Source organism: Coregonus lavaretus, assembly GCF_964263955.1.
Source record: "Coregonus lavaretus genome assembly, chromosome: 20".
In the NCBI taxonomy this organism is placed as follows: Eukaryota; Metazoa; Chordata; class Actinopteri; order Salmoniformes; family Salmonidae; genus Coregonus; species Coregonus lavaretus.
In genome coordinates this window covers 1247800-1319888 of record NC_140007.1, presented here as the reverse complement: position 1 = coordinate 1319888, position 72089 = coordinate 1247800, and the positions used below count along the sequence as shown (strand labels likewise).

Below are 72089 nucleotides of genomic sequence, written 5' to 3'. Positions count from 1 at the left end.
GGTGCGTGGAGCAGCAACTGGCCGGACTGTGCTGGCGACGCACACCGTAGGCTTGGTGCGTGGAGCAGGGACAGGCCGGGTTGGGCTGGCGACGCACACCGTAGGCTTGGTGCGTGGAGCAGCAACTGGCCGGACTGGGCTGGCGACGCACACCGTAGGCTTGGTGCGTGGAGCAGGGACAGGCCGAACCGGGCTGTGGAGACGGATAGGAGGCCTGGAGTGAATAGCGGCCACCACCCGTCCTGGCTGAATGCCTACCCTCACACACTCTGTGTGAGGCATCCGCACAGGACGTACAGGGCGGTGTACCCCTGGCCTGGTGGCCTTCTGGATCCGCCCCCTTTTCTCCTCCGTCAGCCCCGTCGTCCATGCCGTGTGCCCCCCCCTAAAAATTTTCTGGGGTTGCCTCACGACCGTCCGACGACGACCCTGATCACGCCGTAGCTCCTCTCTACGGCGCGCCTCCACCGTCTCACTCCATGGCCGGCGATCCATCCCGGCCAGGATTTCCTCCCAGGTCCAGGACCCCTGCCCGTCCAAGATCTGCTCCCACGTCCAGGCTGCCTGCTCCTGGACACGCTGCTTGGTCTTGGTATGGTGGGTTTTTCTGTCACGATCGTCGTAGTAATGAGTAGACCAAGGCGCAGCGTGAGAAACAAACATGACTTTAATTAGTTAAAGTTTCAAAACAAAACACGACTCGTGAAGTCCACGGTGACAATGACCGAACACGGAACAAAAACCCACAAACCCAAAGTGAAACACAGACAGTTAAATATGGCTCCCAATCAGAGACAACCAGCAAACAGCTGACACTCGTTGCCTCTGATTGGGAGTCACTCAGTCAAACATAGAAAATGACGAACTAGAACACCCAACATAGAAACAGAACACTAGAATGAACACACCCTGGCTCAACATAATGAGTCCCAGAGCCAGGGTGTGACAGGCATGTTATGCAGTCCAATGTCTTGGATCTGCGTGAAGTGGTCCTCTGTAGCTCAGCTGGTAGAGCACGGCGCTTGTAACACCAAGGTAGTGAGATCAATCCCCGGGACCACCCATACACAAAAATGTATGCACGCATGACTTGTACGTCGCTTTGGATAAAAGCGTCTGCTAAATGGCATATTATTATTATTATTATAATAAAGTGGTTTTGGGAGAGGTCCAGCTCAGTGAGGTTGATTAGACTCTCGAGCTCCACAGACACAGAGGATATGTTGTTACTCTGGAGGAGAAGCACCTGAGTGTCACCTGAAATTTTCCACGGGACCCCACTAAGGTGGAGCTCATTGCAGTCCACCGTCTTCGCCTGATGGTATACAGATTGAGGAGTGTTTCACATACACATGGACGTGTTTCACATACACACTGCGCTGGGCAGAGAGAACAAGCTTCCGAACGTTGACATGAGGTCACCATCAGAAAGACAGTCATCAATGGAGCACAGATCCTAGATCCTCCCATGGTGCAGTAGAATAAGGTAACCTTGGTAACCCTGTGACGGCCAAAACACTTACTTCCTCTACTAGCAGGATGGAGCTTTGGTCATCTAGTCTTGTAAAAAGAAAAATACAAAAACATAATGCATATTAATGCATTTGACATGGTAATTACAGTCACTAGTGAAAGTCTACATACCTCTTGCACAGTCTTCACATTTTGCTGCCTTAGAATACAATCATGAAAGGGATTTAATTGGATTTTCAAAGTAAAAAGATAAATTATAGAAAAATTATAGAACATTTTCCAAATTACTAAAATAAAAAAAAAGGAGGATGTATTGATTGCGTATGTCTTCACACCCCAGAGTTAATACTTGGTGGAAGCACCTTTGGCAGCCATTACAGCTGTGAATCATTTTAAATAAGATTCTACCAATCTTGCACAACTCTTAGGCCAACATTGTTATTGGTATTGGTATTTATTAGGATCCCCATTAGCCACTGCAAAAGCATCAGCTACTCTTCCAAGGGGTCCACATGAAACATGACATAATATATAGTACAGAACATTATTAGTCAAGGACTGAAATACATACATTTAAAAGGATATTTAAAGCCTACATATCAGTACATACACACAATATCTAAGTCTAATACATAGTACAGTGAAAATTACAATACAATATATATAAAACTGGTTTTATTGCTAGCTTGAGTTACCTGGGGTGTCAGAGAGTTCAAATCAAATCACATTTTATTTGTCACATACAGTGAAGGAAAAAAGTATTTGATCCCCTGCTGATTTTGTAAGTTTGCCCACTGATAAAGCATGATCAGTCTATAATTTTAATGGTAGGTTTATTTTAACAGTGAGAGACAGAATAACTATAAAATAATCCAGAAAAACGCATGTCAAAAATGTTATAAATTGATTTGCATTTTAATGAGGGAAATACGTATTTGACCCCTCTGCAAAACATGACTTAGTACTTGGTGGCAAAACCCTTGTTGGCAATCACAGAGGTCAGATGTTTCTTGTAGTTGGCCACCAGGTTTGCACACATCTCAGGAGGGATTTTGTTCCACTCCTCTTTGCAGATCTTCTCCAAGTCATTAAGGTTTCGAGGCTGACGTTTGGCAACTCAAACCTTCAGCTCCCTCCACAGATTTTCTATGGGATTAAGGTCTGGAGACTGGCTAGGCCACTCCAGGACCTTAATGTGCTTTTTGAAGACTTCAAGATTTGACGGTACATGGCCCCGTCTATCGTCCCTTTGATGTGGTGAAGTTGTCCTGTCCCCTTAGCAGAAAAACACCTCCAAAGCATAAAGTTTCCACCTCCATGTTTGACGGTGGGGATGGTGTTCTTGAGGTCATAGGCAGCATTCCTCCTCCTCCAAACATGGCGAGTTGAGTTGATGCCAAAGAAATCGATTTTAGTCTCATCTGACCACAACACTTTCACCCAGTTCTCCTCTGAATCATTCAGATGTTCATTGGCAAACTTCAGACGGCCCTGTATATGTGCTTTCTTGAGCAGTGGGACCTTGCGGGCGCTGCAGGATTTCAGTCATTCACGGCGTAGTGTGTTACCAATTGTTATCTTGGTGACTATGGTCCCAGCTGCCTTGAGATCATTGACAAGATCCTCCCGTGTAGTTCTGGGCTGATAGTAGTTCTGGGCCGAATAATCACACCAACTGTTGTCACCTTCGCACCAAGCTGCTTGGCGATGGTCTTGTAGCCCATTCCAGCCTTGTGTAGGTCTACAACCTTGTCCCTGACATCCTTGGAGAGCTCTTTGGTCTTGGCCATGGTGGAGAGTTTGGAATCTGATTGATTGATTGCTTCTGTGGACAAGTGTCTTTTATACAGGTAACAAGCTGAGATTAGGAGCACTCCCTTTAAGAGTGTGCTCCTAATCTCAGCTCGTTACCTGTATAAAAGACGCGTGGGAGCCAGAAATCTTTCTGATTCAGAGGGGGTCAAATACTTATTTCCCTCATTAAAATGCAAATCAATTTATAAAAATGTTGACGTGTTTTTCTGGATTCTTTTGTTGTTATTCTGTCTCTCACTGATCAAATAAACCTACCATTAAAATTATAGACTGATCATTTCTTTATCAGTGGGCAAACGTACAAAATCAGCAGGGGATCAAATACTTTTTTTAGCAGATGTTATAGAGGGTGTAGTGAAATGCTTGTGCTTCTACCTCTGACAGTGCAGTACTATCTAACAAATAATATCTAACAATTTCAAGACATATACCTAATACAAACAAAACTAGTAAGAAATGGAATTTAAGAAAATATACATATTTGGACAAGCATGGACTAAGATACAGTAGAATATTATAGAATATAATGCAGTATATACATATGAGATGAGTAGTGCAAGATATGTAAACATTATTAAAGTGACTGTAAACATTATTAAAGTGACTAGTGTTCCATTTCTTAAAGTGGCCAGTGATTTCAATAGGCAGCAGCACCCTCTAATGTGCTTTTGATGGCTATTTAACAGTCTGATGGCCTTGAGATTGAAAAACAGCTTCTTTCTCTCGGTCCCAGCATTGATGCACCTGTACTGACCTCGCCTTCTGGATGATAGCGGGGTTAACAGGCAGTGGCTCGGGTGGTTGATGACCTTGATGATCTTTTTGGCTTTCCTGTGACATCGGGTGCTGTACGTGTCGGAGGGCGGGTAGTTTGCCCCCGATAATGCGTTCGGCAGACCACACCACCCTCTGGAAAGCCCTGCGGTTGCGGGCGGTGCAGTTGCCATACCAGGTGGTGATACAGCCCGACAGAATGCTCTCAATTGTCCATCTGTAAAAGTTTGTGAGGGTTTTAGGTGACAAGCCGAATTCCTTCAGCCTCCTGAGGTTGAAGAGGCTCTGTTGCGCCTTCTTCACCACACTATTCAGAAGGGAGCTGAGCACTCACCCTTGTGGGGCCCCAGTGTTGAGGATCAGCGAAGTGGAGATGTTTTTTCCTACCTTCACCACCTTGGGGCGGCCGTCAGGAAGTCCAGGACCCAGTTGCACAGGGCGGGGTTCAGACCCAGGGCCTCAAGCTTGATGATGAGCTTGGAGGGTACTATGGTGTTGAATGCTGAGCTGGGAGGGGGCCTTATAACCATCCTGGAAGTTTGAATAGCAATGGTCGAGGATTTTGGCAGTGCGAGTACAACAGTCGATATGTTAATGGTACTTCGGCAGCCGAGTCCTCAAATTTGCTTTGTTAAAATCCCCGGCTACAATAACTGCAGCCTCAGGATATGTGGTTTCCAGTTTGCATAAAGTCCAGTGAAGTTCTTTGTTGGCCGTCGTGGTATCTGCTTGAGGGGGGATATACACGGCCGTGACTATAACCGAAGAGAATTCTCTTGGGAGATAATATGGTTGGCATTTGATTGTGAGATATTCTAGGTCGGGTGAACAAAAGGACTCGAGTTCCTGTATGTTACTACAATTACACCATGAGTCGTTAATCATGAAACACACACCTCCGCCCTTCTGCTTCCCGGAGAGATATTTAGTCCTGTCTGTGCGATGAACTGAGAGCCCTTCTGGTTGGACCGATTTCGACAGAATATCCCAAGAGAGCCATGTTTCCGTGAAACAAACTATCTTACAGGCCTTGATGTCTCTCTGGAAAGAAATCCTTGCCTGGAGTTCGTCGATCTTGTTCACCAAAGACTGAACATTAGCGAGTAGTATACTTGGAAGCGGTGGGTGGTGTGCGCACCTCCTAAGTCGAACCAGCAGGCCGCTCCGAGTGCCTCTCCTCCGCTGGCGATGTTTTGGGGCAGCCGCTGGAATCAGTTCAGTTGCCCTGGAGAGAGCAAACAAAGGATCTGCTTCGGGAAAGTCGTATTCCTGGTGAGGAATAATGCTGGTGAGTTACCACCGCTCTGATATCCAATAGTTTTTCCCGGCTGTATGTAATGGGACCATAGTCACCAAGAAAACAATTGGTAACACACTATGCCGTGAAGGACTGAAATCCTGCAGCGCCCGCAAAGTCCCCCTGCTCAAGAAAGCACATATACAGGGCCGTCTGAAGTTTGCCAATGAACATCTGAATGATTCAGAGGAGAACTGGGTGAAAGTGTTGTGGTTAGATGAGACCAAAATAGAGCTCTTTGGCATCAACTCAACTCGCCGTGTTTGAAGGAGGAGGAATGATGCCTATGACCGCAAGAACACCATCCCCACCGTCAAACATGGAGGTGGAAACATTATGCTTTGGGGGTGTTTTTCTGCTAAGGGGACAGGACAACTTCACCGCATCAAAGGGACGATGGATGGGGCCATGTACCATCAAATCTTGGGTGAGAACCTCCTTTCCTCAGCCAGGGCATTGAAAATGGGTCATGGATGGGTATTCCAGCATGACAATGACCCAAAACACACAGCCAAGGCAACAAAGGAGTGGCTCAAGAAGAAGCACATTAAGGTCCTGGAGTGGCCTAGCCAGTCTCCAGACCTTAATCCCATAGAAAATCTGTGGAGGGAGCTGAAGGTTTGAGTGGCCAAACATCAGCCTCGAAACCTTAATGACTTGGAGAAGATCTGCAAAGAGGAGTGGGACAAAATCCCTCCTGAGATGTGTGCAAACCTGGTGGCCAACTACAAGAAACGTCTGACCTCTGTGATTGCCAACAAGGGTTTTGCCACCAAGTACTAAGTCATATTTTGCAGAGGGGTCAAATGCTTATTTCCCTCATTAAAATGCAAATCATTTTATAACATTTTTGACATGCGTTTTTCTGGATTTTTTTGTTGTTATTCTGTCTCTCACTGTTCAAAAAAACCTACCGTTAAAATTATAGACTGATCATTTCTTTGTCAATGGGCAAACGTACAAAATCAGCAGGGGATCAAATACTTTTTTCCCTCACTGTAGGTATCTCTCAATCCACAATAAGGCAGAGGATGCAAATCCATAACACCTACGCTTTTTCAGCAATATGTTTTGATCAATGACTTCAAAAGCTGCATTGAAGTTTAACAAAACAGCTCCCAATATCAATTTCTATCAATAATATCAATTTCTTTCAGCCAATCATCAGTCATTTGAGTCTGTCCCGAGCACGTTGAGTGCCCTTCCCTATAAGCATGCTGAAAATCTGTTTTTAATTTGTTTGGTCGGCTATTTGAACCATTAAAGGTTGTTGTGCTATTCTTAGGTAGCGGAATGACCTTTGCCTCCATCCATGTCTGAGGGCACACACCATCTTCTAGGCTTAAATTGAAGATGTGGCAAACAGGAGTCACAATATATTCCGCTACCAACCTCAGCAATTTACCATCCAGGTTGTTGGTACCAGGTGTTTGTCCTTATTTTAGTTTAGTTACATGATTTCTCAACTTACTGTATGTTTGCCAGTCTGCTGTGTTGTCAGACTTATTTGCTATTCCCTTTGCCTCATCCCTTTCAGCCATATAGTTTATCAATTCATCATCTATCCATATGGATTTGGCAGTTCTAACAGTCAGTTTCTTGATGGGCACATGTCTATCAGTAACTGGAAGAAGCGGTTTCATAAATGCTTCATGTGCAGAGTCCGAATGTTCCTCATTACACACATCAGAACAACAAATATCTTTCACATCTTCGACATAAGAATCTTTGCAAATCCTCTTGAATGATCGTTTATACACAATTTTAGGTCCAGTCTTTGGAACTTTGGTTTTTCTAGATATGGCTATTATATTATGATCACTACATCTGATGGACGTGGATTTTTTATTTTTATTTAACCTTTATTTAACTAGGCAAGTCAGTTAAGATCAAATTGTCGGAGAACGCCGCCCATGCCACCAGAGGTCTTCACAATCCCCAAGTCCAGAACAGACTATGGGAGGCGCACAGTATTCATAGAGCCATTGCTACATGGAACTCTATTCCACATCAAGTAACTGATGCAAGTAGTAGAATCAGATTTAAAAAACAGATAAAAATACACCTTTTGGAACAGTAGGGACTGTGAAGAGACTCACACACAGGCACACACATATACATGCCAACACACACACTCTACACACACGTACACATGGATTTTGTATTGTAGATATGTGGTAGTAGAGTAATGGCTTGACGGCACACACTTAATGTGTTGGGAAAAGTGTTATGAATTGTAATGTCATGTAATATGTTTAATTGTATATAGCTGCCTTAATGTTGCTGGACCCCAGGAAGAGTAGCTGCTGCCTTAATAAATACATAATACAAATACAGGGGCCCCACAAGGGTGTGTGCTCAGCCCCCTCCTGTACTCCCTGTTCATCCAACTTAATCATCAAGTTTGCAGACGACACAACAGTGTTAGACCTGATTACCGACGATGATGAGACAGCGTACAGGGAGGAGGGGAGACCCCTGGCGGGGTGGAGCCAGGAAAATAACCTCTCCCTGAACATCAACAAAATGAAGGAGCTGATCGTGGACTTCAGGAGACAGCAGAGGGAGCACGCCCCCATCCACATTGACAGGGCTGTAGTGGAGAAGGTGATAAGCTTCAAGTTCCTCAGCGTATACATCACTGACTATCTGAAATGGTCCACCCACACAGACAGTGTGTTGAAGAAGGCGCAACAGCACCTCTTCAGCTAACATTCGGCTATAACGAGTAATGCAAATGGCTTTCTGAGATACAAATAATATTACTACACAGATCATACATGTAACGTTAGCTAGCGAGCCAGCAAGCTAACGTTTGTTAGCTAGCTAACAGTACACTTTAACTTACAATGAAAACTACTTTCTGACAAAATTAGAAACTAATAATATCTGAAAATGTATATAGCTAGACTCTTTCCCATAGACACGGATGAACTCTTCACGGCAGACTGGAACCCCGTTAACTCTGTTTAGTTTGTACATCTTGTTTGGCCCGCGTTGTGTCAAATCACTCCGGTTCACACTGACCGTGTGCAGAAATAGTCCATCACAACTTTTTCCCACTGATCTTTGTTGATAGTGCCTGCTAAATTCAGGGCCGCAATGTTGATGAGAACAGTAGAAACACTTTTGCAGTTCTCCATGACTAACGCTATATCTTTCAAAAAAGCCACGGTAGCAAGGATTATCTGCACATACTGAGCAGATCCTGTTATAGACAGAAACATGCTACATGGCAGACAAATCCGAAATCATCTCTTGGCATGTCCAGCCCATCCATTACCTCAGCCAATCATGGAAGGTTCTTGTCTTTTTCTGTGGCTAAACCAACTAGGCTCGTACTCGTATTTGCAGATGGTCTACAAGTTTGTTACTAAGGCAAATGACAGTTCACATTTTCCAGAAGGCATTTCAGTACAAACAAAACACATTTCATTAAAAATAAATAGAATTGAGTTAAAATGCCTGTCCTGTGCAATAGTCATACGCCTAGCTTCCTGAAACAGGTCAAACATTAGAGTTTATACGCACAGGCCTATACAGTGCATTCGGAAAGTATTCAGACCCCTTTACTTTTTCCACATTTTGTTACGTTACAGCCTTATTCTTAAATGGATTCAATTGTTTTTTTCCTCATCAATCTACACAAAATACACCATAATGACAAAGCAAAAACAAATATTTTTTTTGTTTAGTTTTTTTGCTAATTTATTAAAAATTAAAAACTGAAATATCACATTAACATAAGTATTCAGACCCTTTACTCAATACTTTGTTGAAGCACCTTTGGCAGCGATTACAGCCTTGAGTCTTCTTGGGTATGACGCTACAAGCTTGGCACACCTGTATTAGGGGAGTTTCTCCCATTGTTCACTGCAGATCCTCTCAAGCTCTGTCAGGTAGGATGGGGAGCGTTGCTGAACAGCTATTTCCAGCTCTCTCCAGAGATGTTAGATCGGGTTCAAGCTCGGGCTCTGGCAGGGCCAGTCAAGGACATTCAAAGACTAGTCCCGAAGCCACTCCTGCGTTGTCTTGGCTGTGTGCTTAGGGTTGTTGTCCAGTTGGATGGTGAACCTTTGCCCCAGTCTGAGGTCCCGAGCACTCTGGAACAGGTTTTCATCAAGGATCTCTCTGTACTTTGCGCCGTTCATCTTTCCCTCGATCCTGATTAGTCTCCCAGTCCCTGCCACTGAAAAAAATATCCACAGCATGATGCTGCCACCACCATGCTTCACCACAGGGATGGTGGCAGGTTTCCTCCAGACGTGACGTTTGGCATTCAGGCCAAAGAGTTCAATCTTAGTTTCATCAGACCAGAGAATCTTGTTTCTCATGGTCTGAGAGTCCTTTAGGTGCCTTTTGGCAAACTCCAAGTGGGCTGTCATGTGCCTTTTACTGAGGAGTAGCTTCCGTTTGGCCACTCCACCATAAAGGCCTTATTGGTGGAGTGCTGCAGAGATGGTTGTCCTTCTGGAAGGTTCTCCCATCTCCACAGAGGAACTCTGGAGCTCTGTCAGAGTGACCATCGGGTTCTTGGTCACCTCCCTGACCAAGGCCCTTCCCCCCCGATTGCTCAGTTTGGCTGGCTGGCCAGCTCTAGGAAGAGTGGAGGCCACTGTGTTCTTTGGACCTTCAATGCTGCAGACATTTTTCGGTACCCTTCCCCAGATCTGTGCCTCGACACAATCCTTTCTCGGAGCTCTACGGACAATTGCTTCGACCTCATGGCTTGGTTTTTCTCTGACATGCACTGTCAACTGTGGGACCTTATATAGACAGGTGTGTGCCTTTACAAATCATGTCCAATCACTTGAATTTACCACAGGTGGACTCCAATCAAGTTCTAGAAACATCAAAAAGGATGATCAATGCCAACAGGATGCACCTGAGTTCAATTCCGAGTCTCATAGCAAAGGGTCTGAATACTTATGTAAATAAGGTAATTCTGTTTTTTTATTTTTAATACATTTGCAAACATTTCTACAAACCTGTTTTCGTTTTGTCATTATGGGGTATTTTATGTAGAGTGATGCGGAAAAAATTTCATTCAATCCATTTTAGAATAAGGCTGTAACGTAATAATATGTGGGAAAAGGAAATGGTCTGAATACTTTCCAAATGCACTGTATTATGCACTGCAGAAAAACATTTAAAACAATTATGTAAGATGTATTTTGTACATCATTGTTCTAACCTATACTCCAAACTTAAATTATTGTAATCGCCTTTGAGTGTGGACTGTATTATTATGCATACTGAATGGACTGGTTACCTTATGCTGTGCTCCAAACTTTCTATCCATGAGTCTGGGAGAGAACGTATAGGCCTAGGCGATGCTGTTGGTTTGATTGTGCAGGGCGGCTTACAGAGTTATTCTACAATTATAGTGATTTTGTATTTCATTTTGAATAGCCTAGTAATAGGGCATTTTTTTGTCCTTTCATAATTAATAGGCTGACATTACCTTTAGCTACAGAATCTCACCACCGTGTATTTCCATCTCCTCCTCTCTCTCCTTCATTCCTTTCTCGAGCGTACAGAGAGAGGGACGGTCAACAGTTTAATAAAATACATTTAAATCTGTCTACCATGTCCACAGTGTGTCTGGATTCCCTTTTCCCGCCCTATATTCAAATGCCAGTATGCATTCAACAAACGGTGGAATAGGCAAAATATGATAACACAACAACAACTGATGACAGTAGCTAACTACTGTAGCTAACTAGCCAGCTAACCTCTGTAGCTAGCCAGCAAGCTAGTAAGCAATGCTAAAGGGATTGCAAACGGGTTAGCATAACCCTAGCAAAACAAAAAAAAGTTTTTCTAAATATTAGACAGCTGGCTAGCATTTATGAGGCCAGAAAACACGTTCCTCACACGCTAAGGAATGCATTTCCTCCAACGTACAGTACCAGTCAAAAGTTTTACTATTTTCTACATTGTAGAATAATAGTGAAGACATCAAAACTATTAAATAACACATTTAAATGTTTTGTAGTAGATGCGAGCTTCAACTGGAAGCCAGTGGAGTGTGCAGAGGAGCGGGATGACATGAGAGAACTTGGGAAGGTTGAACACCAGATGGGCTGCAGCGTTCTGGATAAGTTGTAGGGGTTTAATGGCACAGGCAGGGAGCCCAGCCAACAGCGAGTTGCAGTAATCCAGACGGGAGATGACAAGTGCCTGGTTTAGGACCTGTGCCGCTTTCTGTGTAAAGTAGGGTCGTACTCTGCGAATGTTGTAGAGCATGAACATGCAGGATCGGGTCACCGCTTTGATGTTAGCGGAGAACGACAGGGTGTTGTCCAGGGTCACGCCAAGGTTCTTTGCACTCTGGGAGGAGGACACAATGGAGTTGTCAACCGTGATGGCGAGATCATGGAGCGGGCAGTCCTTCCACGGGAGGAAGAGCAGCTCCATCATGCCGAGGTTCAGCTTGAGGTGGTGATCCGACATCCACACTGATATGTCTGCCAGACATGCAGAGATGAGATTCGCCACCTGGTTATCAGAAGGGGGAAAGGAGAAAATTAATTGTGTGTCGTCTGCGTAGCAATGATAGGATAGACCATGTGAGGATATGACAGAGCCAAGTGACTTGGTGTATAGATAAGAACAGAGGAGAGAGAGTTAGCTTTAGCAGTGCGGAGAGCCTCCGTGACACAGAGAAAAATGTAAAAAAATGTAAAATGAAGAAGAGCAGTCTCAGTTGAATGACCAGTCTTGAAACCTGACTGGTTTGGATCAAGAAGGTAATTCTGAGAGAGATAGCAGGAGAGTTGGCTAGAGACGGCATTCTCAAGAGTTTTGGAGAGAAAAGAAAGAAGGGATACTGGTCTGTAGTTGTTGACATCGGAGGGATCGAGTGTAGGTTTTTTGAGGAGGGGTGAAACTCTCGCTCTCTTGAAGATGGAAGGGACATAGCCAGCGGTCAAGGATGAGTTGATGAGCGAGGTGAGGTAAGGGAGAAGGTCTCTGGAAATGGTCTGGAGAAGAGAGGAGGGGATAGGGTCAAGCGGGCAGGTTGTTGGGCGGCCGGCCATCACAAGTTGCAAGATTTCATCTGGAGAGAGAGGGGAGAAAGAAGTCAAAGCATAGGGTAGGGCAGTGTGAGCAGGGCCAGCGGTGTCATTTGACTTAGTAAATGAGGATCGGATGTCGTCAACCTTCTTTTCAAAATGGTTGACGAAGTCATCCACAGAGAGGGAGGAGGGAGGGGGAGGAGGATTCAGCAGGGAGGAGAAGGTGGCACAGAGCTTCATAGGGTTAGAGGCAGAGGCTTGAAATTTAGAGTGGTAGAAAGTGGCTTTAGCAGCAGAAACAGAGGAAGAAAATGTAGAAAGGAGGGAGTGAAAAGATGACAGGTCCGCAGGGATTCTAGTTTTCCTCCATTTCCGCTCGGCTGCCCGGAGCCCTGTTCTGTGAGCTCGCAATGAGTCGTCAAGCCACGGAGGAGGAGGGGAGGACCGAGCCGGCCAGGAGGATAGGGGACATAGAGAGTCAAAAGATGCAGAAAGGGAGGATTGGGTTGAGGTCGGAAGATTGTGGATTGTGGATTGTGGAGGCCAGGTCATCTGATGCAGCACTCCATCACTCTCCTTCTTGGTCAATTAGCCCTTACACAACCTGGAGGTGTTTTGGGTCATTGTCCTGTTGAAAAATAAATTATAGTCCCATTAAGCCCAAACCAGATGGGATGGCGTATCGCTGCAGAATGCTGTGGTAGCCATGCTGGTTAAGTGTGCCTTGAATTCTAAATAAATCACAGACTGTGTCACCAGCAAAGAACCCCCAAACCATCACACCTCCTCCTCCATGCTTTACAGTGGGAACTACACATACGGAGATCATCCGTTCACCCACACCGTGTCTTACAAAGACATGGTGGTTGGAACCAAAAATCTCAAATTTGGACTCCAGACCAAAGGACACATTTCCACCGGTCTAATGTCCATTTCTCGTGTTTCTTGGCCCACGCAGTGCTATTCTTCTTATTGGTGTCCTTTGGTAGTAGTTTCTTTGCAGCAATTCAACCATGAAGGCCTGATTCACACAGTCCCCTCTGAACAGTTGATGTTGAGATGTGTCTGTTACTTGAACCATGTGAAGCATTTATTTGGGCTGCAATCTCTGTGGCTGATAACTCTAATGAACTTATCCTCTACAGCAGAGGTAACTCTGGGTCTTCCATTCCTGTGGCGGTGCTCATAAGAGCCAGTTTCATCATAGCACTTGATGGTTTTTGCGACTGCACTTGAAGAAACTTTTAAAGTTCTTGAATTTTTCCCTATTGACTGACCTTCATGTCTTAAAGTAATGAAGGACTGTCATTTCTCTTTGCTTCTTTGAGCTGTTCTTGCCATAATATGGACTTGGTCTTTTACCAAATAGGGCTATCTATTTGTCACAACACAACTGATTGGCTCAAACGTATTAAGAAGGAATGAAATTCCACAAATTAACTTTAAAGAAGGCACACCTGTTATTTGAAAAGCATTCCAGGTGACTACCTCATGAAGCTAGTTGAGAGAATGCCAATAGTGTGCAAAGCTGTCATCAAGGCAAAGGGTGGCTATTTAAAGAATCTCAAAAATAAAATAAATGTTGATTTGTTTCACACTTTTTGTTTACTATATCATTCCATATGTGTTATTTCATAGTTTTGATGTCTTCACTATTATTCTACAATGTAAAAAATTTAAAAGATAAAGAAAAACTTTTGACTGGTAGTGTATATACTGTAATGAAAAGGTGCCTCTCAGTCCCAAAACACACGTTTTCTGGAGACTTGTGGGAGGCGTGCTGATGACGTTGCCAACTGTATGCGCTTTTGGGAGCCCAATTGCATCCAGACTGAGTAGCAATCCGGACACAATGCATCCCTGACCACCTCCTGCAGTGGTCTGCTAGATCTGAACACAATCAGACCACAAAGCGACTTTTGTGCATCTAGCCTCTTCGTATTCTGATAGCAGAAGTCGCACGTAAGTGTCAAGTGTAGACATGACCTTAGACTGTTCACTCTGCTACGTATCGTTTGCATCGGCTTTCGGACCAACAGGCTCCGAGACAGGTTATTATTATTTTTCCGGATACTTAGTCTCTTTACCTTGCCTTCATGTACATGTCGATCTCAAGTACCTCTGCACATTGATCTGGTACTGGTACTCCCTGTATATAGCTCCATTCTTGTGTATTTTATTCTATTCCTCGTATTAGTTACTGTTTTATTTGTTGTTATTATTTTTAAACTCTGCATCACTGGGAAAGGTTCGTAAGCAAGCATTTCATTGTAAAGTCTACACCAGTTGTATTTGGCACATGTGATGAATAACATTTGATTTGATATCACCTGTTGTGCAGCGAGAGGCTGCGTACTTCTCAAACAACGGTGAAATAAGTGTTCTTATAAGCCCAGACATTTTTATATGCAATCCCGTAACAAATTTGACATATTAGTAAAGACAAGATTCAATTGAGAACAGTCTGATGTGTGAAAATATGATCACTTGATGAGAGAACAGCGTGTGCAGCCTTAGGCAAGGAACAGAGCTCATGCTTTTTATGCAACTTTCTCAAATCATCAATGGCCTATAGTCGCATCATGCAGCCCATATATGTTTTGATTTCTAAGACTTTGTAAGGTTTGTATCATTCACAACTAAAGTTGTATGACAATAACCGGCTGACAGAATTTCAAGACGTCCACAGCCCTAGTTACATGTACATTATCCATTTCAATGTATATGTTTATAAAACATGTACCCGTAGGCTGCCACCCATAAAGATAAATAACAGTAATAAATGCATACAGAGTTTAAGTAATAATTCATTCAGTATAAAAAAAAGTGGGCCTCCATCCCCAACCTCCCATCCCATTCCCCCAACCCCACCCAGCCAAAATGACTAATCGTCTCTGATTGATTGAGAGATTCAAGGAGCTATCATAGTAAAGTAGTATAATAGATGCAAAGCATTGAATATTTACATTCATATTTACATTCATTCTAAATTAAATGTGTATGTGTGGATTCTGATCATTTGTTATGTAAATTACATAATTTATGTCTAACACACACACACACTAGTTTGCTAGATTGAAACTGCTGGGGGAAAGCTATCTAACGTTAATTCCCACCATCAGTCTGAGTTGAGTTCACCTTCACTAGCTTAGTGGACTGTAGCTAGGTCATTCCCCTGCCTATTTAATGGTACATTGAAGACGGAAAAAGTTAGCAATATAGCTAAAGGCCCCTCTTGATTTTACTGCAAATAGGCTGTGTTGTTTTGATATAATTTCACTGATTAGGCTTGTGCATATTTACCTGTGTTTCATTAGTTAGCGAAGGAAATGCTGGCCCATATTGACTCCAATGCTTCCCACAGTTGAGTCAAGTTGGCTGGATGTCCTGTGGGTGGTGGACCATTCTTGATACACACGGGAAACTGTTGAGTGTGAAAATTCAGCAACGTTGCAGTTCTTGACACTCAAACCGGTGCTCCTGGCACCTACTACCATACCCCTTTCAAAGGCACTTAAATATTTTGTCTTGTCCATTCACCCTCTGAATGGCACACACACAATCCATGTCTCAATTGTCTCAAGGCTTAACCTGTCTCCTCCACTTCATCTATACTGAAGTGGATTTAACAAGTGACATCAATAAGGGATCATCTATTTCACCTGGATTTACCTGGTCAATGTCATGGAAAGAGCAGGTGTTCCTAATGTGTATGATTACATTGACAGGGGGAGCTGGTCCTAGATCTCTATTCATACTCTTAAGACGTTTTGTGAATACGGGCCCCTGGAATAAAGCTGTTGCACAGCAGTCGTTTCACCAAAGGACCCTAGAGGTATTACAGTCAATGCTTATGAATTGAATATAAGTGAATCTTCATATATCAATGACACTAACAATTAGGTTGAATTGTTCAGCAACATGTGCAGTAAATGCTAACACGACTTTGGTGATGAAAGGTACAGTTGAAGTCGGAAGTTTACATACACCTTAGCCAATTACATTTAAACTAAATTTTTCACAATTCCTGACATTTAATCCTAGTAAAAATTCCCTGTCTTAGGTCAGTTAGGATCACCACTGTATTTGAAGAATGTGAAATGTCAACATAATAGCAGAGAGAATGATTTATTTAAGCTTTTATTTATTTCATCACATTCCCAGTGGGTCAGAAGTTTACATACACTCAATTAGTATTTGGTAACATTGCCTTTAAATTGTTTAACTTGGGTCAAATGTTTCGGGTAGCCTTCCAAAAGCTTCCCACAATAAGTTGGGTGAATTTTGGCCCATTCCTCCTGACACAGCTGGTGTAACTGAGTCAGGTTTGTAGGCCTCCTTGCTCGCACACGCTTTTTCAGTTCTGCCCACACATTTTCTATAGGATTAAGGTCAGGGCTTTGTGATGGCCACTCCAATACCTTTACTTTGTTGTCCTTAAGCCATTTTGCCACAACTTTGGAAGTATGCTTGGGGTCATTGTCCATTTGGAAGACCCATTTGTGACCAAGCTTTAACTTCCTGACTGATGTCTTGAGATGTTGCTTCAATATATCCACATAATTTTCCTTCCTTATAATGCCATCTATTTTGTGAAGTGCACCAGTCCCTCCTGCAGCAAAGCACTCCCACAGCATGATGCTGCCACCCCCGTGCTTCACGGTTGGGATGGTGTTCTTCGGCTTGCAAGTAACCCCCTTTTTCTTCCAAACATAACGATGTTCATTATGGCCAAATGGTTCTATTTTTGTTTCATCAGACCAGACGACATTTCTCCAAAAAGTACGATCTTTGTCCTAATGTGCAGTTGCAAACCGTAGTCTGGCTTTTTTATGGCGGTTTTGGAGCAGTGGCTTCTTCCTTGCTGAGCAGCCTTTCAGGTTATGTCGATAAAGGACTCGTTTTACTGTGGATATAGATACTTTTGTACCATTTTCCTCCAGCATCTTCACAAGGTCCTTTGTTGTTGTTCTGGGATTGATTTGCACTTTTCACACCAAAGTACGTTCATCTCTAGGAGACTGAATGCGTCTCCATCCTGAGCGGTATGATGGCTATGGGGTCCCATGGTGTTTATACTTGCATACTATTGTTTGTACAGATGAAGGTGGTACCTTCAGGCATTTGGAAATTGCTCCCAAGGATGAACCAGACTTATGGAGGTCTACAATCTTTTTTCTGAGGTCTTGGTTGATTTCTTTTGATTTTCCCATGATGTCAAGCAAAGAGGCACTGAGTTTGAAGGTAGGCCTTAAAATACATCCACAGATACACCTCCAATTGACTCAAATGATGTCAAATAGCCTATCACAAGCTTCTAAAGCCATGACATCATTTTCTGGAAATGTCCAAGCTGTTTAAAGGCACAGTCAACACAGTGTATGTAAACTTCTGACCCACTGGAATTGTGATGCAGTGAATTATAAGTGAAATAATCTGTCTGTAAACAATTGTTGGAAAAATTACTTGTGTCATGCACAAAGTAGATGTCCTAACCGACTTGCCAAAACTATAGTTTGTTACCAAGAAATTTGTGGAATGGTTGAAAAACAAGTTTTAATGATTCCAACCTACGTGTATGTAAACTTCCGACTTCAACTGTACATAATGCATTTATTGTCATCTCCCTATCAGGCCACTACATGTCGTGACATGGGCCTGGATGGTGACACACATCTTCTTCAAGCTGCCTGACTGAATACTGGGGCCTTCAGTGCTACTGGAAGCAAGGGCCTTACCTGGGAGCACAGCAACAGTCTCGCTCTCTCACAGCCATTCTGTCAACATGTAATATATGTAGCCACTCAAATTCATACAAAGTACTACGGGAAAAAGCACTGACTTACAGTATATTCACTTTGTCCATTTGACACATTCTTCAATAGCAATACACACCCTAATGAAGAGGTACAGTGTACAGTCAATTATAACCCAATAAACAATATATATTAAAATGATTGTTTTTTTAAAGGTCAGGGGACAATCTTTGGTTGTCAGAGTAGAAACTTACTGAATCTGTTTTGACAATCCAGGTGGTTGGAACAACCGCCACATATTTCACTCATGCACCACTCTGTGGTGGCCTTCTGCTTTTTAGTTTGGATCCCACGACGCATTTGGCATCAGTTGCTGGGACTGCTACTCTCTGTCCAGTGATCCTGCCGACCAAGGCCGGGTCTGAGGAGCTATTTGGTATAGTAGCTAGCCTAGCTGCTAGCTAGCTGCCAATCAAGCTAGCGGGGTTTCTTGAGGGCTTGAACGCAGCCCGCGACGAGGTTAGCAATTGTTGCTACATCCCTGCTGTTTGTTGTTTTCAATCTTCCCTGTGACCTGCCCTGTCTGGAACTGTGAGGAGTAACAGTGTAACCTACGTTGCTAGCTACCATGACAAAGACCAAAGCCGGTGGAAGTACCATTGAGGACAGTAGTGTCTCTCTATCACAGGGGAAGTATCTTTCAAACGAACAAAAAGAGTTCTACAAGCAGTTGTTACAACAACAAGAAAATAGCTGCCAGTGTTTTGTCCAAATACTGGTCGATTCAACTAATAAAATAATGGATAACCTGACCAGAGATGTCCAGGACCTGAAGACCAGTTTGCAGTTCTACTAGGGTCAGCTCGATGAGGTGAAACAGGAGAACGGCAAGATGACAGCAATCTACATTTAAGTCATTTAGCAGACGCTCTTATCCAGAGCGACTTACAGTTAGTGAATACATTTTTTTTATTTTTTATATATATATACTGGCCCCCCGTGGGAATCGAACCCACAACCCTGGCGTTGCAAACGCCATGCTCTATCAACTGAGCTACATCCCTGCCGGCCATTCCCTCCCCTACCCTGGACAATGCTGGGCCAATTGTGCGCCGCCCATGAGTCTACCGGTCACGGCCGGCTGCGACAGAGCCTGGATTCGAACCAGGATCTCTAGTGGCACAGTTAGCACTGCGATGCAGTGCCTTAGACCACTGCGCCACTCAGGAGCAGTGGTCTAATCTGTAAGTCATTGAGAGAGGACATCAGTTCTGTGTGTGAATCCATGATAACAATGATGGATAAATCAGACTCGAGGGACAATCAAGGCGGAACAACATGGTTGTGGACGGAATTGCAGAATCTCCACATGAGACCTGGACGGAGTCTGAGGACAAAGTGAGGGAAATGATCTCTGAGAAATTGAAGATGGACCAGCGAAAGATTGAGGTGGAGCGTGCCCACAGGACTGGAAAACCCACCACTGGCCCAGGTGACAGGCTCAGGCCATTAGTGGTCAAGTTCCTGAGGTTCAAGGACAAGGTACAGTGAGGGAAAAAAGTATTTGATCCCCTGCTGATTTTGTATGTTTGCCCACTGATAAAGAAATGATCAGTCTATAATTTTAATAGTAGGTTTATTTGAACAGTGAGAGACAGAATAACAACAACAAAAATCCAGAAAAACGCATGTCAACATTTTTATAAATTTATTTGCATTTTAATGAGGGAAATAAGTATTTGACCCCCTCTCAATCAGAAAGATTTCTGGCTCCCACGTGTCTTTTATACAGGTAACGAGCTGAGATTAGGAGCACACTCTTTTAAAGGGAGTGCTCCTAATCTCAGCTTGTTACCTGTATAAAAGACACCTGTCCACAGAAGCAATCAATCAATCAGATTCCAAACTCTCCACCATCGCCAAGACCAAAGAGCTCTCCAAGGATGTCAGGGACAAGATTGTAGACCTACACAAGGCTGGAATGGGCTACAAGACCATCGCCAAGCAGCTTGGTGAGAAGGTGACAACAGTTGGTGTGATTATTCGCAAATGGAAGAATCACAAAATAACTGTCAATCTCCCTCGGCCTGGGGCTCCATGCAACATCTCACCTCGTGGAGTTGCAATGATCATGAGAATGGTGAGGAATCAGCCCAGAACTACACGGGAGGATCTTGTCAATGATCTCAAGGCAGCTGGGACCATAGTCACCAAGAAAACAACTGGTAACACACTACGCCGTGAATGACTGAAATCCTGCAGCACCCGCAAGGTCCCCCTGCTCAAGAAAGCACATATACAGGGCCGTCTGAAGTTTGCCAATGAACATCTGAATGATTCAGAGGAGAACTGGGTGAAAGTGTTGTGGTCAGATGAGACTAATATCGATTTCTTTGGCATCAACTCAACTCGCCGTGTTTGGAGGAGGAGGAATGCTGCCTATGACCCCAAGAACACCATCCCCACCGTCAAACATGGAGGTGGAAACTTTATGCTTTGGGGGTGTTTTTCTGCTAAGGGGACAGGACAACTTCACCACATCAAAGGGACGATGGACGGGGCCATGTACCGTCAAATCTTGGGTGAGAACCTCCTTCCCTCAGCCAGGGTATTGAAAATGGGTCGTGGATTGGTATTCCAGCATGACAATGACCCAAAACACACGGTCAAGGCAACAAAGGAGTGACTCAAGAAGAAGCACATTAAGGTCCTGGAGTGGCCTAGCCAGTCTCCAGACCTTAATCCCATAGAACATCTGTGGAGGGAGCTGAAGGTTTGAGTTGCCAAACGTCAGCCTCGAAACCTTAATGACTTGGAGAAGATCTGCAAAGAGGAGTGGAACAAAATCCCTCCTGAGATGTGTGCAAACCTGGTGGCCAACTACAAGAAACATCTGACCTCTGTGACTGCCAACAAGGGTTTTGCCACCAAGTACTAAGTCATGTTTTGCAGAGGGGTCAAATACTTATTTTCCTCATTAAAATGCAAATCAATTGATAAAATTTTTTACATGCGTTTTTCTGGATTTTTTTGTTGTTATTCTGTCTCTCACTGTTCAAATAAACCTACCATTAAAATTATAGACTGATCATGTCTTTGTCAGTGGGCAAACGTACAAAATCAGCAGTGGATCAAATACTTTTTTCCCTCACTGTAGCTGTTCTGGAAAGAGCCAGGAACTTGAGAGGAACATATATATTTCTCAACGAGGACTATCCTGAAGCTGTGCGCCAGAAGAGGAAAGAACTTATCCCTGCCATGAAAGCTGCCAGAGCACGTGGGGATATTGCTTACATCTGCTATGACTGGCTCATTGTCTAGCCTCCCTCACAGAAGCCTGGAAGGGATGAGAGAGCCAAGCCTATGGGTTCGTAGCTTCAAGCCCGCAGCACACACACACACACACACACACACACACACACACACACCAATTGATTAATAGACTGCTGAATGTATATCTTTTTTTCTCTTGCTTTGTTTGCTCTTTTCCATATTATGTCTTCTCTGATAAGCTACACAGGAAAGGGCTGAACATAGCCCATATTAATATATGTAGCCTTAGAAATAAGGTTCATAAAGTCAATAACTTGCTAACATCAGATAACATTCATATATTAGCCATTACTGAGACTCACTTAGATAATTCATTTGATGATACAGCAGTAGCAATACAAGGATATAACATCTATAGAAGAGACAGAAATGCTTATGGGGGAGGTGTTGCTGTATATATTCAGAGCCATATCCCTGTAATGCTTATGTCAAGTGCTATTGAAGTGTTGTGGTTGCAGGTTCACTTGGCACATCTAAAGCCTTTTCTTTTGGGGTGTTGATATAGGCCACCAAGTGCTAACAGTCAGTATCTAAATAATATGTGTGAAATGCTTGGTAGTGTATGTGATGTTAACAGAGAGGTCTACTTTCTTGGGGACCTGAATATTGATTGTTTTTCATCAAGCTGTCCGCTCAAGAGGAAGCTTCTCACTGTAACCAGTGCCTGTAATCTGGTTCAGGTTATTCATCAACCTACCAGGGTGTTTACAAACATTACAGGAACAAGATCTTCCACATGTATCGATCACATTTTTACTAATACTGTAGAACTTTGTTCTAAAGCTGTATCCGTACCCATTGGATGCAGTGATCACAATATTGTGGCTATATCCAGAAAAGCCAAAGTTCCAAAAGCTGGGCCTAAAATAGTGTATAAGAGATCATACAAAATATTTTGCTGTGACTCTTATGTGGATGATGTTAAAAATATTTGTTGGTCTGATGTGATTAATAAGGAGCATCCAGTCGCTGCACTTCATGAATTTATGAAATTGCTTCTTCCAATTATTGATAAACATGCACCTGTTAAGAAACTGACTGTTAGAACTGTTAAGGCTCCATGGATGGATGAGGAATGGTTGAAAGAGATGGGGCAAAAGGAGTGGCTAATAAGTCTGGCTGCACATCTGACTGGCTGACTTACTGCAAGTTGAGAAATTATGTGACTAAACTCAACAACAAAAAAGAAGAAACTGTATTATGAAGCCAAGATCAATGATATAAAGAATGATGGTAAAAAAAAACTAGAGTACTTTAAATGAAATTATTGGAGTTGAATAAGTTGAGGAGATTGTAAACTGTCACGGTCAAAATATGTAGATTCAATGGTTGTAAAGATGGGGAGAGGTCTGTCCGTAATAAAGATGCTCTGCTTTTTTGACACCACACTCCAAAAAGCAAGTTCTGCAGGCTGTAGTTTTGTCTAATCTTGATTATTGTCCAGTCGTGTGGTCGAGTGCAGCAAGGAAAGACCTAGTTAAGCTGCAGCTGGCCCAGAACAGAGCGGCACGTTTTGCTCTTCATTGTAATCAGAGAGCTGTTATACACTGCTCAAAAAAATTAAGGGAACACTAAAATAACACATCCTAGATCTGAATGAATGAAATAATCTTATTAAATACTTTTTTCTTTACATAGTTGAATGTGCTGACAACAAAATCACACAAAATTATCAATGGAAATCAAATTTATCAACCCATGGAGGTCTGGATTTGGAGTCACACTCAAAATTAAAGTGGAAAACCACACTACAGGCTGATCCAACTTTGATGTAAAACAAGTCAAAATGTGGCTCAGTAGTGTGTGTGGCCTCCACGTGCCTGTATGACCTCCCTACAATGCCTGGGCATGCTCCTGATGAGGTGGCGGATGGTCTCCTGAGGGATCTCCTCCTAGACCTGGACTAAAGCATCCGCCAACTCCTGGACAGTCTGTGGTGCAATGTGGCGTTGGTGGATGGATTGAGACATGATGTCCCAGATGTGCTCAATTGGATTCAGGTCTGGGGAACGGGCGGTCCATAGCATCAATGCCTTCCTCTTGCAGGTACTGCTGACACACTCCAGCCACAGGAACCCAGGGCCAACCGCACCAGCATATGGTCTCACAAGGGGTCTGAGGATCTCATCCCGGTACCTAATGGCAGTCAGGCTACCTCTGGCGAGCACATGGAGGGCTGTGTGGCCCCCCAAAGAAATGCCACCCCACACCATGACTGACCCACCGCCAAACCGGTCATGCTGGAGGATGTTGCAGGCAGCAAAACGTTCTCCACGGCGTCTCCAGACTCTGTCACGTCTGTCACATGTGCTCAGTGTGAACCTGCTTTCATCTGTGAAGAGCACAGGGCGCCAGTGGCGAATTTGCCAATCTTGGTGTTCTCTGGCAAATGCCAAACGTCCTGCACGGTGTTGGGCTGTAAGCACAACCCCCACCTGTGGACGTCGGGCCCTCATACCACCCTCATGGAGTCTGTTTCTGACCGTTTGAGCAGACACATGCACATTTGTGGCCTGCTGGAGGTCATTTTGCAGGGCTCTGGCAGTGCTCCTCCTGCTCCTCCTTGCACAAAGGCGGAGGTAGCGGTCCTGCTGCTGGGTTGTTGCCCTCCTACGGCCTCCTCCACGTCTCCTGATGTACTGGCCTGTCTCCTGGTAGCGCCTCCATGCTCTGGACACTACACTGACAGACACAGCAAACCTTCTTGCCACAGCTCGCATTGATGTGCCATCCTGGATGAGCTGCACTACCTGAGCCACTTGTGTGGGTTGTAGACTCCGTCTCATGCTACCACTAGAGTGAAAGCACCGCCAGCATTCAAAAGTGACCAAAACATCAGCCAGGAAGCATAGGAACTGAGAAGTGGTCTGTGGTCACCACCTGCAGAACCACTCCTTTATTGGGGGTGTCTTGCTAATTGCCTATAATTTCCACCTGTTGTCTATTCCATTTGCACAACAGCATGTGAAATTTATTGTCAATCAGTGTTGCTTCCTAAGTGGACAGTTTGATTTCACAGAAGTGTGATTGACTTGGAGTTACATTGTGTTGTTTAAGTGTTCCCTTTATTTTTTTGAGCAGTGTAAATACTATGCATGCAAGTCTCTCTTGGCTAAGAGTTGAGGAGAGACTGACTGCATCACTTCTTATTTTTATAAGAAACATTAATGTGTTGAAAATTCCAAATTGTTTGCATAGTCAACTTACACACAACTCTGACACACACACTTACCCTACCAGACATGCCACCAGGGGTCTTTTCACAGTCCCCAAATCCAGAATAAATTCAAAGAAGCGTACAGTATTATATTGAGAAATTATTGTATGGAACTCCGTTCCATTTCATATTGCTCAAATGAACAGCCAACCTAGTTAAAAAAAACAGATAAAGCAACACCTCACGGCATAACGCCTCTCTCCTATTTGACCTAGATAGTTTGTGTATATGTATTGGCATTGATATGTAGGCTACGTGTGCCTTTTTTAATTGTATTCTTTAATTTATGTAGTTCTGTCCTTGAGCTGTTCTTGTCTATTCATGTTCTGTATTATGTTATGTTTTATGTTTTGTGTGGACCCCAGGAAGAATAGCTGCTGCTTTTGCAACAGCTAATGGGGATTCTAATAAAATACCCCCCAAAAATGTAATGAATTACTAATGTATTTCAGTGGAAATACTATGATATCCCATTGAACATTTGTTTTAAACCTCTCTTTACTATTTAATTGCAATCACATCCTTATTTAGGGCGGCAGGTAGCTTAGTGGGTAAGAGCGTTGTGCCAGTAACCGAAAGGTCGCTGGTTCTAATCCCCGAGCTGACTAGGTGAAAAATCTGTCGATGTGCCCTTAAGCAAGGCAGTTAACCCTAGTTGCTCTGGATAAGAGCGTCTGCTATAAAATAATAATATATATTTACATAACGGGTCATGTGACTTGGCTACCATCGTCAGGTACTAGCCAAGTAGCCTAGTCATTCAACAAATCAAATCTATTGCCACCCAACTTATGTCATAGCAAGAGGGTTATCAGACCTCATTTGTCACTCTCCATGGAAACAAGTTTTTAAAATTGTTTTTATGGTCAGACCTAGCTAGCAGCCAATGCAACTAGAGAACATACTAGCTAAGCTAACTTACGCATAAAAATAAATAATATTCTGCATACATAACACGTTCAAAAATAACTATGCTACTCCCTAATATGTTCATACAGTATAAACACGTGTTGTAGTTTTAGTATGTTTCTCTGACTCCTTACCTGTAAAAATAGTAATATTAGCATTACTTGAAACAAGCTAAACTGCCTGGCAGCCATTTCCCCAACTGACAGCAGTTGCTATGGTGACCAAGGTGTCACATGACCGTCTTGTAAATAAACTGTAAAGGAGAGTTCTTAATATGCCATTTCTTGCCTCTTTTTTTATATATATGCATTGCAATTTTCCCAGAATAAGTGGTGGAGAAAAAACTAGTTCGCTTTTTACAAAATGATGTGCACTCACCTCCACACACACACTTTATCTCCTATTTCAACAGTTTGATCCAATATGGCCCTTAGATATGCACCCTTCCCAGAACGTTCCCAGAACTTTTTTCTTCCAACAACCAAACGGGAACCACAGGGAAACATTACGTAAAAGTTCTAATTCACCAAAAAAATAACTTTATTTTATGAAGTTATTTGAACGTTTTCAGAACATTCGGAGAGTAAGACCCTGCCTTACACAGGAAGCGGCACAGGTCCTAATCCAGGCACTTGTCATCTCCCGTCTGCATTACTGCAACTCGCTCTTGGCTGGGCTCCCTGCCTGTGCCATTAAACCCCTACAACTCATCCAGAATGCCGCAGCCCGTCTGGTGTTCAACCTTCCCAAGTTCTCTCACGTCACCCCGCTCCTCCGCACACTCCACTGGCTTCCAGTTGAAGCTCGCATCTGCTACAAGACCATGGTGCTTGCCTACGGAGCTGTGAGGGGAACGACACCTCCGTACTTTCAGGCTCTGATCAGTCCCTTCACCCAAACGAGGGCATTGCGTTCATCCACCTCTGGCCTGCTGGCCCCCCTACCTCTGTGGAAGCACAGTTCCCGCTCAGCCCGGTCAAAACTGTTCGCTGCTCTGGCACCCCAATGGTGGAACAAGCTCCCTCACGACGCCAGGACAGCGGAGTCACTCACCACCTTCCGGAGACACTTGAAACCCCACCTCTTTAAGGAACACCTGGGATAGGATAAAGTAATCCTTCTACCCCCCCTTACAGCACCCCAAAGAAAAAAAAAATATATATTGTAGTGGTTATCCCACTGGCTATAAGGTGAATGCACCAATTTGTATGTCGCTCTGGATAAGAGCGTCTGCTAAATGACGTAAATGTAAATGTAAAATGTGTTTCTACCTTACCAAAATAGCAACATTCCCTAAAGGTTCGCCTTTGGTTCTTAGAAAAAATATCTTTCCCACAATGTTCCCAGAACGTTCTGTTAAAGTAATTTTTCTAAGAACCAAAGAAGAACCTTTAGGAAACGTTACATGAGCGTTCTGTGCTAGCTGTAGAGGGAGCGCAAAAAAATATGTAAATTATGTCATCATTTCCTCAATCAAAGTTTGTACCAACAGATGTCGCCTATTGAATAGCTTACCGAATAGCCTACCATGGCTCGCTAACCTTGATCCTGGAGTGCTACCATCCATTTTATAAACCAACTAATTATTAGAATCAGGTGTGCTAGATTAGGTTTGGATGAAAACCCAGGAACAGTGTTGGAGAGCCCTGTAATAAAATATGCATAAAATGCATCCTCCAATTGCAACGTTTGCCTATGCCAACACATATTGCCTCAAGAAAATGTTATATTTTTAATAACCTCAAACACCAATTTAGGCATACCTAATTTCAAAATAGTCCATCATCACTGTCAATCCTGAATGATAATTATTTACGTTTTACTGGTGAAACTGCATCTTGCCAATCATTTGATTGATCTCAATCAGTTTCATGGGAATAGCCTATACATTTTGATCTTCTTGAATTACTGTTTCGTCAGCAAATTATATGACGTTAACAAACTATTAGCCTAGTATTTTGTTTCAATCCAAGCATATAAGTGATGAGTTGGACTATTAGGCGTAGGCAACAGAGCTTGATGAGTGTTATTTTAACGATTGGAGCGCCCTTCATGGTTCTAAAAGGACAGCCCTGTATTAGCTTGAACAATTGATCAGCTTGAACAATATACCTACTACAAAATAAAAGAAAACAGAGGCTAAAGATCCCAAGCAGGGCTACAGAAACTTAGAGAGAGGGCTCTTGGGCTTTACGGTGGCCACTCTGGTTTGGGTGTCCTCGGCAGAACGGTGTCGCTGTAACCAAGTGGCCACATATCGTTCTTGGTTCCACTGCGCAAGAACACAAAGTCAGACAGGTGCATTTTTTTTTTTACGTTCTGAAGTTGTGAAGTCTCCAATGGGCCTCTGCAGAGCACATATAGCCTACAGTTCTTCATCATTTGCCAGAGAGAAGACAGGGAAGAAACCACCCGTTACTTACCTCTAGGCTGCTATAGCGTACATATTTATTTGGTTTGTCATTCTATAGTTTTTCATGAAATTTTTGTGGTAATTAAATATTATTTAGAATTGATCAGAATTAATTTTCCATGTATTCTCAAATTGAAAAAAAGTGAGAGCCGCGCTCCCCCAGCACTACACACCTGATTACTTATGAAGCTAAGGCATCTGCGCTGCGCTATTTAATCAATAAATAAAACATATTTTGGGGGCGGGAAATTATTTGTCGCGCCATGTTCCCGCTCTATGCATGCATGTGCAGTACATCTAAGTACATCATAATTTGATGTGTTAGGCCATGTCATCCTGAGGCAGATGTACAATGTGTTATACAAATTATACAATGTATAAGAATGAATCAGACGCGTGCATCATTTATTTATTTTATTTCAGTCATTGCAAAGCAGCAACTTCACTGCATTGTGTCAAAGCCACATTGAACAGAAGGGAAGTCAATGCAAGTGTGAAATGCCCATTTTCATTGAGGTATGAATATTAAAACTTCAGCTTATATACATTTCCTCATATAATAAAGTCGGTACAATATTCAGTGGATGTGGATGTTAGGCTGAGTTTAGACAGACAGCTCAATTCTGATATTTTGCCTAATTATTGGCAAAAGAGATTATCTGATTGGTCAAAAGACCAATTAGTGGAAAATGATCAGAATTAGGCTCCCTGTGTAATAGCAGCCTTAGTGTATCATACTGGATGTTAAATAGTTTGGGAGGACCAATGAATATGTTTGGGATGGCAACCTGTCCTCTATTCCAGATAGCTCAGAAAAAGCACAAAACCACCTTGGAGAGTTCTTCCTCTGTTCCCAATAAAAGCCCAGACATTTACAGCAGCATCACCAATCATGTGTTAACACTAGAATACAACATTCCGGTCACTCCCTTGTACAAAATGGCTGCTAAATTGTGACCAGCAATTTCAGACCAAACAGGTGTTGGTGAACAAGATAATTGTGTAGTCAGGTTGGCATTAACCTCATGCATGTTCGCTCACTGTTTACAGTAGAAGCCAAAAGGTGTTTTTCTATACAAAATTGTGCCTTAACATACTGTACCAATGTGACAAAAAATTGAAGATTGTCCTTTCACAGGTTTTCGGGGCAGTATTATGTTCTCCAGTTCCTGTTTCTATATACTGTATATTGCTATCTCAGGGAAATAATAAACCCAAATGAAGCAGGCCTTGCCATTCAGAGTATGGCCACAGCCCAATCTAAACTACAGTACATCTCTAGAGAAGGGCTTGAGTTAACCAGCTCTCACAGCCACCTTAGATCAAGGGTTTATGAATCCTGATAATTTACGGGTAAAAATATATTGGGGTAGCCAGGATGTCATGTAAAAGTGTAAAATCTACCTCATGGCTATTGGCTATAGTCATCAGAATCATAATTTATTAATATCAAAAGATTATACAATAAAATATTCCATCTATTATTAAGTAAAGTAAATAAATCACCAAATCCCCTGCATCTGATCCAGATGATCAAAGATAAATGTATTACAATACAAAAATACTGTACAGATGGGCTTAAAAAATAATTTAAGAGCTCTATCCAGAAAGCACTTTGCTGTATTTTTCTCATTGCTCATCATTAATAAATTGCGCAGAATAAACTAAAACTGTGATATCTAAATTGTAATGTGTAGCTATATGCTTTTACTAAGATAAGAGTACAAAATTCATTTTAAATCCCAAAAATATCCATCTGTTACTGTCCTGCACCAGAGATTCTCAAATTCATTCTTGATAGTGGAAAGCTAAAGAAGTGCTGAGATGCCCAATGTGTGTTTGTAAGTGAAGTAATAACGAATACCAGCTCTGATAATTCAATAAAAAATAATAAAAAAAATGGATCACAAGAGAAAAGATAAAGCTATTCCACAGCACCTGCAACTGTATTCAAAGTGTTTGTTTCTAATACTATGGTCCTTCGTTTACATTTACATTTACATTTTAGTCATTTAGCAGACGCTCTTATCCAGAGCGACTTACAGTTAGTGAATACATCTTTTTTTTTTTTATACTGGCCCCCCGTGGGAATCGAACCCACAACCCTGGCATTGCAAACCCCATGCTCTATCAACTGGGCTACATCCCTGCCGGCCATTCCCTCCCCTACCCTGGACGACGCTGGGCCAATTGTGCGCCGCCCATGAGTCTCCCGGTCGCGGCCGGCTGCGACAGAGCCTGGATTCGAACCAGGATCTCTAGTGGCACAGTTAGCACTGCGATGCAGTGCCTTAGACCACTGCGCCACTCAGGAGTTTACCTTTATGTTCTACACTACTTGGCCAAAAGTGTGTGGACACCCCTTCAAATTAGTGGATTTGGCTATTTCAGCCACACCCCCGTTGCTGACAGATGTATAAAATCGAGCACACAGCCATGCAATCTCCATAGACAAACATTGGCAGTAGAATGGCCCGTACTGAAAAGCTCTGTGACTTTCAACGTGGCACTGTCATAGGATGCCACCTTTCGAACAAGTCAGTTCGTCAAATTTCTGCCTTGCTAGAGCTGCCCCGGTCAACTGTAAGTGCTGTTATTGTGAAGTGGAAATGTCTAGGAGCAACAACGGCTCAGCCGCGAAGTGGTAGGCCACACAAGCTCACAGAACAGGACCATCAAGTGCTGAAGCGCGTAAAAATCGTCTGTCCTCGGTTGCAAAACCCACTACCGAGTTCCAAACTGCCTGTGGAAGCAACGTTAGCACAAGAACTGTTCGTCGGGAGCTTCATGAAATTGGTTTCCATGGCCGAGCAGCCGCACACAAGCCTTAGATCACCATGCGCAATGCCAAGCGTCGGCTGGAGTGGACAACTCTGGAGCAGTGGAAACGCGTTCTCTGGAGTGATGAATCACGCTTCACTATCTGGCAGTCCGACAGACGAATCTGGGTTTGGCAGATGCCAGGAAAAACGCTACCTGCCCCAATGCATAGTGCCAACTGTCAAGTTAGGTGGAGGAGGAATAATGGTCTGGGGCAGTTTTTTAGTGGTTTGGGCGAGGCCCCTTAGTTCCAGTGAAGGGAAATCTTAACGCCACAGCATACAATGAGATTCTAGACGATTCTGTGCTTCCAACTTTGTGGCAACAGTTTGGGGAAGGCCCTTTCCTGTTTCAGCATGACAATGCCCCCGTGCACAAAGCGAGGTCTATACAGAAATGGTTGGTCGAGATCAATGTGGAAAAACTTGACTGGCCTGCACAGAGCCCTGACCTCAACCCTATCGGACACCTTTGTGATGAATTGGAATGCCGACTGCCAGCCAGGCCTAATCGCATAACATCAGTGCCCGTCGTCACTAATGCTCTAGTGGCTTAATGGAAGCAAGTACCCACAGCAACGTTCCAACATCTAGTGGAACGCCTTCCCAGAAGAGTGGAGGCTGTTAAAACAGCAAAGGGGGGACCAACTTCATATTAATGCCCATGATTTTGGAATGACATACTTTTGGCCATGTAGTGTATATAAATCATATTGCAATGTTTCGCTTTCTGTTAATGCAGTCCCTGATACAAGAACATTGAGTAACAGGGGAATGTAATCTAATTTTTTAATCAGGAGTTAACTGAAATCAAGTTATCTGTGCCGTTAACCTCAGACGTTGTGATTTACCTTCTAGAGCAAAATGCGTTCACTTCTATTCAAAGAGCCTCAAGGAAATCTTCCTCGATTTGAGCTCAGTTGAAAAGCACAGCAGTGGATCAAAGTTAGAGGTAATGTTTGCAGCAATGCATCATAGCAGAGATGAATAGTGGTGCACAGGTATTCACAATTCATAGGTCTTGATTGAACCAGCTGAATTATTAAATTGCCTATGTCCAATCACTAAGAGGTAAATTTGGCATCAGCATAGACACACACTACATACCTTCGTCTGTGATTAAGCAATACCAGAAATCATCATTCAACGTTGTTCTACTACAGTTTTACTAGATCATAAATGTTTTAAAAGAAGCATAAATTGCATTCCTCACACTTCTGCACCAGCCTGAGAATCTAGCCTCTGCTTCTCACACCTTGTTCAAAGCAGGGGAGAGGCAGAAGGTTCAAGTTTTTTTGGAATAGAAAAAAAAAAAAAAAAAAAAAAGCCTCATCAACTCAGAAAAAAAAAGATACTAAAATAAAATCTCCTTCAGTCTGTTTCCATGTTGACATAGGAAGTGGCTCTCTCCATCCCATCGTGTTTGAGGGAAGTGACATCATTAGCAGGCTGGGCGGGAGAGGAGGAGCTGTCCGAGGGGGCAGGTAAGGTGGGCTGACGAATCTTGTCTTGTCGGTGGTAGAACAGGAGGTAGGCAGCATTAGTCTGGAAGGGTAGAGACAAGGGTGGGGAGATCATGACATTGCAAGGCAACAAACATTTTTCAAAGAAGGAATTCTAAACTGTCCAGTAGCTAAACTTACCACAATTTGTTCCTCCCTTGCATATGCCACCTTGCTGTCATCGAAGTAATACCATTGTCCATTGTCTTTGTTCCGGGCATAGCTGGTGTCTGTCGAGAGAGCAGAAACATATGTTGAACAAAATGAAGGCATATGACAAAGTATGACATACAAAAGCAGCATCTCACAATGTCCGTCTCGGAGTCCGCCGTAGTGGTTGGAAACTGCTATCAGATCATATCGGCTGGGTGGCTCTCCGTTTGTACCGGTCTTCCTCAGCAGACAACCTGAGAAGTCGAGGTGTCTGCAATAAAGAGAAACAGGTTGGATTAAGATAGCACTTGTGGAAAACTGCACTAATAACTCTGTAGTGGATTGAGTGGAGGTGTGGGGGGGTACTAGTCACACTGACATCCTCCCCACTTAAAAATGTAAATGTGTACAGAATGTTTTATATTACAGTAAAAGAGACAGACATGATGTAACCAACCTGAGAGGAAAGTCAACAATGATATCCAGCTTCTCCCTGGAGTACTTGGTGTAGGAGAAGCGTTTCAGGTGGATGATGAGAACCTCAGGCAGTGACCACAGGTCCAGTTTCTTAGTGGCCAGTTGGTGTTTCTTACATATTGGGCAGTACCTGCAGCAAACAGAAATAAGTCTCTCACTGTTGCCGCTTGCTACAGACCCCCCTCAGCCCCCAGCTGTGCCCTGGACACCATATGTGAATTGATTGCCCCCCATTTATCCTCAGAGTTCGTACTGCTTGGTGACCTAAATTGGGATATGCTTAACACCCTGGCCATCCTACAATCCAAACTAGATGCCCTCAATCTCACAAAAATTATCAACGGACCTACCAGGTACAACCCTAAATCCGTAAACATGGGTACCCTCATAGATATCATCCTGACTAACTTACCCTCTAAATACACCTCCGCTGTCTTCAACCAGGATCTCAGCGATCACTGCCTTATTGCCTGCGTCCGTAACGGGTCCGCGGTCAAACGACTACCCCTCATCACTGTCAAACGCTCCCTTAAACACTTTAGCGAGCAGGCCTTCCTAATTGACCTGGTCCAGGTATCCTGGATGGATATAGATCTCATTCCGTCAGTAGAGGATGCCTGGTTGTTCTTTAAAAGTAATATCCTCTCAATCTTAAATAAACACGCCCCATTCAAAAAATACTAAGAACAGATATAGCCCCTGGTTCTCCTCACACTTGACTGCCCTTGACCAGCACAAAAACATCCTGTGGCGTACTGCATTAGCATCAAATAGCCCCCGCGATATGCAACTTTTCAGGGAAGTTAGGAACCAATATACACAAGCAGTCAGGAAAGCAAAGGCTAACTTTTTCAAACAGAAATTTGCATCCTAACTTCAAAAAGTTTTGGGACACTGTAAAGTCCATGGAGAATAAGAGCACTTCCTCCCAGCTGCCCACTGCACTGAGGCTAGGAAACACTATCACCACCGATAAATCTACAATAATCGAGAATTTCAACAAGCATTTTGCTACGGCTGGCCATGCTTGACACCTGGCTACCACTACCCCGGCCACCAACTCTGCACCCTCCGCTGCAACTTGCCCATGCCCCCCCCCCCGCTTCTCCTTCACACAAATTCAGACAGCTGATGTTCTGAAAGAGCTGCAAAATCTGGACCCCTACACATCAGCTGGGCTAGACAATCTGGACCCTTTCTTTCTAAAAATAGCCGCCAAAATTGTCGCAACCCCTATTACTAGCCTATTCAACCTCTCTTTCGTAACGTCTGAGATCCCCATCCCCAGCGACCACCCATACACAAAAAAAATGTATGCACGCATGACTGTAAGTCGCTTTGGATAAAAGCGTCTGCTAAATGGCATATTATTATTTATTTATATCCCCAGAGATTGAAAAGCTGCCGCGGTCGTCCCACTCTTCAAAGGGGGTGACACTCTAGATCCAAACTGTTACAGACCTATATCCATCCTGCTCTGTCTTTCGAAAGTATTTGAAAGCCAAGTTAACAAACAGATCACCGACCATTTTGAATCCCACCGTACCTTCTCCGCTATGCAATCCGGTTTCCGAGCTGGTCATGGGTGCACTTCAGCCACGCTCAAGGTCCTAAACGATATTATAACCGCGATCGATAATAGACAGTACTGTGCAGCCGTCTTCATCGACCTGGCCAAGGCTTTCGACTGTCAACCACCGCATTCTTATTGGCAGACTAAATAGCCTTGGTTTCTCAAATGACTGCCTCGCCTGGTTCACCAACTACTTCTCAGATAGAGTTCAATGTGTCAAATCGGAGGGCCTGTTGTCTGGACCTATGGCAGTCTCTATGGGGGTGCCACAGGGTTCAATTCTTGGGCCGACTCTTTTCTCTGTGTATATCAATGATGTCGCTCTTGCTGCTGGTGACTCTCAGATCCACCTCTACGCAGACGACACCATTTTGTATACATCTGGCCCTTCATTGGACACTGTGTTAACAAACCTCCAAACGAGCTTCAATGCCATACAACACTCCTTCAGTAGCCTCCAATTGCTCTTAAACACTAGTAAAACTAAATGCATGCTCTTCAATCGAACGCTGCTGGCACCCGCCCACCCGACTAGAATCACTACTCTCGACGGGTCTGATCTAGAGTATGTGGACAACTACAAATACCTAGGTGTCTGGTTAGACTGTAAACTCTCCTTCCAGACTCACATTAAGAATCTCCAATCCAAAGTTAAATCTAGAATCAACTTCCTATTTCGCAACAAAGCCTCCTTCACTCATGCTGCCAAACATGCCCTCGTAAAACTGACTATCCTACCGATCCTTGACTTCGGCGATGTCATTTACAAAATAGCCTCCAACACTCTACTCAGCAAATTGGATGTAGTCTATCACAGTGCCATCCGTTTTGTCTCCAAAGCCCTATACACGACCCACCACTGTGACCTGTACGCTCTTGTTGGCTGGTCCTCACTACATGTTCATCGTCAAACCCACTGGCTCCAGACCATCTATAAATCACTGCTAGGCAAATCCCCGCCTTATCTTAGCTCATTGGTCACCATAGCAGCACCCACCCGTAGTCTGCGCTCCAGCAGGTATATCTCACTGGTCATCCCCAAAGCCAACACCTCCTTTGGCCGCCATTCCTTCCAGTTCTCTGCTGCCAATGACTGGAACGAATTGCAAAAATCTCTGAAGCTGGAGACACTTATCTCCCTCACTAACTTTAAGCATCAGTTGTCAGAGCACCTTACCGATCACTGCACCTGTACACAGCCCATCTGAAATTAGCCCACCCAACTACCTCATCCCTATATTGTTATTTATTTTGCTCTTTTGCACCCCAGTATCTCTATTTGCACATAATCTCTAGCATTCCAGTGTTAATACTAATTGTAATTATTTTGCACTATAGCCTATTTATTGCCTTACCTCCATAACTTGCTACATTTGCACACACTGTATATATATTTTCTGTTGTATTTTTTGACTTTGTTTTTAATCGCACTGCTTTGCTTTATCTTGGCCAGGTCGCAGTTGTAAATGAGAACAAGTCTGCTGTCTCGTTCACGGAGAAGTGTATGAACTCCTCAAGGAAATCCTCCAAGGCTTCCACAGAGACCGAGACATTAAAAGGTCCGTAGCTGAAGCAAGAGCGTTCCGTGGGGTTTTACTTACCCTCTAAATACGCCTCCGCTGTCTTCAACCAGGATCTCAGCGATCACTGCCTTATTGCCTGCGTCAACATTTGGCTATGGGCTGGCAGTACAGAATTATGGAGAGTGAAATAAATTGTTTCTTCGTCATCTTGCTAGGTAGTTATCTAGCTGTGGCCATTTGTTTAGTGTCATCAAGGACATTCTACAAAATAGCAACATTAGCACAGATAGCTTGGAATCTAGACCATAAGCAATACGCACAGATATGCATTGCCAAACAACACTATTGCCACCTTCTGGTTTGGAGTATTTTCAACAAGGCTGAATGTCTGATGACTTCCAAGATCCTTGCTGTGTGAACACAAAAGAGTTTGACTGCCGACACTCTGTTCAGAGGTGCCAAGTACTGTCGGCAGGCAAACGTTTGACAATCCTACCGGTGTGTCGTAGCTTTAACAGTATTTAAAGCACAGGAAAATAACATTTTTCACTGCGCTGGGCCTTTAACATTACATTTTTCCCAGGAAAAGCTGATGACTAACATATTAAATCTTACTGCTAAATACAGTAAGATTTAATATGTTAGTCATCAGCTTTTCCTGGGAAAAATTTAATGTTAAAGGCCCAGCGCAGTGAAAAATGTTATTTTCCTGTGCTTTATAAACATTTCCACACTATGAGGTTGGAATAATACTGTAAAATTATGAAAATGATGATAACGCCCTTTTAGTGTATGAGCTGTTTGAAGAGACCGCCTGACATTTCAGCCTGTTTTGGTGGGATGGAGTTTTGGCCTGCCAGGTGATGTCACCAGGCGGTAAATTACACTGAACAAAGATAGAAACGCAACATGTAAAGTGTTGATCCCATGTTTCATGAGCTGAAATAAAAGATCCCAGGAATGTTCCATACACACAAAAAGCTTATTTCTCAAAAATGTTGTGAACAAATTTGTTTACATCCCTGTTAGTGAGAATTTCTCCTTTGCCACTTGATAGGTGTGGCATATCAAGAAGCTGGTTAAACAGCAAGTTCATTACACAGGTGCACCTTGTGCTGCGGACAATAAAAGGCCACTAAAATGTGCAGTTTTGTCACAACACAATGCCACAGATGTCTCAAGTTGAGGGACCGTGTAATTGGCATGCTGACTGCAGGAATGTCCACCAGAGCTGTTGCCAGAGAATTGAATGTTCATTTCTCAACCATAAGCCACCTCCAACGTCGTTTTAGAGAACTTGGCAGTACGTCCAACCGGCCTCACAACCACAGACCACGTGTATGGTGTCGTATGGGTGAGCGGTTTACTGATGCCAACTTTGTGAACAGAGTGGTGGCGGTGGGATTATGGTATTGGCAGGCATAAACTACGGACAATGAACACAACTATCGATGACAATTTGAATGCACAGAGATACCGTGATGAGATCCTGAGGCCCATTGTCATGCCATTCATCTGCCGCCAATACCTCATGTTTCAGCATGATAATGCAAAGCCCCATGTCGCAAGGATCTGTACAGTCGTGGTCAAAAGTTTTGAGAATTACACAAATATTAATTTTCACAAAGTCTGCTGCCTCAGTTTTAATGATGGCAATTTGCATATACTCCAGAATGTTATGAAGAGTGATCAGATGAATTGCAATTAATTGCAAAGTCCCTCTTTGCCATGAAAAAGATTCCCACGGGGAGCCAGTATGAAAAAAATAACAAATAAAAAAATAATGTATGCACTCACTAACTGTAAGTCGCTCTGGATAAGAGCGTCTGCTAAATGACTAAAATGTAAATGTAATAATCCCCAAAAAACATTTCCACTGCATTTCAGCCCTGCCACAAAAGGACCAGCTGACATCATGTCAGTGATTCTCTCGTTAACGCAGGTGAGAGTGTTGACGAGGACAAGGCTGGAGATCACTCTGTCATGCTGATTGAGTTAGAATAACCGACTGCAAGCTTTAAAAGGAGGGTGGTGCTTGAAATCATTGTTCTTCCTCTGTTAACCATGGATACCTGCAAGGAAACACGTGCCGTCATCATTGCTTTGCACAAAAAGGGCTTCACAGGCAAGGATATTGCTGCTAGTAAGATTGCACCTAAATCAACCATTTATCGGATCATCAAGAACTTCAAGGAGAGAGGTTCAATTGTTGTGAAGAAGGCTTCAGGGCGCCCAAGAAAGTCCAGCAAGCGCCAGGACCGTCTTCTAAAGTTGATTCAGCTGCAGGATCGGGGCACCACCAGTGCAGAGCTTGCTCAGGAATGGCAGCAGGCAGGTGTGAGTGCATCTGCACGCACAGTGAGGCAAACACTTTTGGAGGATGGCCTGGTGTCAAGAAGGGCAGCGAGGAAGACACTTCTCTCCAGGAAAAACATCAGGGATAGACTGATATTCTGCAAAAGGTACAGGGATTGGACTGCTGAGGACTGGGGTAAAGTCATTTTCTCTGATGAATCCCCTTTGTGGTCAATCCTCGAGGCGGGTGGACAAACACAAACCCACAAATTCTGACAAAAAAAGCATTGATTAAGCAAGAATGGGCTGCCATCAGTCAGGATGTGGCCCAGAAGTTAATTGACAGCATGTCAGGACGGATTGCAGAGGTCTTGAAAAAGAAGGGTCAACACTGCAAATATTGATGTGTATGACAGCATGTTCCAATTCCCGCCAATATCCAGCAACTTTGCACAGCCAATGAAGAGGAGTGAGACAACATTCCACAGGCCACAATCAACAGCCTGATCAACTCTATGTGAAGGAGATGTGTCGCGCTGCATGAGGCAAATGGTGGTCATACCAGATACTGACTGGTTTTCTGATCCACGCCCCTACCTTTTTTTTAAAGGTATCTGTGACCAACAGACGCTTATCTGTATTCCCAGTCATGTGAAATCCATAGATTAGGGCCTAATGAATTTATTTCAACTGACTGATTTCCTTATATGAACTGTAACTCAGTAGAATCTTTGAAAATGTTGCATGTTGTATTTTTGTTCAGTATAGTTAAGACTTCAGTTTTCCCCTCCCTACTCAGAACACTCCCAGACAGTCCTAGCTAAATTCTTGCTTGAGAAATTGCTCTTTGCTAAGAAGCTATTTTTGTTTCTTTTTTAATTGAAAACAATCACAGTTAGGTACTTAATTGTTACCCAGAAATGATTTGATATTGAGATAGAAACGGCTGCATTGGACCATTAACTATATTCAGCATAATACTTGCTAGATACATAGAATGAAATGCCAGGTGTGGGGCAGCCGTACCAGGGGTTTTCTTCCTCCAGGATCTCCACAGTGGTGAAGAGCTCAATACACTCCTGCAGCTGCACTGTGGTCTGCTGGTGAGGGACCTCCATGCTTTGGTGTTTTACATACTTCTGTGGATGGAAAGATGTCAGGAGTTGGCTAAATGACCAGCAACCAGGCCATGTTCACGCCACTGGCCCAAACACACTTTAAAACTTAAATACTTTACTTAAGCTTTATTAATGTAAAGCGTGATTCACACATACCTCTGCCTCATTCTCGTTGTAGCATTTCTTCTTTATGTCAGGATCCCAGTCAATGGCCACATATGGTTGAGCTGTGAAAGGGACACAGTAATATTAAATAAAATACTCACATGTGGATGCTAAACCATCTGTGTCACATACAGCTACTGGGCTCTAAAACATATGAAGAGAATATGAGCCTAGCTACTTCAGTGACAAAACAGTCGTCAGTGTGAATGTGATGTGGTGTCTGAGACTCACAGCTAAAAGAGAAGGCACTGCCGTCCTCTCCCATGCATCTCTCCGTAGTGCCATTGGAGTTGACCGCCTGGATGGAGAAGAGCAGCTTCCTGCGTCTGGCCTGGCAGCCCTTCCTCTTGGCCTGCCTCTCGTTGGTCTGCGGGGGGCTGGGGGGGCACTCACCCTTCTCCTCCTCCTCCTCCTCCTCCTCAGTCTCACACGGCTGCTGCTGCTGAAGGCCTGCATCCTGCTGGCGATCTGTTGGAACTGTAGCACTGGCTCCAGCACTGGCTCCAGCACTGGCTCCAGCACTGGCTCCAGCACTGGCTCCAGCACTGGCTCCAGCACTGGCTCCAGCACTGGCTCCAGCACTGGCTCCAGCACTGCAGGATGCCGAGGCGCTGTCCTCTGTGCTGCACCCTGCCCTTACTTCACTACTGGCCCCCTCCTCAGCCTGAGCCTGTTCTCCAGACTCCTGGGTTTGTGTCTGCTCTGGCTGAGTCTGGGTCACAGCAGGGCCGTCCGCTTGGTCATCCCATTGGCCACCATCACAACGGTCATCTCTCTTAAAGGGTGCCGGCCTCTCACAGTCATCCTCACCGTCATCTGTGGAGACAGACAACATTCTAGAGTGGAGACACTAGTTTGTAGAAATCAATTCTGCCCAGTGTATCAACAATTTGCTAACGGAGATCAGATTACCATCGCTGACACCATTGGTCTGGGTCTTGTAAAGTTCCTCGTCATCTTCACCCTCCTCCTCCTCTGAGGGATCTGGTGGCCGGACATACCGTCTGTGAAAACATCACCACACAATAGGCCTTTCTCTCGTTTTCGGAGCGGGACATCTGTTTTTGGGAAAATCCTATATCCGGTATATTTTTTTCTATAGAAATGGCGCAAACCAAGAGCAAGTCCTGTTGTAGCATACGTCTTTGTTTGAAATCGAGAGAAAAAACAGCTGTATCTAAAGCCTCGCACTTTGAAGTCAACCCAAATTGCGTTTCCACTGCCTCTAGAATATAGAAATGTCATGTTGCTAGCTAGCAATGTGACTATGCAGATAGCTTCACTTTGTTGCTAGCTAGCTTTCAAATTATAGAAAGTCCTTTGGCTACAACTAGCTAGCAAGATGTTGAAGAAATAATTTGATTCACCCTCACCACACTCTAAAAAGGGCAAGGGACTTTCTCTCCAAGGACATCCTCCTGACAATCTACCACACCCTGATAACTCACCTGGACTACGAGCCAAAGTATGGCTTCCCTCCCTACATCAGTGCAATAAGACAGGTCTTAACCAGCTACAGCGTATCATCAACAGGGCTGCTCGTATCAAACCACTGATGTGCAGGATCCATTATAACACCCTAGTGACTGTTTTCAAGGCGACACAGCACAAACTGCCTGAATACAGTGGCTTGCGAAAGTACTCACCCCCCTGGGCATTTTCCTATTTTGTTGCCTTACAACCTGGAATTAAAATGTATTTTTGGGGGGTTTGTATCATTTGATTTACACAACATGCCAGCTCCTTCAAGTTGGATGGGTTTCGCTGGTGTACAGCAATCTTTAAGTCATACCACAGATTCTCAATTGGATTGAGGTCTGGGCTTTGACTAGGCCATTCCAAGACATATAAATGTTTCTCCTTAAACATTTACATTTTAGTCACTTAGCAGACGTTCTTATCCAGAGTGACTTACAGTTAGTGAGTGCATACATTTTCATACTGGCCCCCCGTGGGAAACGAACCCACAACCCTGGCGTTGCAAGCACCATGCTCTACCAACTGAGCTACACGGGGCCACTCAAGTATTGCTTTAGCAGTATGCTTAGGGTCATTGTCCTGCTGGAAGGTGAACCTCCGTCCCAGTCTCAAATCTCTGGAAGACTGAAACAGGTTTCCCTCAAGAATTTCCCTGTATTTAGCACATCCATCATTCCTTCAATTCTGATCAGTTTCCCAGTCCCTGCCGATGAAAAACATCCCCACAGCATGATGCTGCCACCACCATGCTTCACTGTGGGGATGGTTTCTCGAGGTGATGAGAGGTGTTGAGTTTGCGCCAGACATATTCCTTGATGGCCAAAAAGCTCAATTTTAGTCTCATCTGACCAGAGTACCTTCTTCCATATGTTTGGGGAGTGTCCCACATGCCTTTTGGCGAACACCAAATGGGTTTGCTTATAGTTTTCTTTAAGCAATTGCTTTTTTCTGGCCACTCTTCCGTAAAGCCCAGCTCTGTGGAGTGTACGGCTTAAAGTGTTCCTATGGACAGATACTCCAATCTCCGCTGTGGAGCTTTGCAGCTCCTTCAGGGTTATCTTTGGTCTCTTTCTTGCCTCTCTGATTAATGCCCACTTTGCCTTTTTTAATAATGGATTTAAATTGTGCTCCGTGGGATGTTCAAAGTTTCAGATATTTTTTTATAACCCAACCCTGATCTGTACTTCTCCAGAACTTTGTCCCTGACCTGTTTGGAGAGCTCCTTGGTCTTCATGGTGCCGCTTGCTTGGTGTGCCCCTTGCTTAGTGGTGTTACAGACTCTGGGGACTTTCAGAACAGGTGTATATATACACTGAGATCATGTGACAGATCATGTGACACTTAAATGAAGTCCACCTGTGTGCAATCTAACTAATTATGTGACTTCTGAAGGTAATTGGTTGCACCAGATCTTATTTAGGGGCTTCATAGCAAAGGCAGTGAATACATATGCACGCAACACTTAAGATTTTTTTTAAACAAGTTACTTTTTAAATTTCACTTCACCAATTTGGACTATTTTGTGTATGTCCATTACATGAAATCCAAATAAAAATCCATTTAAAATTCCAGGTTGTTATGCAACAAAATAGGAAAAACGCCAAGGGGGTTGAATACTTTTGCAAGGCACTGTACATGTCAGACCTGTTCAGGTGGGAGTCTTCACCCATCCTCCGCGGCGCACCGAAGCAGCAGCCAAAGCCTATGACCAATGAGACCCACACCTACTGGCAAAACAATCAGTGAAAAACATGCAGTGCTTTGGACCATTGCTCTGGAACAAGCTGGACTTATCCATACTATAGCTAGCTAGCTAGCTAGCATGTCCGCCTTCAAAAAAGCTGTACACATATCTAGATAGCTGTAATGTGAGCGTGGTTTTGTATGCATAATACTGCGTATGATATGAATACTGCGTGATTTTAGCTGATTTGCAAGCCAACTTTAGCTAGCATTCGAGGGCTTACTGTTCATAAAAATGTATTGTGTAGTGCAGAAATAAATGAAAGATCCAACTATGTCGGTAATTCGTGTCAAGTCTGACTACTGCAGTACTGCTTGTCCATGTGCTAGCTAACAGCAACAAACTCAGATGAGCTAAACGTAAATGCATCCAGCAAAGATCAGCTTCTAATTAGCTAGCTAACGTTAGCTATATTATAGCTATAAAAGCCTTATGTTTTCTGTTAATGTTTTGAAATAACACAATATATTTATTTGATTGTGTATATGTTATATACATAATCTTAGCAAGCTCTTTTTTTAGCTATAATATTTACCTACCTAGCTTTGCAAACGTTAGCTTAGCTAGCATCAAGTGTAGGCGATAGAAAAATGGCCGTAAAAACAGCCCTAGCTTAGTTTAGAAGACATTTTACCGGAGACTTACTTTTGATGCACCTGTGGCAAATATTTTTATAACGAGCTCCTTGTTCCATCTTTGCCCGTAGTGTGCAGCAGCGAAAAACCGGAAACAGTAATTCCTAGAATGTCCCCCGCAATTTGAACACCCCTCTTGTGAGAGAAAGGCCTCACTCTCAGACAAGGCACAGTACAACTAGTCGTCACAATGAAATTCCATCAAAAAAGAAATTCCATCAAAAAACATAGAATATTTTAGCTGATGTTTGGCCTGTGTCAGTAACTCACGCTAGCCGCTGCAGGAAGAGGTGATAGAGGGCGTTGCGGCTGCACTGGCCTCGAGGCACAGCCATGAGCAGTGGGTGTCCGAACAGGGACGTCCCGCAGCTGCTGCTCCCTGAGCCATAGTCCCTGTAGTGGGAACGCTCCCTCAGGTACAGAGCCAGCACCACCTCATCCCCCTCCTCCTCCACAGAGCCTCTGCTCAGCTCATACCTGCCAGGGCAACACACAGACAGGGGTCAGGAGAGATGCTGGTGCTAACAAGCAAACAGGAAAAGTATGTTTTTGATGTGGAGGTAAAAGCTGGTTTTACATACACAAATATGTCATCCCGGTCCAGGATGCAGCTTAGAGACTCATCAGCATGGTAGATCTTATAGAAGCGGTGGTTGAACACATCAGCCACAACCATCTGATATAAGAGAGGCACAGGTCAGTATCACCTCAATATTTCATGTGATGAATGACGATAGCTTTTCAACAGCATGCTCTACCACAGAGGCTTTAAAACGTTGTCTCACTTGATTGACTGGGACGTTGGTCATTTCCGAGAGAGCGGAGCACAGGTCAAACACTTTGCCAGCTTTGGGTACAACCAAGCGATGCTGGTGGGAGAATACAAATAAATCAATACAGATGATTACCTATAAAAAGCATGATGTAGGGCCAACTATAGGAAGATTAATCTTGTACCTGAACAGGTTTGGCCACAGGGTCCAGAGAGACGAAGAAGACCTCCATCACCCGGTCCTTGCTAACAGGAAGGGGCACGCTGAGGTAGCAGAAGGGGTCAAAGGTGACCGACACTTTGCGGCACTCGGGGCAAACCAGGGTGGACTTGAACAACCCGTGGAAGGTGTCAACAATCACGGAGTTGTTACGTCGCCGGTGGTTATGCCACGCTTCCTCTGCCACTTCCTGAAAGTTGTCAAAGGGTGAGTGTGAGGAAAAATGCAATGCAAATGCACCTTAGGTTTACTACAGCTTGGAGAGCAATGGTATTTTTTTACAATTCTTCTCCCCGTCCTCTTTCAGTACAGGTTGTTACCTGGTCAGGCCTGCCATCGGCATCCCTCAGCTCAATGTACTCCTTGTTCTTTACCCGGTTGAGATCCTCATGAAGCCCGTCCAGCAGGAAGGAGAGCAGTTCCTGGGAGTCATGCTGCTGGTAGCCCAGAAACTGGGAGGCAAAGTGGCCAACCTTGGTCTGGTAATAAAAATAACACACATTGTTATCTCAAGGTACGCATCATCAATACTTAAGCATGACTGACTGACAAGCCTCTTTAATCCATTATAAAATAGTGGACAGAGTTTCACACTTCACACTGACAACTACCTTGAAGATCCGGGGAACTACAGAGTAGTGCCTCCCCGACCACATCTGTTTGATAACATCAGCGTAGGCCTCTGCTATCTCCCCCTTCATGCCCAGAGGGTTGGTGAAGTTGAGCTCCTCCAGATAGGCACTCCGCAGGAAATACTCAGTCAGTGGAGGGGTGTTACTGAGACACTGGACAAAGCAGTTGAGAGAAACATAGTCATGAATGACAGTCCATACTAGTCCAGGTCCCTGCATTTAGGTACAGCATGGACACATTATGTAGTAATGATGACTTACAGTGCTGTGAAAAAGTACTTTCCCCCTTTCTGATTCTCTATTTTTTGCATATTTTTGATACCTAAAGTTATCAGATCTTCAACCAAAACCTACTATTAGATAAAGAGAACCTGAGTTTAAAATTGTTATGCAACACCCCGAGTGAAAAAGTAATTGCCCCCTTACACTGAATAACTGTTTGTGCCACCTGCAATGACTGCAACCAAATGCTTCCTGTAGTTGTTGATCAGTCTCTCACATCGCTGTGGAGGGACCTCAAGTCCTGGCACAACATCTCAATTGGGATTAGGTCTGGACTTTGACTAGACCAAAACGTGTTGCTATTTAACCATTTTCATGTAGACTTGATTGTGTGTTTTGGATCATGGTCTTGCTGCATGACCCTGCTGCACTTCAGCTTCAGCTCACAGACGGATGGCCTAACATTCTCCTGTAGAATTCTCTGATACAGAGCAGAATTCATGGTTTCTTCTATTAAGGCAAGTCGTCCAGGTCCCGAGGCAGCAAAGAATCCCCAAACCATCACACTACCACCACCATGCTTGACTGTTGGTATGAGGTAATACTATGGAATACAGTATTTGGTTTTCAACAGACATAAATGGGACCCATTTCGTCCATAAAGTTGACTCAAGTTTGCCACAAAGCACCTGGATGATCATCAAGACTCTAGGAAGAATGTTCTATGGACAGATGAGTAAAAAGTATAACTTTTTGGACGACATGGGTCCCATTATGCTCTGTATCAGAGAATTCTACAGGAGAATGTCAGGCCATCCATCTGTGAGCTGAAGCTGAAGCACAGCTTGGTCATGCAGCAAGACAATGATCCAAAACACACAATCAAGTATACATGAAAATGGCTAAAAAGCAACACATTTGAAGTTTTGGAATGGCCTAGCCAAAGTCCAGACCTAATCCCAATTGAGACGTTGTGGCAGGATTTGAAACGAGCAGTTCATGCTTTAAAACCAACAAATGTCGCTGAGTTAAAGTACACTGAACAAAAATATAAACGCAACATGAAACAATTTCAACGATGTAACTGAATTACAGTTCATATAAGGAAAATCAGTCAATTTAAATAAATAAATTAGGCCCTAATCTATGGATTTCACATGACTGGGAATACAGATATGCATCTGTTGGTCACAGATACCTTTAAAAAAAGGTAGGAGCGTGGATCAGAAAAACAGTCAGTATCTGGTGTGACCAACATTTGCCTCATGCATCGCGACACATCTCCTTCACATAGAGTTGATCAGGCTGTTGATTGTGGCCTGTGGAATGTTGTTCCACTCCTCTTCAAATGGCTGTGCTAAATTACTGGATATTGGCGGGAACAGGAACATGATGTCGTACACGTCGATCCAGAGCATCCTGTTGGATTCTATCTTGAAATACACTTATTCATGTTCCCATACTATAACTTGTTGATTACTTTACATGTATAAGGAATGTTTATGTTGGGGTCAATGGAGGGTGGATAAGAACTAGGTGTATGGAAAGTTACAGAGTGAGGAAGGGGGAGTGCAGAAAGTTTACATTCTGTCAATACATGGTATTGTTAACTCTCATGGCTCCTATGTGCCGGGGGGCTAGGGTCAGTCTGTTATATCTGGTGTTATTCTCCTGTCTAATTCGGTGTCCTGTGTGAATTTAAGTATGCTCCCTCTAATTCTCTCTCTCTCCCTCTCCTCCTGGAGTACCTGAGCCCTAGGACCATGCCTTAGAACTACCTGGCCTGATGACTCCTTGCTGTCCCCAGTCCACCTGGTCATGCTCCTGCTCCAGCTTCCACTCTTCTGCCTGCGGCTATGGAACCCTGACCTGTTCACCGGACGTGCTACCTTGTCCAAGACTCTCTCTCTAATGCACCTGATGTTTCAACCTCTAAATGCCCGGCTATGAAAAGCCAAGTGACATTTACTCCTGATGTACTGACCTGTTGCAACCTCTACAACCACTGATTATTATTTGACCCTGCTGGTCATCTATGAACGTTTGAACATCTTGGAGAAAAATGTGGCCTTAATGGCCATATACTGTTATAATCTCCACCAGGCACAGCCAGAAGGGGACTGGCCACCCTCAGAGCCTGGTTCCGCTCTAGGTTTCTGCCTTTCTAGGTAGTTTTACCTAGCTACCGTGCTTCTACATCTGCATTGCTTGCGGTTTGGGGTTTTAGGCTGGGTTTCTGTATAGCACTTTGTGACATCTGCTGAGGTAAAAAGGGCTTTATAAATTAATTTGATTGATTGATTGATCCTAAGGAGGGAGGCAAAGGGCAACAGTCTGGTTTCAGTCACTGATAAAGTAGGACAGTCGTGGATTAGGGAGGGGCGAGGAATTCGGACCGAGGTCAGGTGAGATGAAGTGAGAAGGAACAGTCCTATTCCATACACATATATTTTCACACCCACAGAGGTTCTAGCAGGAGGCAGGGCCATGACTACACCAGTGAGAGGAACCAATTTAAGTTCCTGACTAGCAACAGAGACGTTTTGGCAGTCTAGATGTGCAAGAAGTTGACTCAGCCTAGTAGGAGGGTATAAATATACAGTGCATTCGGAAAGTGTTCAGACCCCTTCCCTTTTTCCACATTTTGTTACGTTATAGCATTATTCTAAAATTGATTAAATAAATGTTTTTCCTCAACAATCCACACAATAACCCACAATGACAAAGTGAAAACTGGTTTTTAGAAATGTTTATTTATTATTACAAATAAAAAACAGAAATACCTAAAGTATTCAGACATTTGCTATGACAATCGAAATTGAGCTCAGGTGCATCCTGTTTCCATTGATCATCCTTGAGATATTTCTACAAATTGATTGGAGTCCACCTGTGGTAAATTCAATTGATTGGACATGATTTGGAAAGGCACACACTGGTCTATATAAGGTCCCAGAGTTTATTTACTTATTTATTTGTTTGTATTTACCCCTTTCTCCCCAATTTCATGATATCCAATTGGTAGTTACATTCTTGTCTCATCGCTGCAACTCCCCTACGGACTCGGGAGAGGCGAAGGTCAAGAGCCATGCGTCCTCCGAAATACGACCCTGCCAAGCCGCACTGCTTCTTGACGCACTGCTCGCTTAACCCGGAAGCCAGCCGCACCAATGTGTCGGAGGAAACACAGTTAAACTGACGATCGAAGTCAGCTTGCATGCACCCGGCCCGCCACAAGGAGTCACTAGAGCACGATGGGACAAAGAAACCCCGGCCGGCCAAAACCTCCAATAACCCGGACGACGCTACGCCAATTATGCACCTTAACGGGTCTCCCGGTCAAGGCCGGCTGTGACACAGCCTGGGATCGAACCCGGGGCAAACTATGTCAGCTTAGATGGGGAGCGTTGCTGCACAGCTATTTTGAGGTCTCTCCAGAGATGTTTGATCGGATTCAAGTCCGGACTATGGCTGGGCCACTCAAGGACATTCAGAGAATTGTCCCGAAGCCACTCGTGTTGTCTTGGATGTGTGCTTACGGTGCGATACAGTGCCTTAGACCACTGCGCCACTCGGGAGGCGATAAGGTCCCAGAGTTGACAGTGCATGCCAGAGCAAAGACCAAGCCATGAGGTCGAAGAAATTGTCTGTAGAGCTCCAAGACAGGATTGTGTCGAGGAACATATATGGGGAAGGATACCAAAAAATGTCTGTAGCATTGAAAGTCCTCAAGAACACAGTAGCCTCCATAATTCTTAAAAGGAAGAAGTCTGGAACCACTAAGACTCTTCCTTGAGCTTGCCGCCCAGCCAAACTGAGCAATCAGGGGAGAAGGGCCTTGGTCAGGGAGGTGACCAAGAACACGATGGTCACTCTTACAGAGCTCCAGAGTTCCTCTGGGGAGATGGGAGAACCTTCCTGAAGGACAACCATCTCTGCAGCACTCCACCAATCAGGGATTTATGATATGGCCAGACGGAAGCCACTCCTCAGTAAAAGGCACATGACAGCCCGCTTGGAGTTTGCCAAAGGGCAACTGAAGGACTCTCAGACCATGAGAAACTAGACTCTCTGGTCTGATGAAACCAAGATTGAACAAGATCTTGCCTGAATGCAAAGCGTCACGTCTGGAGGATACCTGGCACCATCCCTATGGTGAAGCATGGTGGTGGCAGCATCATGCTGTGGGGATATTTTTCAGCGGCAGGGAATGGGAGACCAGTCAGGATCGAGGGAAAGATGAAGCGAGCAAAGTACAGAGAGATCCTTGACGAAAACCTGCTCCAGAACGCTCAGGACCTCAGACTGGGGCGAAGGTTCACCTTCCAACAGAACAACAACCCTAAGCACACAGCCAAGACAACACAAGAGTGGCTTCGGGACAAGTCTCTGAATGTCCTTGAGTGGCCCAGCCATTGCCCGGACTTGAACCCGATCGAAAATCTCTACAGAGACCTCAAAATAGCTGTGCAGCAACGCTCCCGATCTAACCTGACATACAGTTGAAGTCAGAAGTTTACATACACCTTAGCCAAATACATTTAAACTCAGTTTTTCACAATTCCTGACATTTAATCCCAGTAAAGATTCCCTGTTTTAGGTCAGTTAGGATCACCACTTTATTATAAGAATGTGAAATGTCAGAATAATAGTAGAGAGAATGATTTATTTCTTTCATCACATTCCCAGTGGGTCAGAAGTCTACATACACTCAATAAGTATTTGGTAGCATTGCCTTTAAATTCTTTAACTTGGGTCAAACGTTTCAGGTAGCCTTCCACAAGCTTCCTACAATAAGTTGGGTGAATTTTTGCCCATTCCTCCTGACAGAGCTAGTGTTACTGAGTCAGGTTTGTAGGCCTCCTTCCTCGCACACACTTTTTCAGTTCTGCCCACAAATATTCTATAGGATTGAGGTCAGGGCTTTGTGATGGCCACTGTAATACCTTGCCTTTGTTGTCCTTAAGCCATTTTGCCACAACTTTGGAAGTATGCTTGGGGTCATTGTCCATTTGGAAGACCCATTTGCGACCAAGCTTTAACTTCCTGACTGATGTCTTGAGATGTTGCTTCAATATATCCACATAATTTTCCATCCTCATGATGCCATCTATTTTGTGAAGTGCACCAGTCCCTCCTGCAGCAAAGCACCCCCACAGCATGATGCTGCCACCCCGTGCTTCACGGTTGGGATGGTGTTCGTCGGCTTGCAAGTACCTCCTTTCTCCTCCAAACATAACGATGGTCATTATGGCCAAACAGTTCTATTTTTGTTTCATCAGCCAGAGGACATTTCTCCAAAAAGTACGATCTTTGTCCTAATGTGCAGTTGCAAACCGTAGTCTGGCTTTTTTAATGGCGGTTTTGGAGCAGTGACTTCTTCCTTGCTGAGCGGCCTTTCAGGTTATGTCGATAAAGGACTAGTTTTACTGTGGCTATAGATACTTTTGTACCTGTTTCCTCCAGCATCTTCACAAGGTCCTTTGCTGTTGGTCTGGGATTGATTTGCACTTTTCGCACCAAAGTACGTTCATCTCAAGGAGACAGAACGCGTCTCCTTCCTGAGCGGTATGACGGCTGCGTGGTCCCATGGTGTTTACACTTGCATACTATTGTTTGTACAGATGAACGTGGTACCTTCAGGCGTCTGGAAATTGCTCCCAAGGATGAACCAGACTTGTGGAGGTCTACACATTTTTTTTCTGAGGTCTTGGCTGATTTCTTTTGATTTTCCCATGATGTCAAGGAAAGAGGCACAGAGTTTGAAGGTAGGCATTGAAATACATCTACAGGTACACCTCCAATAGACTCAAATGATGTCAATTAGCCTATCAGAAGCTTTAATGCCATGACATCATTTTCTGGAATTTTCCAAGCTGTTTAAAGGCACAGTCAATTTAGTGCACGTAAACTTCTGACCCATTGGAATTGTGATACAGTGAATTATAAGTGAAATAATCTGTCTGTAAACAATTGTTGGAAAAATAACATGTGTCATTCTCAAAGTAGATGTCCTAAACAACTTGCCAAAACTATAGTTAGTTAACAAGACATTTGTGGAGTGGTTGAAAAACAAGTTTTAATGACTCCAACCTAAGTGTATGTAAACTTCAGACTTCAACTGTAGTTTGAGAGGATCTGCAGACAAGAATGGGAGAAACTCCCCAAATACAGGTGTGCCAAGCTTGTAACGTCATACCCAAGAAGAATTGAGGCTGTTATCACCGCCAAAGGTGCTTCAACAAAGTACTGAGTAAAGGGTCTGAATACTTATGTAAATGTCATTTTTCAGTTTTTGGTTTGTCATTATGGGGTATTGTGTGTAGATTGCTGAGGATTATTATATATATATTTTTTTTAATCAATTTTAGAATAAGGCTGTAACGTAACAATATGTGGAAATAGTTAAGTGTTCTGAATACTTTCCGAACGCACTGTATGTGCTTGTGTCTTTATCTTTGCAGCTGTTTGACACAGTGGGGGAATAAACTTGGTTTGAGTTTTTCCTAGTCATTGAGTTTTTCCTCTGTTTGTTTAGAACCTAACAATCCCAAACATGCTCAATTGGTGACATGTCTGGTGAGTATGCAGGCCATGGAAGAACTGGAACTGTGTACTGATCCTTGCGACATGGGGCCGTGCATTCTCATGCTGAAACATGAGGGGATGGCGGCGGATGAATGGCATGACAATGGGCCTCAGGATCTCATCATGGTATCTCTGTGCATTCAAATTGCCATCGATAAAATTAAGTTGTGTTCATTGATCGTAGCTTATGCCTGCACTCTGTTCACAACATTGACATCAGCAAACCGCTCGCCCACACAACGCCATACACGTGGTTTGCGATTGTGTCAAATTCTCTAAAACGACGGAGGCGGCTAATTGTAGAGAAATTAACATGAAATTGTCTGGCAACAGCTCTGGTGGACATTCCTGCAGTCAGCATGCCAATTGCACGCTCCCCCAAAACTTGAGACATCTGTGGCTTTGTGTTGTGTGACAAAACTGCAGATTTTAGAGTGGCCTTTTATTGTCCCCAGCACAAGGTGTTCCTATGTAATGATCATGCTGTTTAATCAGCTTCTTGATATGCCACACCTATCAAGTGGATGGATTATCTTGGCAAAGTAGATATGCTCACTAACAGGGATGCAAACAAATGTGTGCACAAATTGAGAGAAATAAGCTTTTTGTGCATATGTAACATTTATGTGATCTTGTATTTAAGCTCATGAAACATGTGACCAACACTTTACATGTTGCGTTTATATTTTTTCTGCATGGAAGAGTGGGACAAAACTACAGGAACCGTTTGGTTGGTGTCATTGCAGCTAAAGGTAGCACAACCAATTATTGTTGTTACTTTTTCACACAGCGGCATTGGGTGTTGCATAACTTTGTTTATGAAATAAATCTAATAAGTATGTAATTGTTGTGTTATTTGTTCACTCAGGTTCCCTTTATCTAATATTAGGTTTTGGTTGAAGATCTGATAACATTCAGTATCAGAAATATGCAAAAGTAGAGAAAATTAGAAAGGGGGCAAATACTTTTTCACAACACTGTACCTGCAGTGCCGAGTTCATGAAACATGTGTTTCCTAGGTTGGTGAGGCCACAGACTCCTGGCTGGCCCCGGTAAAAGTCCTGTTCCTCCACAGAGTTCCTACTACAAGACATGGAAGGAGAAATATAAAATCACCTACCGAACAGTACAATAACACAAAAGGTACTGTACAGTACTCTCCTTAGTACAGATACACTTTTTTTGTCACACATATGGGAATCACTTTTACCACAAAACATTACACTACATTAGCAACACTAATTGTGGTGGACAGTACATTCTCTACACACTGATAATATATTTAAAAATAAATACAAAATAAATAAAAGGAACCCTCACATGATCTGCGGTCTGGAGCTGGGCCAGGTACCATCTGCATTCCTCATCTCCATGATCATTGTCTGCAATGCAGACAGGACAGGTTACAACACAGCTGCCATTTAAACACACTATCACTGTATCGCAGGAAGCAACAGAGGGATGCAAGCAGGTAGATGTGGAGTAGGGTGGGATGAGGGTCAGAGAGAGGGGAGCAGACATAACAGACATACCATGCCAGAGCTGAGGCAGGAGTCGAGGACACTGACGTGAACGTTCCGCAGCCTCTCACAGCAGGTGTCTGAGCTCTTCATCCACAGCCGGGTCTCTGTTCCCTCGACCACCTCAAACTGCTTCATCATCACCTTCTGAATCGTATCTGAAGAGGAAAACAATTAACAAACGCACATAAACTCAGCAAAAAAAGAAACGTCCTCTCACTGTCAACTGCGTTTATTTTCAGCAAACATGTGTAAATATTTGTATGAACATAAGATTCAACAACAGACATACACTGAACAAGTTCCACAGACATGTGACTAACAGAAATTGAATAATGTGTCCCTGAACAAAGGGGGGGGGGGCAAAATCAAAAGTAACAGCTGCATTAAGTACTGCAGTACGTCTCCTCATGGACTGCACCAGATTTGCCAGTTCTTGATGTGAAATGTTACCCCACTCTTCCATCAAGGCACCTGTAAGTTCCCGGACATTTCTGGGGGGAATGGCCCTAGCCCTAACCCTCCGATCCAACAGGTCCCAGACGTGCTCAATGGAATTGAGATCCGGGCTCGTCGCTGGACATGGCAGAACACTGACATTCCTGTCTTGCAGGAAATCACGCACAGAACGAGCAGTATGGCTGGTGGCATTGTCATGCTGGAGGGTCATGTCAGGATGAGCCTGCAGGAAGGGTACCACATGAGGGAGGAGGATGTCTTCCCTGTAACGTACAGCGTTGAGATTGCCTGCAATGACAACAAGCTCAGTCCGATGATGCTGTGACACACCGCCCCAGACCATGACGGACCATCCACCTCCAAATCGATCCCGCTCCAGAGTACAGGCTCATTCCTTCGATGATAAACGCGAATCCGACCATCACCCCTGGTGAGACAAAACCACGACTCGTCAGTGAAGAGCACTTTTTGCCAGTCCTGTCTGGTCCAGCGACGTTAGGTTTGTGCCCATAGGTGACGTTGTTGCCGGTGATGTCTGGTGAGGACCTGCCTTACAACAGGCCTACCAGCCCTCAGTCCAGCCTCTCTCAGCCTATTGCGGACAGTCTGAGCACTAATGGAGGGATTGTGCGTTCCTGGTGTAACTCGGGCGGTTGTTGTTGCCATCCTGTACCTGTTTTCATAACTGTGACCTTAATTGCCTACCGTCTGTAAGCTGTTCGTGTCTTAACGACCGTTCCACAGGTGCATGTTCATTAATTGTTTATGGTTCATTGAACAAGCACGGGAAACAGTGTTTAAACCCTTTACAATGAAGATCTGTGACGTTATTGGATTTTTAAAAATTATCTTTGAAAGACAGGGTCCTGAAAAAGGGACGTTTCTTTTTTTGCTGAGTTTATATAGAGATGCATAGCTTGCACACCGACCTATCAAAGCTACTAATGCACCTTTTGGATGTGTTTCTACTTACGGATGTGATCTGCACGGCTAAACTGTGCCGTCACAACATTTTCCATGTTGCTATGGAGACACAGGAAGATTTCCACAGGATAGACCTCAACCTTGACTGTGCTGGGTAGATCCACCACCTGAAATAGACCAAGCAATCACAGACAATGAATTGCCAAATACAAATGAAACACTTCAATGGCAGTTGTGTCTTTTCATAGACACAACATTGTCCTTTGAATGACGGTCTGTAGGACATAAAACTACCGTAGTCAGGTCCACGATCACATAGTAGTTTGTAGACAGATGTGGATGTACAGTCAGTTCCTTGATAGACGGGTGGGTTATTTTGAAACCAATAGGATGTGTGACCAACTTCGGGGGCAAAACAACTGTCAACTCCAATGGATTTTTGACAACAAATAGATTTTCACAATAAGCACTTGTCTCAAATACATTGTTACAGTTGTTGGTTAGCTAGCTAAATAATTTTTGCCCTATTAGCATAGACATGAACTAAGTCAAAACACCTGAAAACAAGACATGGTATTAAGAACAAGATACAACTAGCTGAAACAAGCCACCTAGAATTCCCCAAATGGAAGCTTCTGGTCATTGTTTCTTGCTATCTGACTGTTCAGAATCATAACAACGCATAGCCTTCTGCCCCATCGATGCGCGTGCATAATTTTCATGAAATTGTCAGTAGTGATGGGGGAAGAAATCTAAAAAGTTACATATCGCAACATTCTTTTTGCGCTAGTTGGCTGGACCTGCACAAACACTCCAGGATATTTTATTTATATCTTGTTCTCCATCTTTTTAAATAGGGAGCCAATTTGTTTTCATCGCTTTTATTTCAATCACTGATCAAAACTGACATATGGTGAGCAATATGTTTGGACCATGGAATCACAATAAAATCATAGTATTGAATCGCAAAACATATATAACCGCGAGAATCAAAATATATATCGTATCTGCACCTAAGTATTGTGATAATATCATACATAAGGTCCCTGGCAATACCCAGCGCTAGTTATCAGGCAGCCAGTCTATGTAACATGACCACAGGGTATGCAGGTTTTCTCTGCATCTCTGTGACCACTGTTTTACCTTCCGCTCCAGGGCAGGCTGATCATCGACCATGCCATACCAGGCCAGCAGATTGTGCCATGCGTCGGCAGGGATCAACACAAAGTCCTCATTCTCCACCAGACGCTCCTTCAGATGGTAGGAATCCAGTTCTGTGGGTTTCATAATCATCATTAGACAGCTTAGCCTTTTCATGTTGACACAACAACAGCATATTTGGGGTAGAAGTAAATGAACCAAACATAGAATAATGGGTCTTCTGTTGTTACAGGATATCCTTGTGATGTGACACTTACCCTCAAACAGCTCTGTGTTGTCGATCTGTCCAGGGAAAGAAGAGGAGTTCTGGTCTCCTGTCTCCACATACTCCTTCCACTGCTCATACCATCGCCTCTCCACCAGGTACCTGCATGTGTTAGTTATAAGAACAACTCAATTGGGGAGGCTTATATTTTGCCTGCCTACATTAACCAACATCACATTCCCCTAAGCTAGTTTTTCATCACTAACGTTCTATCTGATTGGGGTGTATTAGGTGTATTTACTGATACAATACTATAATGCCAGGTCGCAGTTGTAAATGAGAACTTGTTCTGAACTGGCTTACCTGGTTAAATAAAGGTTAAATAAAAAATAAAATAAAAATGGCATAACCACAATTGCAGCAATGGATATTTTATTTGGGCAGCTCGGCTTTGGCAAATTATAGCCAATTGTCTGGTTTCCTTTTTAATTGAGTTTGTTAGGACAAAACAGTACTTAAATGGCGTTTCATTCATTCACACTTCAATAAATATCCTGAACTTTATAACCACAATTTTTGCAACTATAATTTCCTAATCTGGGTGTGATACTGATAAAACGAAACTTTGCTGGTAAAACCGAAAGCAGCAGCCAGCTAGCTAATTGGGTTTATCGAGCTAACACTAGCTAGCTATGCAGTTAGCTAGCTAATTTAGATGGCGCTCACTAATAGGACAACACACAATAAATGCAAACTTTGGAAAACAAACAGAACACCAAAAATCTTAAACTAAACCGAAAAGATTGCAAGTTACTAGCTAGCTGTTCCTGTCCTGTAGCTAGCTAGCAGTTAACAGCTAGTTAACACAGGCGGGCTAGCCTGCTGTCAGTGTAGCTAGTTAGTTAACGTTTTCTTGGTTGTTAAAGCCAAAACTTTGACATGATCTTTCCCAACTGGGACATGATGTTAATCGTCATATTAATATCAAAATGTAAGCTTTTCCACAGCATGCTCTCCCTAAAATACTAACGCAGTGATCAAACATCATTCGCCAAACACCAGCGCTGAGATCCTAGGCAAGAGGATTCAACACTCTAACCAATGTTTATTCATTGAATTTGCCAAGAAAAAATTGCCCTTATCTAAAGATAATGGTAGATTATGCTGATTATGATATCTGTCATGTAAGCAACAGCAAATACAGTCATGGACTCATCGCTATCATTTGTTGTTGTCGTGGTAGCTACATCACTCAGTGTGGGTGTCAGTTCAGAGCAGAGGGCGGTAAGAGTCTCACCAAGTATCCCCTGCACGGAGTTCATGTTCCTGAAGCAGAGACTCGATTTCTTTGCGTTGAATCTCTAATCCAGGAGGTTCTGTAACCGTGGCTGAAGTAGTAGCAGCCATGACAACTCATAAATATCAGGATTCTGCAAGGAAAACACTGAAGTCAACTACCGCATAGATTCTGTGATAGGGTAACCGTACCGCACAGCAGTTTCCACAAGCTAGTTACTATAGCCACAAAGTAAAAATTGGCAATATCGTAACAATTTAGTACAAAAAAACCTTGCTTATTGGTCTTAATGTAGGTTAGGGTCAGGCATAAGGTAAGCAGTGTGGTTAAGGGATTTTATGAAGATAAATTGTAGAAATAGGAGGGGTTTATTACTTTGTGGCTGTGGTAACTAGGAATAACCCTGTGAAGCAGGCAAGAATATATAAGTACTTCCGGGTCAATGATTTTTGGAATCAGAGAGGAAAATGCGAAGCGGAGAGGGTGGCTAGAAGGGATCCAGCTTTTGTCAAATTAATATCGAATATAGCTTTTCGTATCAGGCATTAGTGGTGCGTTAGTAAAATCACTGGGGGAAAAAGCCATATTACAACCTATGTGTTGTGATAATTGCGTTGTTTGCTCAATAATCGGTTAGTTCATATGCCTTGCCAACGGGATATATAGTGCATTCGGAAAGTATTCAGACCCATTGACTTTTTACACATTTAGTTATGTTACAGCCTTATTCTAAAATGGATTAAATGAAAATTTTTCCTCATCAATCTACACACAATACCAAATAATGACAAAGCGAAAATAGTTTTTTAGGAATGTTTGCAAATGTATTAAAAATAAAAACAGAAATACCTTATTTATCAGACCCTTTGCTATGAGACACGAAATTGAGCTAAGGTGCATCCTGTTTCCATTGATCATCCTTGAGATGTTTCTACAACTTGATTGGAGTCCACCTGTAGTCAATTCAATTGATTGGACATGATTTGGAAAGGTACACACATGTCTATAAGGTCCCACAGTTGACAGAGCATGTCAAAGCAAAAACCAAGCCATGAGGTCGAGGGAATTATCTGTAGAGCGCTGAGACAGGATTGTGTCAAGGCACAGATCTGGGGAAGGGTACCAAAAACAATCTGCACCATTGAAGGTCCCCAAGAACACAGTTCTTCCTTAAATGGAAGAAGTTTGGAACCACCAAGACTCTTCCTAGAGCTGGCCACCCGGCCAAACTGAGCAATCGGGGGAGAAAGTCCTTGGTCAGGGAGGTGACCAAGAACCCGATGGTCACTCTGACAGAGCTCCAGAGTTCCTCTGTGGAGATGAGAGAACCTTCCAGAAGGACAACCATCTCTGCAGCACTCCACCAATCAGGCTTTTATGGTAGAATGGCCAGACGGAAGCCACTCTTCAGTAAAAGGCACATAACAGCCTGCTTGGAATTTACCAAAAGGAACCTAAAAGACTCTCAGACCATGAGAAATACGATTATCTGGTTTGATGAAACTGTGGTATCTAAATAATGATGCTAATTATGCTGTGAGAACAAGGAGTCCGCTTACACTGTACTTTGATTATAAAGGTTTATTATTTCAAAGGATTTCAGCGTAAGTTTACAGACATCTGCAGGCATCTGGAGAACAACGACACAAAATAATGTTGTTCTGTCCTCCTTTGTCTCCACCAAGTATTTATAGTCTTTACCATGATATGGGTGGTTTCCCCTACAGACCAATCCCATGACTCCACACAACATACTTCCTCTGTTTTAGAGTGCCCCTATAGAACTGTTCCCCAGATGCTTCCCTAAGATGAATCAACATCTTCTAAGATACCATTTGCAAACGTTAGCAAAGTCATAAATTCCTTAGACACCACATATTTCCCCCCTTCGAGACTAATTATGTCTCGAAAACAAAAATAATAGGATTATGACAAATAACAATTTATCTTATTGAGTATCTTTAACAATAAACCAAAAACACATCTTTCTATGGAGTGTAAATACATTTCTATGAAATATGAACAAATCTTTATGGAGTGTGAGAGCGAAAAAACTGTCTGGCAGCTTTCTTTCCAAATATCCATCAATCAATCAAGACAGTAAAATTCTCTCACGGCCCCTCTGCCCCAGGCAACCACCTAAGTACTCCAGATCAATTCATGAATCTTTATCAATGCATTTTAAGCTATGATGCAATTTGAATACACATGAGAGCCTCAGCAAACAAAATACAATCAAAAATGTCCACATTCAGGCTGGTCGACCCATCGGACCCTCCTGTGGATTCTCTCTATCCCTGCCTAGACCCAATATCCCTAAGCATCCACGAAATAAACATAAACATCTGAGATCCCCACATGTACCCAATAACAGCAAATATCATTCTTCAAAAATTAATACAGAAAGAATATGACACAACTTATGTATTACACATGCAAATATGTCTATATATCATTGCAGACACTGGAATGTAGTCCACTACACTTAATATATCCATCAATACTCCATCCAGTCCCACTTGTTCATCTTCATCTAGATCAGTAACAGTTAACAACGACATCTGAGTGTTTTCTCCAGGCATCACAACTCCAACCCATCTCAATATCATAGCCTTCGCAAAAGTCAAAAACAAAGTACAAAAGCAAAACATCACACACAGCGCTATCAGAGCTGCTACTAAAATCTGAACTATCACTGCTCCCACTGGGCCTAACTGATCTTGCAACCAAGCCTTCGCTGACCATCCAGCTCCTTCAGATCTACCAAACGCATCCCTTATATCAGGGGTGTCAAACTCATTTTAGCTCAGGGGCCACATGGAAAATCTATTCCCAAGTGGGCCGGACCGGAAAAATCATGGTATATATAACTTAAAAACAACAACTTCAGATTGTTTTCTTTGTTTTAATATGATCAACATACAACATAAAGCTGGAGCCTGAGGACAGTGTGTCCAAAATAGTACAAGCACAACATCACTATTAATCATAAAACACGTCAAGTTTATTTGAAAATTCTAAAGAAAAAGAACACACAAACACACAATGCCTCAGTGATTAACAGAACTGTTTCACAGATCACAGAACTATATCAGGGTGTCATTTCTCAGGCAGAAATGTAGATAAAAATAATGAAATCCTGTTCCCCAAACAAGTGCAAGAATCACAGAGTCAAGAATAGGTTAAATATACAAATAAAATAAAATCAATTAAAAACAATAGCACATCAACATAAAAACATAAAGCTGGAGCCTGAGGACAGTGTCCAAAAGCACAACATCACTATTAATCATAAAACACCTCAAGTTATTTGAAAGTTCTGAGGACAAAGAACACACAAACACACAATGCCTCAGTGATTCACAGAAGTATATCACAGATCACAGAACTATATCAGGGTGTCATTTCTCAGGCAGAAATGTAGATAAAAATAATGAAATCCTGTTCCCCAAACAAGTGCAAGAACCACAGAGTCAAGAATAGGTTAAATATACAAATAAAATAAAAACAATTAAAAACAATAGCACATCAACATAAAAACATATAAACATAAATCTGAAAGCGTTGCTCAAACTCCCGTAACAGTCCAGTTATTTTATCTTTGAACCGCTTCATGTCTGCCACATGTTGGGTCGCGCACACATTTTTCAGACAGGGGAAGTGAGCTGCATCACCACCGGCAAGTTGCGTCTCCCACAATGACAGCTTCAACTTGAAAGAACGTATGCTGTCATAATACTGCGTGACAACTTTGTTGCGCCCTTGCAGCTGTTTGTTCAAGTTATTCAGGTGCTCTGTAACATCCACCATAAATGCAAGGTCCGGCATCCATTCTGCGGAATGAAATTCTAACATTGGTTTGCCCTTTTCTTCCATGAACTGTTCAATTTCTTCTCGTAAATCAAAGAAACGCCTCAGCACAGCACCTCGGCTTAACCATCTTACCTCAGTGTGGTATGGCAGGCCATAGATGTGGTCTTTCTCTCTGAGAAGGCTGTCAAACTGACGGTGATTCAGGCTTCTGGATCGGATGAAATTAATAGTTTGGATGACCACCTTCATGACGTTATCCATCTTTAATGACTTGCAACACAAAGCCTCCTGGTGCAAAATACAGTGAAAAGTCAAAAAATCACGTCCTCCATTTGCAGATTGCACTTTCTCTCTGAAGTTTGTCACAACGCCTGCTTTTTTCCCGATCATTGAGGGCGCACCATCTGTAGCCAGGCTGACAGCGCGGGACCAGTCCACTCGGACCCTGTCCAGCGCGCCGACGAGTGCGGTAAAAATATCAGCTGCTGTCGTTGTATCTGTCATCGGCACCAACTCCACGAACTCCTCGGTGACGGTCAATGTGTCATCAACTCCGCGGATGAAAAAATGGCCAGTTGTGCAACATCTGTAATGTCCGTGCTTTCATCAATTGCAACCGAAAACGCAATAAATGACTTTACTTTTTGCTTCAACTGGCTGTCCAAATCCACTGAAAGATCGGAAATCCTGTCTGCAACTGTGTTTCTTGTCAGGCTGATATTTGCAAAAGCCTGCCGCTTTTCAGGGCACACAATCTCCGCTGCCTTCATCATGCATGTTTTTACAAATTCACCCTCACTAAATGGTTTTGAAGCCACTGCGATTTCATTAGCAATGAGGTAGCTAGCTTTCACTGCAGCGTCACTGATGTCTCGGCTGTGAGTAAACACAGACTGCTGTTTCTTCAGACCCGCCAACAGTTAATTCACCTTCTCTCATCTCCGCTGTCCTTGAAAGTTGTCATATTTGTCGGCATGAAGACTCACATAGTGGCGACGAAGGTTATATTCTTTCAGCACTGCAACATGCTCTGAACACACCAAACATACAGCTTTTCCATTCAATTCCGTGATTAAATAGGATGACCATTTTTCTTGGAACACTCTGCACTCTGCGTCCACTTTTCTCTTTTTTGACAGAGACATATTGGGGCAATGAGGGTGCCAAAGCACATAATATTAAAAGTAGAAGCCGTAATAAATATCGCGGGCAAAACAAAGTAGCTCATTGGCTGCACGTGCTTGACCTACTTGCTCTGCCCCGGTATAAACAGTTTGCTTGCTTAACACAATTGCTATTGCGCCATCCAGTGGACGCAATTGGAACAGCAGTTTATTTTATTGAAAAATTGCAGCGCATTTTTATACTTAAAAAAAGTTTTTTTTTTTCAAAATCATCTCGCGGGCCGGATTAAACCCGTTTGCGGGTCTGATCCGGCCCGCGGGCCGTACGTTTGACACCCCTGCCTTATATTCTTCAATGCATCTATAACACTAGTGATATTATCTGAACTATCTGGGATCAAAGTATAACAATCTTCCCCCGTCAAATTCATAGCCAAACATAAGCCAAAATATAGTCAAGAGCCATGTCATGTTTCAACAGCGTCAGTCTGTGACTTCTTTGAGTATTCGACAGAAGGTTAAACCCTCTTATCGTTTCATTTGCAAAACCCTGCAAAGTATAGGTAATATTATCAATGTGATCTGCCAAAAAAGTTACACCATACCATGGAAAAAGTCCCAGTCCCCACTTCTCTCCTAGACTTATCCTCCAATTGTAGGCTTCCAGACTATGAAATTTCGCCATGTCCCTTTTCACCCTATTTCCAAACCTAGACTCAGATTTATCTGTGTCCGGTGCTTCCCCTCTTTTAATGGTAAAAACCTCATATGGAAGCTTCAACATCGACATGTAACAACATCCTGTCCATCCATAGGGTAAGAATATATTCTTTCTCTCCACAAACCCCAGATGTTTCTAAAATTCCCAATAGTCACATTACCATGCAAAACTTCTCTCTCCCCATCAAAGTCCTTCTCTTCTTACTAAATTAAACATCAAAAGTTACATTATATTTCTCATTACTAACCTTATGTTCCTGCTTACCCAAAGTCATCATATAATCATCACAATCTGATATTCCCATAAACATACCCTTTCCATCATATGTTTTATTAGAACAAAAACAGCTTTTAGCCCTCACTGGTTTCACCTCCAATGCTTCAGGAATCGCTGTTAACTGATTTTCCTTCCCATCTAATAAATTCACATATGTTAATTCATTTAACCAAGAACACTTAAACCTAGGCCTAAACAAATGCTTCGACAACGACATTATTGTATCTGTTAATGATTGTTGCTGATACAACAGCCATGATAAAGCATAAGATTGACACGTACTTGATAGAGGTTGAGCCACCTGTCAAGGTGCTGATGTGGATGCGGTGGTGAAGTCAAGCGCAGGACACAGAGGAATAAGTCAAGACGACTTTACTAATCACCTCTATAGGTACACACAAATAAACGACCTCAAAAACACAAGAGGCGAAACAAATACGCGAGTGCGTAAAATCACACGAAATGCCAAGGTACCGAACCTATACATTCATGACAGGCGGACAATAACACACAAAATACAAACATAACATAGGGGAACTTATAGGTGACATAATCAATACAGAATACGAAACAGGTGCACTAACTAGACATGACAAAACAAACATCGAAAACATCAAACGGTAGCAGCTAGTACTCCGGGGACGACATCCGACGTCTCGAATCCACGATGGACCGGACTGAGTACGCCGGAGCCCCCTCGATGTCCAGTGGGGGCGGAGGAGTCTCCTGTATCTCATTGTCCTGGAGTGGACCAGCTTCAAATCAAATCAAATCAAATCAAATCAAATTTTATTGGTCACATGCGCCGAATACAACAGGTGCAGACATTACAGTGAAATGCTTACTTACAGCCCTTAACCAACAGTGCATTTATTTTAAACAAAAAAAGTAAGAATAAAACAACAACAAAAAAAGTGTTGAGAAAAAAAGAGCAGAAGTCAAATAAAGTGACAGTAGGGAGGCTATATATACAGTAAAATAAAGTGACAGTAGGGAGGCTATATATACAGGGGGGTACCGTTGCAGAGTCAATGTGCGGGGGCACCGGCTAGTTGAGGTAGTTGAGGTAATATGTACATGTGGGTAGAGTTAAAGTGACTATGCATAAATACTTAACAGAGTAGCAGCAGCGTAAAAAGGATGGGGTGGGGGGGCAGTGCAAATAGTCCGGGTAGCCATGATTAGCTGTTCAGGAGTCTTATGGCTTGGGGGTAGAAGCTGTTGAGAAGTCTTTTGGACCTAGACTTGGCACTCCGGTACCGCTTGCCGTGCGGTAGCAGAGAGAACAGTCTATGACTAGGGTGGCTGGAGTCTTTGACAATTTTGAGGGCCTTCCTCTGACACCGCCTGGTATAGAGGTCCTGGATGGCAGGGAGCTTTGCCCCAGTGATGTACTGGGCCGTACGCACTACCCTCTGTAGTGCCTTGCAGTCAGAGGCCAAGCAGTTGCCATACCAGGCGGTGATGCAACCAGTCAGGATGATCTCGATGGTGCAGCTGTATAATTTTTTGAGGATCTGAGGACCCATGCCAAATCTTTTTAGTCTCCTGAGGGGGAATAGGCTTTGTCGTGCCCTCTTCACGACTGTCTTGGTGTGTTTGGACCATGATAGTTCGTTGGTGATGTGGACACCAAGGAACTTGAAGCTCTCAACCTGTTCCACTACAGCCCCGTCGATGAGAATGGGGGCGTGCTCAGTCCTCTTTTTTTTTCTGTAGTCCACAATCATCTCCTTTGTCTTGGTCACGTTGAGGGAGAGGTTGTTGTCCTGGCACCACACGGCCAGATCTCTGACCTCCTCCCTATAGGCTGTCTCATCGTTGTCGGTGATCAGGCCTACCACTGTTGTGTCGTCGGCAAACTTAATGATGGTGTTGGATTCGTGCCTGGCCATGCAGTCATGGGTGAACAGAGAGTACAGGAGGGGACTGAGCACGCACCCCTGAGGGGCCCCCGTGTTGAGGATCAGTGTGGCAGATGTGTTGTTACCTACCCTTACCACCTGGGGGCGGCCCGTCAGGAAGTCCAGGATCCAGTTGCAGAGGGAGGTGTTTAGTCCCAGGATCCTTAGCTTAGTGATGAGTTTAGAGGGCACTATGGTGTTGAATGCTGAGCTGTAGTCAATGAATAGCATTTTCACGTAGGTGTTCCTCTTGTCCAGGTGGGAAAGGGCAGTGTGGAGTGCGATAGAGATTGCATCATCTGTGGATCTGTTGGGGCGGTATGCAAATTGGAGTGGGTCTAGGGTTTCTGGGATTATGCTGTTGATGTGAGCCATGACCAGTCTTTCAAAGCACTTCATGGCTACAGACGTCAGTGCTACGGGTCGGTAGTCATTTAGGCAGGTTATCTTAGAGTTCTTGGGCACGGGGACTATGGTGGTCTGCTTGAAACATGTTGGTATTACAGACTCAGTCAGGGACATGTTGAAAATGTCAGTGAAGACACTTGCCAGTTGGTCAGCACATGCTCGGAGTACACGTCCTGGTAATCCGTCTGGCCCTGCGGCCTTGTGAATGTTGACCTGCTTAAAAGTCTTACTCACATCGGCTACGGAGAGCGTGATCACATAGTCGTCCGGAACAGCTGGTGCTCTCATGCATGCTTCAGTGTTGCTTGCCTCGAAGCGAGCATAGAAGTGGTTTAGCTCGTCTGGTAGGCTTGTGTCACTGGGCAGCTCGCGGCTGTGCTTCCCTTTGTAGTCTGTAATAGTTTTCAAGCCCTGCCACATCCGACGAGCGTCAGAGCCAGTGTAGTATGATTCAATCTTAGACCTGTATTGACTCTTTGCCTGTTTGATGGTTCGTCGGAGGTCATAGCGGGATTTCTTATAAGCGTCCGGGTTAGAGTCCCGTTCCTTGAAAGCGGCAGCTCTACCCTTTAGCTCAGTGCGGATGTTTCCTGTAATCCATGGCTTCTGGTTGGGGTATGTACGTACGGTCACTGTGGGGACGACATCATCGATGCACTTATTGATGAAGCCAGTGACTGATGTGGTGTACTCCTCAATGCTGTCTGAAGAATCCCGGAACATGTTCCAGTCTGTGCTAGCAAAACAGTCCTGTAGCTTAGCATCTGCGTCATCTGACCACTTTTTTATTAACCGAATCACTGGTGCTTCCTGCTTCAGTTTTTGCTTATAAGCAGGAATCAGGAGGATAGAGTTATGGTCAGATTTGCCAAATGGAGGGCGAGGGAGAGCTTTGTATGCGTCTCTGTGTGTGGAGTAAAGGTGGTCTAGAGTTTTTTTCCCTCTGGTTTCACATTTAACATGCTGGTAGAAATTAGGTAGAACGGATTTAAGTTTCCCTGCATTAAAGTCCCCGGCTACTAGGAGCGCTGCATCTGGATGAGCGTTTTCCTGTTGATTAATGGCCTTGTACAACTCATTCAGTGCAATCTTAATGCCAGCATTGGTTTGTGGTGGTAAATAGACAGCTATGAAAAATATAGATGAAAACTCTCTTGGTAAATAGTGTGGTCTACAGCTTATCATAAGATACTCTACCTCAGGCGAGCAAAACCTCGAGGCTTCCTTAGTATTTGATTTTGTGCACCAGCTGTTGTTTACAAATATACAGAGACCGCCACCCCTTGTCTTACCAGAGTCTGCCGTTCTGTCCTGCCGATGTAGCGTATAGCCTGCTAGCTGAATGTTATCATTGTTGTCGTTCAGCCACGACTCCGTGAATCATAAGATATTACAGTTTTTAATGTCCCGTTGGTAGGATAACCGTAATCTTAAATCATCAATTTTATTCTCAAAAGATTGAACGTTGGCTAATAGGATTGATGGGAGAGGCAGTTTACTCGCTCGCCGTCGGATCCTTACAAGGCACCCGGATCTGCGTCCGCGATATCTCCGTCTCTTCCTCATGCGAATGACGGGGATCTGGGCCTTGTCGGGTGTCTGTAGGATATCCTTCGCGAACGCCTCGTTGAAGAAAAAATCTTCGTCCAATGCGAGGTGAGTAATCGCTGTCCTGATATCCAGAAGCTCTCTTTGGTTATAAGAGACGATGGCAGAAACATTATGTACAAAATAAATTACAAATAACGCGGAAAAACACACATAATAGTACAATTGGTTAGAGGGCTGTAAAACGGCAGCCATCTTCTCCGGCGCTGTTTGGGTCGGAGCTACCACCGGCCTGAGGAGAGACACATGGAACGAGGGGTTAATGTGATAATCATTAGGCAGTTGTAACCTGTAACATACCTCGTTCAATCTCCTCAGAACTTTAAATGGCCCCACAAACCGCCGACCCAGCTTCCGGCAGGGCAGGCGAAGGGGCAGGTTTCGAGTCGAGAGCCAGACTCGATCTCCAGGTGCGTACACTGGACCCTCACTGCGGTGGAGATCGGCGCTCGCATTCTGCCTACGTATAGCCCGCTGCTGATGTACATGAGCAGCGTTCCATGTCTCCTCCGAGCGCCAAAACCACTCATCCACCGCAGGAGCCTCGATCTGGCTCTGATGCCATGGTGCCAGAACCGGCTGATACCCCAACACACACTGGAAAGGGGTCAGATTAGTAGAGGAATGGCGAAGAGAATTCTGGGCAATCTCCGCCCAGGGGATATACCCCGACCACTCCCCCTGCCGGTCCTGGCAATATGATCTCAGAAACCTACCCACATCCTGGTTCACTCTCTCCACCTGCCCATTACTCTCAGGGTGGAAACCCGAGGTAAGGCTAACCGAGACCCCCAAGCGTTCCATGAACGCCCTCCAGACTCTAGAGGTGAATTGGGGACCCCGATCAGACACTATATCCTCGGGTACCCCGTAGTGCCGGAAGACGTGGGTAAACAAAGCCTCAGCAGTCTGTAGGGCAGTAGGGAGACCCGGCATTGGGATGAGATGACAGGCTTTAGAGAACCGATCCACAACGACCAGAATGGTGGTATTCCCCTGGGAGGGGGAATGGCCGTTGTGGAACGGGAAGGGGTTGTAACTTCCCCCTGGGCAGGTGTCTAGGCGCCTTACACTGAGCGCACACCGAGCAGGAGGAGACATAAACCCTCACGTCCTTAGCCAATGTTGGCCACCAGTACTTTTCGCTAAGACAGTGCACTGTCCGGCCAATACCCGGATGTCCAGAGGAGGGTGACGTATGAGCCCAATATATGAGACGATCCCGAATCTCGAGCGGAACGTACGTCCGCCCCACTGGACACTCTGGAGGAGTAGGGTCGGTGCGTAACACCCGCTCGATTTCCGCATCGACCTCCCACACCACCGGTGCCACCAGACAAGACTCCGGCAGTATGGGAGTGGGCTCAATGGACCTCTCCTCTGTGTCATATCGCCGGGACAGGATGTCTGCCTTACCGTTCTGGGACCCTGGGATGTAAGTGAGCTTAAACACAAACCGGACCAGAAACATGGTCCACCTAGCCTGACGAGGGTTCAGTCTCCTAGCTGCCTGGATGTACTCCAGGTTACGATGGTCAGTCAGAATGAGAAAAGGGTGTTGAGCCCCCTCAAGCCAATGCCTCCACACCTTTAGGGCTTGAACCACGGCTAGCAGCTCCCTGTCCCCCACGTCATAATTACGTTCCGCCGGGCTGAGCTTCTTAGAGTAAAAAGCGCAGGGGGCGTGCCTGAGCGTTGAGACAGTACAGCCCCAATACCGGCCTCTAACGCGTCCACCTCCACCTGGAACGCTAAAGCGGGATCCGGATGCGCCAGCACCGGAGCAGAGGTGAACAGGTCCTTCAGTTTACCAAACGCCCTGTCCGCCTCAGCTGACCACTGCAAACGCACCGGCCCCCCCCCTTCAGCAGGGAGGTGATGGGAGCTGCTACCTGTCCAAAACCCCGGATAAACCTCCGGTAGTAATTGGCAAAACCCAAAAACCGCTGCACTTCCTTAACCGTGGTTGGAGTCTGCCAATTACGCACGGCTGAAACGCGGTCAGATGAAGGCGCAGGGGGGTCATTAAGAGATCATTCAGTTATATTTGATCGACTCTCCTGCGTATCCCGTGGTGCTGGGGCTTCCTTGGTTAATCACCCATGACCCCACCATTTCGTGGCAACAGAGGGCTCTCAAGGAGTGGTCTGACCAGTGTGTTGGGCGATGTCTAGGTGTTTCCGTAGGGGCGACCACGGTGGAAAGTCCGAACCAATTGCTCGCACTGCACATTCCTCCTGAGTATGAGGATTTGGCACTCGTGTTCAGCAAGACTAGGGTGACGCTATTGCCACCTCATAGACAGGGGGATTGTGCGATAGACCTCCAGGCAGGCGCTGCACTTCCACGTAGTCATGTGTATCCTCTGTCTCAAGAGGAGAAGGTGGCTATGGAGACATACATAGCCGAGTCTCTGAGACAGGGATACATACGGCCCTCCACTTCCCCTGCATCCTCAAGTTTCTTTTTTGTGAAGAAGAAGGATGGAGGGTTGCGCCCGTGTATTGATTACCGTAGTCTCAATCAGATCACTGTGAAATACAGTTATCCACTCCCTCTGATTGCGAGTATGACGGAATCATTACACAGAGCGCGTTTCTTCACAAAACTGGATCTCAGGAGCGCCTACAACTTGGTGCGCATTAGGGAGGGAGATGAATGGAAGACAGCATTTAGTACCACCTCGGGTCACTATGAGTATCTCGTCATGCCATACGGGTTAATGAATGCTCCTTCAGTCTTCCAATCCTTTGTGGACGAGATCTTCCGGGATTTGCATGGGCAGGGTGTAGTAGTGTATATTGATGACATACTAGTTTACTCGTCTACATGAGCCGAGCATGTAGCCCTGGTGCGTCGAGTGTTGGGTAGGCTGTTGGAGCATGACTTGTATGTCAAGGCAGAGAAATGTCTGTTTTTCCAGGAGTCCATCTCCTTCCTGGGCCATCGATTGTCCGCGTCAGGGAGAGGTGGACGCGTCAGAGGCCGGTATTGGGGCTGTACTGTCTCAACGCTCAGGCACGCCCCCTAAACTCCGGCCCTGCGCTTTTTACTCTAAGAAGCTCAGCCCAGCGGAACGTAATTATGATGACCTCTGGGTGAGTTGGGTGCCTACTCACCTGGAATGACTCCCCAGTGCGTAACCTGTTGCCTCGATTCCCTGGAGGCCCTCCCCAGCACAGAACCGCAGTGTGTCCTCTACGGCCACAGTTGGTGCAGGGGACGACCTCCCTCCGGATCTCTCTCCTCCTCTCTCTAGCGCCAGCACCCCCGAGCTCCATAGGGCTCGGCTCGGAGGTGCTGGGGGATGGAATGGACGGCCCCAACTCCGGACGTCCGCGGGTAGCCAGCAGGGTATCCAGACGGATTGACATGTCCACCAACTGGTCGAAGGTTAGATTGGTGTCCCTGCAGGCCAACACTCGTTGAACGTCCTCTCGCAGGCTGCACCGATAGTGGTCGATGAGGGCCCTCTCATTCCACCCCGCATCCGCCGCTAGAGTCCGGAAGTCCAGGGCGAACTCCTGTGCGCTCCTCTTCCCCTGTCGGAGGTGGAACAGACGCTCCCCCACCGCTTTACCCTCTGGGGGATGATCGAAAACAGCCCTGAAGCGGCGGGAGAACTCCGCGTAGCTGATGGTGGCGGCGTCTATTCCCCTCCATTCGGCATTGGCCCACTCCAAAGCCTTGCCGGAGAGACAGGAGATGAGGGCGGAAACGCTCTCGTATCCCGAGGGCGCCGGGTGTATGGTTGCCAGGTAGAGTTCCACCTGAAGGAGGAACCCCTGACACCCGGCTGCGGTGCCATCATATGCCCTCGGGAGCGAGAGCCGAATCCCACTGGACTCCGGAGCTGGTATGATGGGGCTGGCCGATGGTGGTGGTAAGGTAGGAGGAGGTGTGGGCAGGCCTTCTCTTTCCCATCGGCGCAGAGTGTCCATGACGCCTTGCATGGCGGAGCCGAGTCGCTGGATCATGGCGTCCTGGCTGCTGACCCGATCCTCCAGTGACTCGGTCACCGCCGCTGCTCCTGCTGACTCCATAGGTGGTGTGTTATTCTGTCAAGGTGCTGATGTGGATGCGGTGGTGAAGTCAAGCGCAGGACACAGAGGAATAAGTCAAGACGACTTTACTAATCACCTCTGTAGGTACACACAAATAAACGACCTCAAAAACACAAGAGGCGAAACAAATACGCAAGTGCGTAAAATCACACGAAATGCCAAGGTACCGAACCTATACATTCATGACAGGCGGACAATAACACACAAAATACAAACATAACATAGGGGAACTTATAGGTGACATAATCAATACAGAATACGAAACAGGTGCACTAACTAGACATGACAAAACAAACATTGAAAACATCAAACGGTAGCAGCTAGTACTCCGGGGACGACGAACGCCGAAGCCTGCCCGAGCAAGGAGGAGGAGCAGCCTTGGCGGCATCCGTGACACCACCGTCTCTAAGATTGAACCCCATGTGCCTGGTGCTGGAATTCTCAACAGACATGGACCCTCAAGATTCCTCACTGATCTCACAGAATGAGTTAACTGCTGGAACCAAAGATTCCTACCTGCCCATCCATCTTTAATTTGCAAAACAGAAGAATCAAATCCATATGCCTTCCATTTAGTTTCTCTCTTCCCTAACGAGCGGTATTGATCAGATATATCTTCTTGTCTTCCATTAAAATCAAAGAACTCATCCTGTACCTCCATGATAGTATTCTGCACTATTTC

General features: G+C 44.3%; 1 protein-coding gene and 1 pseudogene across 2 annotated transcripts in view; both read right to left on the bottom strand.

Annotated features, from left to right (window-relative positions):
• Window positions 1-1470, bottom strand: part of LOC311147576 (leucine-rich repeat neuronal protein 1-like) — a 4089-nt pseudogene extending 2619 nt beyond the window's left edge. Inside the window, exon 1 of the transcript in view lies at window positions 1091-1470. The product of the transcript in view is annotated as a leucine-rich repeat neuronal protein 1-like (transcript). The remainder of the gene's footprint in view (window positions 1-1090) is intronic.
• Window positions 1471-32133: 30663 nt separating this feature from the next.
• On the bottom strand, window positions 32134-57654 carry LOC311148346 (ubiquitin carboxyl-terminal hydrolase 11-like). Its single transcript, XM_084185285.1, has 21 exons — window positions 57490-57654; window positions 56245-56354; window positions 55970-56100; window positions 54876-54993; window positions 53456-53601; window positions 53244-53305; window positions 52907-53006; window positions 45096-45269; window positions 44805-44963; window positions 44450-44674; window positions 44278-44361; window positions 44074-44168; window positions 43763-43969; window positions 40547-40638; window positions 39866-40450; window positions 39626-39696; window positions 39378-39490; window positions 32941-33090; window positions 32639-32754; window positions 32472-32560; window positions 32134-32373 (listed from the first exon to the last, which is right to left on the bottom strand). Exons 1-21 carry the CDS (start codon window positions 57597-57599, stop codon window positions 32200-32202), a joined length of 3111 nt encoding a protein of 1036 aa, XP_084041411.1. The 5' UTR covers window positions 57600-57654; the 3' UTR covers window positions 32134-32199.
• Window positions 57655-72089: the final 14435 nt, after the last annotated feature.

Coding starts and splice junctions, on each gene's coding strand:
- LOC311148346 (XM_084185285.1), bottom strand. CDS start 57,599: ATGGCTGCTACTACTTCAGCCACGGTTACAGAACCTCCTGGATTAGAG. Junction 44,675..44,804: donor CCGATGGCAGGCCTGACCAG/GTAACAACCTGT, acceptor GACAACTTTCAG/GAAGTGGCAGAGGAAGCGTG. Junction 33,091..39,377: donor CTGGAGGAAGAAAACCCCTG/GTACGGCTGCCC, acceptor TGTTTGCTGCAG/GTACTGCCCAATATGTAAGA.